The following is a 57964-nucleotide window of genomic DNA, read 5'->3' as shown; positions in this document are numbered from 1 at the left end:
CAGCCTTCTTCATCTCTCCCTGCCTAATGTGAAACAGATGTCTTCTATAAGTGAAGTGATTGCTAATTAATAACCTCTTGGTTTCTCTTCTGTCAGTTTTCTGTGGTGCAGGGGGATGGGCAGTCCCCATAAAAATGTATGACACATATTGCAACCCAAAGGCAATTTTTTTAGCACTATGGGAGACTATAGCGCAGGCAAAAAGTTATAGTCTGCTTTCTTAATTGCAGTGGAGAAGACTCAAACAGTGCTTCACCCTCAAAGCTTTCCAAGTCACAGCCAAATCCACACAAGCTTTCTGTCCGAGCTGCATCACTCTGATCTGACAGCACGGCAGTCCTGTGACTCCAGGACCAGGTGGACAATACTCTGCATATGGTCCAGCAATGAAACATAAGTGATGGCAAACATCCCATTGTAATTCCTCCAGGACATCGCTCAAGGCCAGAGGCTGCAGCCCTGCCACTTGCTCCTTTGCCCAGGACCCCTCCACTTGAGGCTCCCAAATTCCATTCCACAACGCTATATCTCAGTTCAAGAGAGACTGATTATTTCCTTCTGGGCTCTGAATTTAAAAATGTGATGATTAACATACGTGATTTATAGAAAAGGGATGATATTCAAGTGCTGTCTGGGTCCCAGCCACCACATTGCATCTTTCTAAGGGTTTCCCAATAGAGACAGATTCCTGTTCTGGCTGCCTGACTCTCCTTTCCCCTTTCCCCCTGATACTAAAGGATATTAGAAGCTTAGGAAGCCATAGACAAGCTCATTTTGTAATACACTTAAACTCTCTTTTTGCGTTGTCCTGAGGGGGACTTGCTGTAATTTGGTTCTTGGAAATAATATCTCCCCTTGTTTAACACCCCAAATTGTAAACCTTCCAACAAACTCCTTACATTAGGATGCTTTGAAGTTTAATTTTAGCAATCAGAACAATAAACAACTCCATTCTTTGCAGAGCTCTTCATCTCAAAGTCTTCCAGGGCCCTTCTATCTGGTGTGCTCCAGCTCTGCGCAGGGATGGATCCAATGCCTGGTGAAAAAATGCAGGTATTCTGAGAGGCACAGCAAAACTTTGTGGGAGAGGAAGCAGTGGGATGGGACAGCCACAGGGCCACTACTTAGCTGATACAGTCATGCTGCTGTGGGGTTCAGACCCAGCCTAAGTGGGAGTTGGTGCCCATTGTTGTCTGCAGCACCAGCAGCCCCCAGGCAGCAGCCAGGACTGGAGATGCCTCTGGTGAGAGCCTCAGTCTTCCAGTGCTCCAACTTCAGGGTTGGATATTAGAAAAAATTTATCCTCAGAAAGAGTGGTGATGCATTGGAACAGGCTGCCCAGGGTGGTGGTGGAATCACCATCCCTGCAGGTGTTCAAGAAACTTGGAGAGGCGGCACTGAAAAACATGGTTAGTGGGCATGGAGGGGTTGGGCTGATGGCTGCTGGGACTGGATAATCTTAGTGGATTTTCCAAACTTTATGATTCTATGATTCCATGAATTATGTCACTGTAAGTGAAGCCAAGTACTTGTATCTCCTCTCACCCAGCCCTGGTAGCTGTGGAGAAGGAAGCACTGAAGCAACAAACATACCCAAACATGGGTGTTCTCTCCCATCCTTCCCACATTCTCCAGTTTAAAAAGCACCAACTTCCTCACCAACTACTCATTGTCCCTGTCAGTCTGACCCCGCTCCAGTCCTTTGCTATCAGTGGTGGAGAGCAGCACCCAAAGCTGGCTTCAAGCTGCCAGACCTCATCAGCACCCATGCGACCACCTCATTCATCCTGTAAGCACTGCTGTGAGGATGGCCCAGAACACCCAGTAGCAGCCACACGGAATCACTCATTTGGGGACAGTCTCCCATTGCATTCAGATGTTTTTCCATCACACTGCAGTCTCGTCAGTTATTGCCTCCTCATCATGAAGCTGTGCGCTGGGTCAGACCTTCCTGCTTACGTCTTTGCTGTGATCCACCAAGCTGGCTGCAGATTCTCAATTGAATCTTTCAGACAAGTAATTCTTTTCCCTGTTAAGGATTGTCCATGCTGTGCAAGGAAGGACAACAGGGATGCCTCATCCTTGAAGGTATTCAAAGCCGGGTTGGATGAGGCCCTGGGCCTGAGGCCTGATCTAAAACTGGAAATTCAGGGATTTGATCAGTATTTTATAGCCTTCAGGTATGCTAAGAAATGAATACCCCAGTGATCTCTATGGCTGCTGTGTACTTTATAACACCCAACAGCTCTGAACTACTGAGGCAGGATTTTAACCAGTGCTGTAGGGCAGTGAGACCTGGGCAAAACAGTGCAGGAATCTGTAGGTTGAGCAAAAATCACGTAGCCCACTGACTTTGGACAAAGCTCTGGTGAGTTCCAGCACTGTGACACAGCATCTTTGAACCTCAGTGACCAGCACTGCTAAATGTGTTGAACAACCCCACACAAATATGCATGGCAGAAAGCACACAATGGGAAGGTGAATGGAAGAGCTTTTTGTTTAAGGTAAATACTGAACAAGTCATTTGTAACTTGTAAGTCCAGTTCGTACAAAATGACATAAACTTTTCAACTTTACGTTTCATGGCAGTAGGAATGCCATTATTCTTGTCCTCATAGCAACTGCACACACACCACTGCTACACCAAGGTGGGGAAAAGAGAAAGGAAAACTTCCCACCAAAAAATAATGAAAAGAAAGTTAATTATAAGACTTTAGAAAAAAAAAAACAACCAGTTGGGTATCAGCCAGAGAACTTTCTCTTTAGGTCTGTAGGCCTGAGTAAGTCTTCCTAAGGGAAACATTATGTTTTTGATGCAGAGGCTCAAGCCTCTATTTTTAGAGCACATCGTGGTCGATGAGTTTAGCGCTTTCATATTTGAACCAACAGTCTATTAATTTATTTTTTCAGACCTTCTATAACAACACATGGTAGTTTGTTCACTTTATAACAATTGCATAAATTGTCATCAGTTCCATGCCTGCCATGATGCTGGTTTTACCCTGAATAACCCCATGCATTTGGCAAGTGAGACTTAACTGCTCCACTCGGTGCTTTTGACCTTCTTGTTTTTGTTGCTAACTTCCCTACACACTCTTATCCCCCAGTGTGGAGCTTACAGGGCAGGAACACAGTGGGCTGGGGAAGCCTGATGGGGACAAAGTCGTACAACACCAAAAACAAAGTCCTATACTGGGGAAAAAGTCCGTGTAAAGTGCATACACAGGCTGCCCAGAGAGCTGTGAGTGTCCCATCCCTGGAGATGCTCAAGGCCGAGTTTGCTGGGGCACTGGGCAGCCTGATCTGGTGGGGGACAACCAGCCCATGGCTGGGGGTTGGAGCTGGTTGGGTTTGAGGTTTCTTCTAACCCACACCCTTCTATGATTCAAACACAACATATCACCAATGCATGGGGAAGAGCTCGGGGTAGGGCAGGACACACACAGACAGCTGATGAGAATGTCAGGACACTTCTGGAGAAGCTGTGCAGCTTCAAAGTTAGACACTACTGCGTGCCATAAGTGGTCCAACAAAGAAAACCTTTTCAGGGGCTTTTCCACCAAGCAAATTGAAGCCAAATGAATAGAATTTGGTGTGAGACAAATTCACTAGAAACAGTTTAGCTATTTGTTATTTGATTTTCCAAGGGTGAGGAATTAATTTCTTTTTCCTCTCTCTCTTCCTCCGCAAGAAAACTCCCACAAGCCACAGAGTGATAGCAATAAACCAGTAGAAGGGCTCACCAAGGGATTGTGGTGGATTCTCTTTCACTGTCAATTTTTAAACAGGAGATTTGGAGAATTACTTAGAAATTATGTTGTATTTCAAACAGGGATTAATTTCGGAAAGACCAATCACCAAAGGTTTGCAAGCAAGTTGCTGTCATGCTGACAAAAGGAGAAGAGTAAGAAATGTGGGACCTGGCTTGGGATGGGAGAGCTGCAGCAGCCATATGTGGCCTCCGGGGAAGGGAGGAGGATAAGTGACCCAGGGAGCTGAGCTTGTGAGTGCAAGATAAGGTGCTGCGCATAAACAGAGGGTGCAGAAAATCATGGGATCTCATGAGAGAAGTCATGTCCGTGTGGGGAGGGGCATGGTCAGAGCAGCACTTTAAATTGGAGACAGTGGACTTACAACACTGAGGTAAACATACAGAAATTTCATGTGAGCCAGACACAAAGCATCAGGTATACAGTGGGAGAGGGGAAGAGCACTGAGCAGCCATGACCTACTGTGATCCTGACCTGTCCTGCCCCAGCTCATCCTCTCGTCCCATGTCGTCCTGAACCATCCTATCCCATCCCGTCCCAACTCATCCTGTCACATCCCATCCCATCCCACCCTAACCCGCGTCATCCCAACCCATCCCATCCCGTTCCATCCCATCCCATCTTCGGGCAGTCCCATGTCGCCACCCAGCGACCGGACCCCGCAGCTGCAGCTCCGTCCCCGCTCCGCCGGCGAGATGCGGTCGGGGGGTCGGTGACACGTCTGCTGGGGAGGTTGTCCCTGGGACGGAGAGATATTCCGTAAGAGCAACGGCTCGATGGTCCATTTGCTGTGCCAGAGATCTCAACCACAAAGCGCTTGGCACACAAAAGGTAGCTGAGGTTTTGTGCTAATGCTTTCCCCCTGCTGTTTACTTCAAGAGGTTTTTTGGATTGATATCAGTTAATTCTTGAGCTCGCAGATCCAAATCCTAGAGAGCCAAAAGGATCTTATTTGCAGAATGTGTACAAAGAATTTTCTAGATAAAAATGGTGACTCGAGTGGTTTATGTAATCCTCAAAAGAAACCGTACTGCGTCACTGACAGACCACAGCGCCCCTCTTTTTTGCATGTATTTGGCTGCAAGTCAGTCTAAAAACACGGATGTGTGTGCTTCCCCTCTCCATGTCACTCTGGCTTTTGGAGACGAAGGCTAAGAGTATAATTTCCCCCCTGTACATTGTGGCTTATGATGGGGCACATGCAGCTCCCCGTGATATAAGCATATGGGACTTGAAAGAAAGGATGACTCTGCTGGAAAATGCTTTAGTGGGCACTGGCTGATGGTCTTAGTAGTCTTTTCCAACCTTAATGATTCTATAGTTCAGTGATAAAACCATTTTTCTCTCTTGGGCACTGATCATTGCCCACTGCCATCATTGCATTGAAAGAAAGTCAGTGTGGAGCTTCATGAAGGCTGCTGGTGAAGCACTGAATTTGCACAGACCTAGCACCAAAATCCATCCAGTGAGCAGAAATGACTGGAAAGATTAACGGTCGCTATATTTCAAGTCTGCTTCCACCAGCACAAAGCTAGGAACTAGGAAGCTAAAGTGCTGCAAGAGCTCCATAAATCTTCCTACCAAGTGCTGCATATTGACTAAGCGGTAGAGAGAAGGGAAAGCTGGGGTGTAGGGAGGAGAGAGAATAAAAACACGCTGAGTTGTTTAGTTGTATAAGGGCATACTGAAGCTAGGGGAAAAAAAAAATCTTACATTTTCAGGTCTGAAGTGAGCTGCAGGGATTCAAAAGTTTTCTGCATAAAAGGCCGTTAATTCTCACCTTGATTTGGTCAGACTCTTATGATCCTTTTATATATGTGTATATATATATATGTGTGTGTGTGTATATATATATTGTTTTTGCTCATTTCCAGCTCTTCACAGAAGCTCTCCGTGGTTCTGGGACAGGTTCTGAAGACCTTGCTTAACCAAGGCTCTGAAAACATGGTTAGAAAATGAGGAGGAAGCTTCTTTGCTCGCTCTCACGACAGAGCCAAGACATAAAGCAGGGGAGGGAGAATCCACAGCCGCTCCCAGCACGCACAGGAGATTTGACATCTTGAACTGCTGGCTGCAGCACTCACTGAGCCATAAATCAGGCCATTCATGAAGGGGCCAGCTCTGCCAATATACATACGGAGAAATACTAGACGGAAAGAGGCAAATCTGAATTAGATCCATCTCTTGCATAGCAGAAATCTTTTACGCCAGTTAGATGAGAGAAACCGATGTTTGAAAACCACAGAGGGTTTGGCACATGTAAAACTGTACATGCTAATGAGCCCCCAAAGAATTTTGACCTGTGAAGGGTATTTAACTGCTGAGAAAGATTTATATCCAGTAATACACAAAATGGAAGTGAGCACAGAGTACAGGGAATTAGAAACATACTACAAACATCCTCCTGTTCACATCAGAGTTGAGAAATAATTCAGGAAAATACCAGAAACGCTTTTCAATATACAAGCGACGAGAAAAGCAAGGTCCCTTGGCCAGGGAGACTATTTAGTGTAATAGGCTGCCACTGTTCTAGTTCAGCATTTGAAGACCTTAGCACAAAATACTGTAACAGGTCCTTAGAAGGAGATACTGCCCTGGAGCAGGTACTATCCTGCCAGTGGCAAAATAGTTGTGTGTAACTGTGACACAAGAGCCACGTGATGTGTTATTGGAAGGACGGGGAGTAACTCAGCACACATTTCTCAAGCCTTGAGTCACTGAAACAACCACGCAACCATCTAACTATGCATTTGTATTCAACATTAAATGACTTTCACCAGACAATGTGCAATAGAAGTCCTATATTAACATGTTAAGACCTTGACTTCACGAAGTCAGAAGTTTTTCCTGCCACTTTTCTACACCCCTCCATCACCAGTCTGATGTAGGAGAGGCTTCCATCAGTGAAGCAGTATCTCTGTTACTTCTAATTAGCAAAGTTAGTTATAATTCCCTTTCTGTGCACAATGTTTAACTTTTAATCTGCAATTACAGAATCGCTGAATTGTAGGGGTTGGAGGGGACTTCTAGAGATCTCATAGTACAATTCCTGCTAAAGCAGGTTCCCTAGAGCAGGGAAATGGATAATTATCATCGATCAGAAGGGATACTTAATTAAAACTTTTTCATATAACCAATGCATCTCAGTGCATACCGGATGCAGTCTGCCCAGGGGGCTCAGGCCACCTATGATCAGGTGAACTTGTTGACATGCAGATTCAGTTTACAAGCTCAAAGCCACAATTTCTCCACTGTCTGCTTTACTACGCAGCTGCACAAAATCCCATTCACCTAAATAAGCCTATCATCAAAGGAAGTTTTAAAGCAAAGCTTAAAAAATAGCAGAACTTGCTTCTTTTCCATGACATTTGGCTTTAAGCAGAAAAAGCAAAAATCTGCAACCAACCCTCACCCATCCAGTAGGTCTCAAGATAGGAAGTTGTTTTCAGCCATCTGCGGAAATGCTTTGACACTAGAAGTAGATCCACATGTTTGCATTTTCCCAATCTTGTTTGAAAGAAGCCAGGAGACTGCCTACAGCACAGGCTTCTGCACCAGCACCTCCCCATCTTCAGGGCCTGGAGCATCTCAGCTCTGCACTTCTTTAAGCACTGAGCACAGCTGGGACAAGCACTGAAACTTTTCCAAGAAGGACTGCAATACAAATTATGGCTGAAAGCACCTTTGTTTCCAAGGGACCACGTGTGCGCTGGAACACCTTGCTGACTTGGGCTCCATCTGCCTTCTCACCCACGCTGCCAAAGCTGCAGGAAGAGGTAAATGTAAATCACAAACAGCTGTCAGATGTCAGATATGCTCAGAAATTTGCCACAGGCTGAAGTGAACTCTGTGAAGAACATTAAGATTACAGAGGAACATATAAATATATCCCACCTCTTACGTGCCCTCTTCCATCCCAAACATTTTAGTTACAATACTCAGGTCGTCACTGACCATCTCATGTGGGCAACGGTCAATACTGAACAATGAAAAGGAACAGGGAAAAAAAAAAGTAATGGACAGAGCAGGCTTCAAAATGATACATTTATTAAAACTAAACAAAGGACACAAGCTCCAATTAACTTAAAAATCATATATTGCATTATGGCAAACACAGGACCAGTATGCTCAGAGCACAGGCAATTTTTAACACGGGCTGAAATTCTTAAACCAAAAAGTAAACGTTTGAATACATACAGAATAACAGAATATTGGATCATTCTTTTAATTAAATATACCCAATAATTTCATATAAACAATTTGAAAGGATTTAAATACATGCTGAAGAAACTAGAGTTCAAATGATGAGCAAGATATGCAGATAAAAAGTTCAAGAAGTATTTTGGAGTTGTATAAAAGGTACAGCTTCTTCTCCCAGACAAAGCCTATAGTGCAATACACCATCTTGTCAAGAGAGCATTCTCAATCTGCATGCAGTCCTGCTGACAAACCACCTATTAAATTGGTTTTCTGGTACTTCACTTGCAGGCAGACTTACTCAAATCTCAGTAAAAACCATCTTATAAGTTGGAAATAAACACTTCAATACAATGGGTCCTATAACCTGTTTTGATGGGGAAAAAGTCATACTTCACTTCCCTCCCACTGCTATTTTAAGTTTTCCATATTATTTTTAAATTATTTTTTAGTTTCCCCCTTTGGATAGATTTTAATCAAACCTTGACCCCACAGAATCTCAAACAACTCCAACAACGGCTTTACTGATAACCCAACTCTGAGCTTAGAGGCTTTGCCCGTGTAAGTCACAACGTCACACAAATCTCATACATCTTTTAATTATTTAAACAAATATTTACATCTCCTGACTAAATATTCATTCAGGAATAAGTTCTGACCAGTTACTGTACACTTGGAAGTCATCCTTTCTCTGAAAGTACTGTGGCTTCTGGGTTTTTGGTCAACATGAAAGACAAAGCAGGTTACCTGAAGCCAGTCCACAAGCCACCGACGCGCTCACATTGCCTGACTCACCCGTACAGAGCTGTTTGTTAAGGTTCAAAACCAGGTAAGCATCAGTCACCAAGGGCTTCCTAAGCTTTTTAAGCTTGCAAAAGTCTTGATGTCATTGGGTTTGCCTACTTGCAACATCGGAGAGATTTCCTGCAAAATGCCTCACTATGATTGATGTGCACATCACTTCAACTCTTTAAGCAACGGGAAAACTGACATTAGTTTCTGAAAACAATGCATTTAAATGGATATTCTGTGAACAATTAAAATTTCACAGTATGCCAAATTTCAAACCAGTCCAAAAGCTAAAAATATTCAATAAGCATACTGCAATTATTTTAACCTGTACATTCTTTACAAAAGAATTGGCTACTTATAGCTCCTTCCTTATTTAATCCACAAAAAATTTAAGTGAACGGCAAACACAAGACAAGACAAGCAACCATGTCTCCTAAGCTCCTGAACAGTGCATTCAGATAAGATGTCAGGTGAATTAAAGCTGCATGAAACTTGAATCCGTAAAGCTTTGAAAACAGCTTGTTCTGCTACTTCCCTGTATAAACTGGTGTGCATTCAAGTCCACACCATTCTTCAGCATTTGCTACCACATGAAAGCTAGCAGACCATTCTAGTCAGAATAACTTGATGACATTTCAGGAATGTTAAGTAAGATTGTTACATGCTGCTTGGAAATGGAAAATATGCAAATGGAAAATTTAGTGTATTTCAAAGTTCATTAATTCCAGTCTGTTGACTTACAGAATTTAGAAGTTTTAAAATTGTATTGTGACATTAATTTTCTTCATGGGTTTTCAGCCATGAAAAATTGCACCTAGTGAAATGCAATCTTCAAAATTCACAAACTACCTTACACGTTGAAATCTCCAAGTAAATGCCATTTTATAAGAAAGAGAATACCTTGTTTGTTTAGGGGTACATTAATTGAAAAGCTTGTATCAGATTGAAATGTCAGCTTTGTCAAAGCAATTTTACACAAAATAATGACGTTTCAAGGGATGGAACACCTCCCCTAAGAGACAACAGAGTGAGCTGGGACTCTTCAGCTTGGAGAGGCTCCAGGGACATCTGATAGCAGCACTTACAGTATCTAAATGAGGGCAGTAAGAAGGGGACAGACTCTTTATTAGAATCTGTTGTGACAGGACAAAGGGAAGTGGCTTCAAACTAAAAGAGGAGAGGTTTAGATTGAAGAAAATGTGGCACTTTTTTTTTTTCCCACAAAGGGAGTGAAGCACTGGCAAAGGCTGCCCAGAGAGATGGTGGATACCCCATCCCCACAGACACTCAAGATCAGGCTGGACGGGGCTCTGAGCACCTGGTCAAGCTGTAGCTGTTTCTGATCAGTGCAGAGGAGTTGGATAAGACAGCCTTTAAAGATCCCTTCCAACTCAAACAATTCTATGATTCTATAATTACAGTAATTCTTAGGAAGATCAGTCGCATCACTTACTGTAAGCAACCTTCCAAAATGTACAGAATATTAATCTAAGACATTTAAACACTGACCCTGCTCTCTAGAGTTGTATTATACATACTACTGTACATCCTGTTTTGGAAATAACTAAATACAATGGTCCATTATCTCCAAGATGGCCATGGTGCCCACGGAGCACATGGAGTTGCTACTGCCTTGTCCAAACAGATCCAGGTAGATCAGCAGTGCAAGGGCACAAATCTACTGCTTTTTGTGCGTCCCCAGGGAGCAAGGATTTTTCAGCTTCTGGCATGGCCATTTGTCATATGTTATTCAGTATTTTCAAATACAGGCACCTAAATGTTGCTTTTAAAGAAAAGGGATTCTCATGTCCAAAGTGGATTAACAGTACTGGATAAAGTTTTTGTCAAACCTGGCTTCTGCTACAGCCACAAGAGTAACATCCCAGTGTTTAGAACATCCATTAGACTTTGAGCAAACTTTGTTACCCACAGTCATGTGAAAGATGCTGCTGAGCAACAGCTCCAGGGACTTGGTGACTGTACTGTTGAAACTGCCACAGCAGATGGACTTCCAGAACTGTACCAAAGGTTTGGCATTTCAGTACAGGGAGTCACTGCGTACCAAGTCTTCTACTTGTCTAAAATCCAAAGTCTACTACTCTGGATTTTATAATACCATTAAGGAATTATTGCCAAATCCAAAGCAAACTCCGTTCAAGGCCAGAGGTTGGATGGGGTATTGGCCAGCCTGATCTGGTGGGGGACGAAGAGTCCACGGCAGGAGGTTGGAACTGGATGGTCTGAGGTCCCTTCCAACTCAAGCCATTCTATGATTCCATGACTATGCAAGGCCCTGAGACTGTCCAAATATTTTTTGTTCCACCAACTTCAAATGCATTTTTACAAATAATTTAGCCAAACTAGATAAATACTATATGTAGAGTTATGCTGAAATACACCTGGGAGTCAATACTTTCTATGAAAATACACAACTACTATCAAAAGCACTAATTACAAACTGCCCTCCTCAATATTGCTGTGAACGGCATAACCATAAGATGTGTTTTCTACAGCGTACACAAAATCAAGAATGTTAATGTAATTTAACTGGATGCAAAATGGAAAAAAAACCAAACAATAAAACTGTGGGGTCAAGTCACACCTCTTGTATTTTATCACAAACTGTAAGAATCAGGGAAATTCAGGCTATCAGGAATTATGAACATCCTACAGGTGGCAATATTAATTTTAAATCTTAAAAAATTACCACTAAGGACAGACATTAATGAGTAAACTTTGACCCGAGTCAAAAGACTCAATCAATTAATTAGAAAGCCAAAACTGTGATCAAAACACTGCCAATTTCAGACATCACTTGCTGACTGCACAGTCAGATGAAAGCATTTAAGTACTCTGAATGTACTTGGTTAGAGATGTTACACCTGAGATGACAACTGAGAGGTAAGAACTAGTTATGGAGTAAATAACTGCCACATGAATAACAACAAACATGTCTCCATAACTGCATTTTTTAAAAAAATATATGTAACGAGATCACAACTGACATTTTCCCCTTACAGTTAATTTCATTTTGCTATTTAGACAAATACATTATCTGTTCTGGAACTACTTGAAAGGCTCCTGTGATTCCAATGCTTTAGTAATTCATGGAACTCTGAGTAGAAGTGAGATGTTCTACTCCCTGATCTTAATTTAAGGCACCCGTAAGAAGCAAACTTCATGGGAAGTTTCAGTTCTAGGGAAAAACTAATCCTATTTTCCCTTCAAAAGAAAAGAAAACAAATTTGTAAGTGATTAGAACGTCACATTCTCTGTCACTGAGGCAACGGCTTGGTGATATTCAGCTTAAATAAAGCTCAACCTGAAGAGCTACTACTGAAGCCACAGAATCTTCACTAACAGATTACATAAAAAAGTGATACTGTGACAGAAGGGAAAATTTGTATTAAATTCTGCAAAAGCTAGCAGGTAGAAGCAGAGCAAGGTTGGGCCCCACGTAACGATGGAAGTAAATAAATTAGAAATATTTTGGATCACTGTACCACAACAATGAGTGCAAATACAACATGATTTCATGGGCAGGAACACTGCTGAAGCAGCATATTTTGTTTTCATCTGTATGGAATGACAATAAATCACTTCTTTGATGAACAAAAATTTCATTCCATATGTCAGAAAACGTATCTATAATTTATTACTAGTATCAGCTCAAAACACTTTCCATAATCACAAAAGCTCCAGTAATATGTAGCCATTAGACACAAAGATATACAATTTTGGTTACAGTTGGGCTTTGCTTCAGATTCTGAAGCTTAATTCTTTACTTCTGCAGCTTCTTTATCATGCTTTTCCTTTGCCTTCTCCTTTTCTTCCAGTTTTTCTTCTTTTTGAAGCAGTGCCATAATCTCAGCAACCTGGCTGGTGCCAATATCAACATCTTCTTTGTCTATCAATTCTACTACCTACACAAAGAGTGAGTGAAATTCAGAATAACGTTTTTATAACAAGACATTTTCATATCTTAAATTGTTAAGAAAAAAAGTTCTCTCACATTCAAGAGTTGGTTGTTTTTTTTACCAACATGAAATTAATTTCAAATCACAACCAGTGCCTCGTACTTGGAATATTCAAAAGCTTTAGCACCGAAGCCATATTTTAGAACATTAGTGAGACATGTCCCTTATTATATCCATTTCAACAGAAAGCTCCATTTCAGTATCTAATATTTCTGAAATATTATTTAGATAGAATCTATTTCATATGCTTCACTTTATTGAGGAGGCCTACTAAAAAGGCAGACATTTACAAAAAATGAAGCATGGGGGTGGGTCTTTTGGAAAGCCAAGTGAAAAAAAAATTAGCAGGAGTTTCCAAATTCCTTTATAAAGTTTCTTGTACAAAATAGCTCTTGACATAGCTCATGTTCTCAAAATTGTTCATTATTATAACTCAGGAAGTTCATTTTTCCTGTGTTGCTAAATGTAACTCAATGCAACAGTTGTTCAGACCAACAGTGGAGGCCATCATCACTGGACAACTTCAGTACGGGGAAAAGAGTTTCAAAAGGCTGATTACTATATTTTTTAGCTGGCCATACTGTTCTATCTCTAAAAAGTATTTCTGTATCGAGTAGGAAAGTTACTTGCAAGGAAATAAGTTTCAAGACATCTCTAAAATAGAAAAGAAACAAGAAAACAAAAGGAGAACACAGGAGACAACCTGAGAAAACTGCAAAATGAGAAAAATGGACAAAGAAAAAAGGTTAAAAAGAGGTATGTGATACTCTACTTTCAGATAAGGAATTCAATAGTCACCAACTATAAAATGCCTCTCGAAAGCATTAAGACATTACTTCAAAAGGAGCAGAAATGGACAAAATGGCCATATTATCTATCAGCTGGTAACTCTAAAACATACATGATCTGATTTCAGTCATTTACAATGAATCTAAAGAGTAAAACAATGGTCTGATGTCTTTCAACCATAGGAAATAAGTCATAATCAAATATTTAAGGTATACAACTGTGGTATTACTGAAGTCTTAATACATGAAGTATTCAAAACTTCTTTCCATCCTCCCTTCCATTCTTAAGTAGCATAACAAAATTACCCTATACCATGTGTAAATATATACAATATATACACACAAACATTTTTTATATATAATGTTTTTCATACACACATATACTTTTACAGATGCAAGTAAAACCTACAGCTTTAAAGCTAATGCAGGTAACAGACACAGGATAAGAATCATCATCCCCCTCTGAAACAGCAACCCAAATTGTAAAGATGACAAGAATCCTTCCTTGATGCCAGTGAAGTTTTCGGAAGTGTACTGTAAGTAGACAGCATCAAGTTCTTCTGCAATTCTTGCAAAAAAACATTAATGTGAATTTAAGTCAGGACTGTCATAGGCACAACATCTGAATTCCTAAGCTTATTTTCCTCAAATAGTCCACAGACTTACCTTAACAACGTTATCTATATCAATTTTCCCATCTTTGTTTTCATCTAATGCCTCTGCAATCCTCGTTAGTTTCTCCTCTGGAATCTTCTGGATTTGTTTCATTGCATTAATTAACTCAGCAATACTGATGAGATTCTCCCTAAAGAGGAAGCACAATCTGTATATGACAAACAGTTACTCCAAAGGAGTAAAACTCACAAAAGATAAGCATTGAAAGTCACTATGTTGCAGGTAACTTGTAAAACATTAAATAATTGTTTATAATCCTGAACAGAATGCAAAAAAGCATTTACAACTAAGCAATGTTTAAGTTAATCATTTTCAGTTACAAAAATCATTGAATGGCTTGGGCTGGAAGTGACCTTGAAGATCACCTAGCTCCAAACCCCAGCCATGGACAGCGTTGCCACTCACTAAGATCAGGTTGCCCAGAACTGCTACCAATTCAGAGTTTTTCTCCCAGAGACATTCATTACATTAAGTACAATGACATTTAGTGCAAACAGTTGCTATATTTTATTTTTAATTTACAAATTAGGATTGTTTTGATTAACAACTCCCTGTAGCACCTTTCACATGGCCTCCTCAATCTTATGCAAAATCTGAAACGAATGACTGCTTCCCCTGGGGACTGGAAGAAAACAGTCTGGATGGAACTGAAACAAAATCCTTATTTTTGTTTGGGTTATGTTTTTTGGAAGCTGAGAAGCAAACAAAGTAGATGAATACTGCATTTACAAACACAGATTGAAAGATTCTGTCACAGTTTATCTGCATCTCAGTACTCATAACAAATAACATATGACTGTGAAACACATGACTTGGAAGAAAGACCCTCCGGTAACCTCAACACTTCTACAGGTCTTCATAAATTAATCTGAAATGAAAATTGTTAGATTTCATTTAAGTTTTTTATTGTAATTAAGTCTTCAGAAAGGAGCCATGTAAAACTACCTCCATTTCCTTTAAGTGTCCTCACATTTCTCTCCAAAGAGTTACCTCCTTACACCTGACAAAATGGATTTTATTGCCATTTTTTTTCCCCCCAACACTTTCACTACTGAAGCAGAACAAACAAAAATATGCTCAAAACTGTTGCATTACATTAATGACACAAGGCACACTCACTGCTTGAGTAGCATTACTGAAGGTGTGATTTCACTTGCATCATCATGACGCCTACATGCATGAAAAAGATGGGGTTCTGAAAGTCAGGGTGTCAAACATATACGATTAGGCTAGCATCGAAGGAATTTATAGTGTTGCCTTTCCACCCTTATTTCAACCATATTTGACATATTTCAGAAAGAACATTCAGTGCTCTCCAGTCACTTACCCAGCAGCAGGAGGACTATCACCTCTATCAAGCTTTACATCCACTGTCTTTTGATTCGTCTCTAACTCATTAATAATTTTGTCTATCTGACCAATCATCCGGTTCACTCTTTTGGTCAGTCGCTTGCTCGCCTTTGATTCTTCCACTACTTCTTCCTGGCCAGCTTTAGAAAGCTCCTTTATTTCTTGCAAATCCTAAAAGAAATGGTCAGGAAGAAAAACTTTTTGCATGTCTGAATTCTTAATGACACTGCAGTCTAGAGATGAGTATTTCAAGACAGGGACCCCTTGTAAATAAAATCTAAATGATGATATACAAAGTCAAAATGAAATCAGAACCAACTCTTAACACTGTAGCCATTTTCATAAATTCTTTCAATGGTATTTGCCACAATCATAGAATCACCAGGGATTGGAAAAATCCTACAAGATCATCCAGTCCAACCACCCACCGATCACCAACAGTTCTCACTAAACCATGTTCCTCAGCTCAGTGTCTAAACGTTCCCTTACCACCTTCCTGGGCAGCCCATTCCAGCACCCAGACACAACCTTCAAGAGATTGAATACAATCCCAGTTAACTTAAGGCATCTAAAATACTGACACTATGTTTGATAAGAAAGAACTGCAGCACGTTTAGCACCTATTACTCTGGTCACACAGGGAATAAGAGTAGGAACAGCACGCTCTTCTGCAGGGAGCAACTCCAATGATTTTAACTACTTGTTTAATGTTTTTAAAGCCTAAAGCTCTGCACTGTCCTCTAAAGCAGTATAAAACTCAGCTAGCAAATACAAGCTAACAGACATCCAAGTAAGATAATCTTTAACTACGTAGGTCATTTATTCTAAAACTGAACAAGAACAGATTTTATTATTATTATTACTATTTTGTTTTTTAAGCAATCTTACCTCGTTATATTCCTGGATATCACCCTTCAGTTCCTCAAGCTCCTCCTTTTCCTTTGTTAGCGATTTCTTCTGTTCCTGCAGCTTGTTACAAGCATCACTCAGCATGTCAATCTCCTCCTTAGTTATTTCCTCACCCTGTAACAGAAAATACAAATCAGTGAGAGAGACGTGTGTGATTTTCCTAATAAAATAAAATAAATTCACAAGATAGGAAGGACACACTTCAGGTTCTTCATCCAAGTTCAGAGCCAACACAGTATAGACTGGCATTCTGAACCTCACACAGAGATCATAAATACTGAGAATTAGCTTGCCACAGTACTGTTTAAGCACACTAGTATCTGGTTCAGGTACTGTGATTCATTACAAGGGTTTTGGCTATTTGAAATCCTACACATAGTTGTCTCATTAAAGAAAGAAATGTTTTACCTCCTTCTCTACTGAATGGAAAACCTGAATAACTGAGAAATGACTCAGGCATCATATACAGGAAATACTCATCACACAAGATTTTGCAGAGCAAAATTCAGGATGTTGAGCTGAAACAAAATCTTCAGTATCTTTTCTAATTATACAGATGAACATTCAAAGTTTGCAAAGCCTATATGCCTCTTGAAATGCTGAGAATAAAATTGAACTCCCAACAGATTACATCAAAAATACAATTTCAAGAATGACTCATTAAAAATGCTAAAATCCCATGACAGCAGATCCAGCTAGTGTATTACATAAATCCTACCCAGACACCAGCTTTTGTTTTGAAGGAAAGAGCTCTGAACAGATGTATAAGCACAGTACAGAAAGACACATGTAAACAAACAGGATGATATACTTCCAAGAAAAAAACACAGAACTTCACAAACTACATACAGCCCTTTCAACAACAGTTTCACTATACTGCTACTTACACAGATATCAACCTAATTTCTGATTTTAAGTGCAAAACAACAAAAACCCTCAACCCCAAAAAACAACCACCAGAAAGTAGCTGTCTGAAAAATTCCTCTGCCACAAATAAAACTACACAATTTCAAGAAGTCAGTAGTTTAATATTCACCCCCTCCCTCCTTGTAACAGACAACATGGCACATTAATGTGAAAAAAAAAAAAAAGCCTGAAGCAAAACGTTTAGTTCCCCTAATTATTCAACCTTGAACAATCTTTCAGTACTCCTCAGATTATTATGCTGCTACCATTAGAACCTGCTTATTAAACAAATAATGTTATGTTAATAACAGATAATGATGCTGCCCAGGAAAAATAGGAGACAGTACAATATTGATGTATCCTGTAAAACATTGAGGTACACTGTTTAACACTTTAATTAATGGCCTCTGTGATGGTACAGCTGAAACACGTTAAGCCATGTTGACCAACATATTAAAGAAATGGTAGGAAGGTATACTAAAAACATTTTTATAGTGTACATACAGTACATGCATCTGTTTAAAAGAAGTCAGTGTAGATCTAGTACAGTCTAGTTCCAACTTTGGAAAGTCTAGTTCCTTGTTTAATGCTTTAGTCTTATCTGTATCCTTTAAAAGGAAAAAAGCCACTCACATTCACCTACTCATGTCCACACCTTCCTCATGTTAAGTACAAACATCCATAGACCCATCATGTCTACAGTCAGTGGAAATGCCCCACAAAATAAGCGCATTAGTTTCAGTGACAGAGACAAAGGAGATGCTGAATTTTTTATGAGCCAGTTTCAGTTGTTGCACTGGTGATTAAGAATTTGCAGTCACATTACCTTAATGCCTTCCAGTATGGGTGCTGTATCTTTCAACGTTTCCATATCTGCTTTTGCCAGCTCTTGCTTGCTGTCCATAGCCACCTGACTTTCTTTAACTTGCAGAACAGCTGGCTCAATATCTACTGCCAATTCCACTTCTTTCTAAATTTGACAGACCCAAGAAGTTCAATTAAAACAAAGACAGAATTATCTTTATTAGCACCAGCAAATAATGGTTTCTTAAAATACAAGTAATTGCCTAAGGAGATGCAGACATTTTTGTAACATTAAAAACTTTCAACATATGGAGTGGTTTCATACTAACATGCCCAACTGCACCTAATGGACCATGCCTGTGAGCACATAAGGCTTAAGGCATGCAATAAGCCAGGCCAGCAGCTTTTATGCTCAAGCATTATACCAATGACACTACTTGACTAATGAAGGAAAAAAAAAAAAAAGAGCCAAAAGGTAAGAACAATCACAATTTACACTAAGGAAAAACACAACGAGAAAACCAGCCCAAAAACTTAAAAAACAAAGCAAACACAAACCTCTTACTCTCTTGGTAGTTGAATGTTTCCTCTTATGACTCTGATTAAGAAGAATCAGAGATACATAAGAGGCAGCATTTGAGGTTTCACTCCTATGCTGCATTCTGTTTTAATATCTTTCCACGTTTTCCATATGTGGATTTAAAGTCTGGTTTCTTGCAGGCAACACCCAAAACAGAGACAATCACTCGTAACATGCTAATTTTACACTGCTAACATTTATTTCTCAGTAGCTGAGAACAGAACTTACCACAGCTGCAACCTGAAGAGTTTCTTTGGCTTTCTCCGCAGCTTCAGATATTCTTTCCATCTCTTTTTCCTCATTTTCTTTTCTGATGGCTTCTTCTTCCTGAAGCGTTGCCTCCAGCCGTGCTTTGTTATCTACTTTTTCACCTTCAACTTCTGCCACTTTGACTTGAGCCTCTTTGGCCTAAAAGTAATGCAAGAAATATATAAAAATCTCTGTGTGTTGATATAATGCAAAAAAGTTCAAATATCGTTGAGACAGGTAGTGTAGGAATGCTTATAAATACAGCTGAAATTGCTAAAAGTTGTCTTTTTTCCATTTTTCAGAAAAAAATTCTCTTTGTAAATAAGAATTTTCCATTCTGAAAATATGGTCTATTCTTCATTCTCTCAAGAGCACAAATATATTTTTTTCAAATAGTCTCTCTCTACAAAACATTGACATACTCATCATAAAACACTGAATTAAATGTATTTCTTGAACTTGTCTGGATTACAAGTTTCGCTTTTGCCATTTCTAATCTGCAGTTTCTGATTCTGTCTACATGCTATGTAAGTTTGGTTTATGGCCTCTATGTTGAGGAACTAAATTAGTATGTTAAATGTACAGAGATGCACAGAATTCTTAGTTGTACGTTATACAGTAGAATAGGAATCTGCATAAATGAAAGTTCAGTATGTTCACTCAGACTGGAACATTCTGAGAACTCTATCAGAGAAAAAAATCAGTCTTGAAGAGATCTAAAGGTAAACAGTTGTGCACCCATTTTCAACTGCTAGCTGAGTTTAATTTTAACACTGAATAGAGTTTTCATAAATAAGGTGAACGCAGAAAAACAGTTCTTTAGTTCACAATTTTTTTTTATATTTATTGGAGGACCACGTATTTGAAAACCCCATAAAAATGTTCTGTTTCTGAATTACAAGAAACAGAACAGAACTAATTTTAACATTTATTTTTAAGTGATAACTACCTTCCATCATGATAGAAAAGAAAGAATTCCCATTAAAAAAAACAAATCCCACTAGTGGAAATGATTTATTTTAGTAGATCTCTTTCTTCCACAAACCAAAAGTCTGAACAGTAACACTGGAAAAATAACTCAGAAAAGAACACACGGGGTGAAACAAAATGCAAGTCTTGTGAAGAAGATAAGGTAATTCTACCCACATGCTATTTTTGGACAAAGCCAAATTCATATAAGCAACTGAGCAAACCATGATAGTTTCTAGTGCCAAAAGGAAACTAGTGAAGTCAAGAGAGATACCCCAGTCTGCCATGCCTCATACTTAACTTTCAAAAAATTTTAAGATAGCATTGCCCTAAAAAGCCTAAGGAAATAGCTGAACTCTCATTCTTTTGACATAACATAAAGCCTTACAAACTTCCAAGTTAGTGCAGTATTTCAACCATAACAGAATCTCACTTATGAACATCTCCACCTCTGTTCTTCATGAAGCAGAAAATTGCAATCACTTTCACCCTTTGTTCTTAAATATGGCCTGAGAAATCCCATCCCTATGTGAGACTGAATTGATCTGGAACAACCACCAATATTCAGAAGAAAAAAAAAAAATCCATACAGTAATTTAAAACTTCACATCCATCTCTCATTAACCATAACCAACACAGCAGTAAAGAGGGTACAAACACTCCACCTCAGCACCTTTGTACTGCCTATGGCATAACTAGGTGTAAGAAGTGCATGCTGTACATTCCTACACTACCACTCTCTCCCTTGTGCAAAAGAATGCTGCCTTTCATCTGCCTTATCAAACCCATCCACAGCCCATTTCTATGTTTTAGCATCATCCATGTAAACTTCTACCTCCTCCACCCCTCTCCCCCTTTTTTCTTTTTTCTTTTTTTTTTAAAGCTTTTCAAGGAAAGGAAAGAGACCAAGAATATCTACTGTTCTAAACAGATTTTCAGTGACTGTACTGCAAGTTAGTTACAGATAGTATAAATCACACTTACAACACTCTCTGGTAGTGTCTGAAGTGTTGTTTTGAGCTGATCAGCTGGAGAAAGCGTGTCTGGAAGATACATGGCCCTGGACAAAATGAGCAATGAAGTAGGGATTTCCTGGTTCAAGTGCAGATCTAGCCACTACAAATGAAATACATAAAACACAAGCCTTCAGCTTTTGGAAGTCTTTCTCTTCTTATAAATTAACACATGCATACAAAAAAAGTGCAAACACTAATTTTTTTAACCTCTCGTTATTGATAAATATCCTAATACAGGAACTACAGGCTAATACTAGCAGTACTAACAGTATTGAAATACAGTGATTGCATTGAGAAAGAGACCTGAAAAAGAGAACATTTTTTTTCATATGCATCATCTTCTGAATTGGGTAACCAAAAGATAAGCTTTCTTTTCTCCAAGATTTACCAGGAGAAACACACTTTATAGATTAATAGCAATAATTCACAAGACAAAGAGGCATAAGTGAAAACATATTTTGAATATGTTTAAACATCATCATGAAAACATCATGACCCAGCTAAAAATCACAAGTCTACCTCTATTCTGTACTTACAGGGAACACATTACAAAAGCTTATTAAGAAGACTATTTTAGCCAAGTCTTTAATGAGAGGAGCAGCAAAATGATTTTATCCGAATGATAACAAAAAATCATAGTTAGCAATCAAGTCTGTGTATACAGTCTTGCAAAAACATACCTGTTTAAGCTGTTCCTTGAGACGCTCCTCTGTCACACCAAGGGCTCTCATCCCTCGTGCACGACACGCTGCCTGCAGTTCTTTAACAGTCAGGGTATCAACTCCTTCTTCAGCAATCATCTGCACAAAACGCAGAATAAACTTCAATACGTAACTGCTCAAATCTGAAGAACCACCAGGGCACACTCAGAAGCCTGCATTTTTAGAATAGCCACTAGAGGCTGCTGTGGTAACACAAAGCAGCCTCCACTATTCATAAAACAGCAGCGAATATTACACTGCAGTCCAAGCCTTTTTGTTGCAAGTTAGCTCAAATTAAGGAGAGGAAAATTCCTAGAAAAACGATGTATACACACACACACGATTTTCTCTTCTTACACATGAACATTATTAACCAGTACATATCTTAGAATGACTCACTTTGTCGTCTGCTTTTATACTTCTCAACCTCATAGTCAGCTGGAAGCGGAGAAAGTTATTTGTCCCAATTGACTGAAGTTCCAGCAACTTACAAAGTGCCACCAACTGAGGCCTGGTTAGATTGTCCAGAGTCAACTCATCTTCAAATAGTTTCGAGAACCTCAGGATTTCCTCATTACTGGGTCTTTCCCCAGTCTCCCTGATCTGTAAGAACAGCAGAGATACAAAAAGCTTTTTAAAACAAATCTTACAATTGAGCATTATTTTGAGCCGTAAAAACTGTTTTCACTTGGCAGGTACTTTGCATCAGTTTTGCTAATAGCAAATGGGATAAAAGGAATTCATGGAAGAATTTCTGTTTTAAAAAGCACTTGTTTCCTATAAAGGGCAAAAGAATGGTATTGATGATATTAACAGTTTCCAACAGCAATGTGTAATATACACGGCTAGATAAAACGCATCAAACCCAACAATTAGTGCATGTGTACACTAATGATTAGCTCTCTCTGAATAAGCACTGCCTTGAGATAACTCAAAATATCTGAGAGGATAAACAGTAGCTACAGGAGTCACATGAGCATGTGCACTTTCTGGCACCATACTTAGTAAACACAAAAGCACATTGAAAAATATCTCTCTCTGAAGATACACTGAGAAGTACACTGTGATTTCAAATGGCAAAATTTTTGTGAGTGCCCTATGAAACACTAATTTTCACCTACCTAAGCTCTCTCCAGAACTGCATTTGCTTCAAACTACAAGAGGGGTGATTTAGAGTAGATAAAATAGCATTAGTTTATTCATCTATCATCTCTCTTCTTTCCAGAGAGATGGTAGGTGCCTCATCCCTGGAGACACTCAAGGTCAGACTGCATGGGGCTCAGAGCACCACGGAGCTGTAGGTGTCCCTGTTCATTGCAGGGGAGTTGGACTAAATGGTCTTCAAGGGGTCCTTTCCAATTCAAATGATCCTACCATTGTACAAAAAAGGAAAAAAGCCTATTTCCTTAGGGCGCACACAAACTTCATCGTGACTTCCAAAGCAAGGCAGGTAAGTTCTGGAATTCTGAAGGAAACATGTTATGACTGTAATTCATGGCTTCTGGCAAATACTTCACTGCAGAAGCAGCATAAGAGAACAGCAGAAAGAAGGGGACACATTTCACCTTTCTTTCGTATTTCTTATTACAGCAAAATGACATCAATAAAATTCATCTCTGTAGCACAAACGAGAAAGCTACGGTCATAAAAAGCACACCCACACATAAGGAAAGCAGATCCTGAAGCTTCTTTTTAGTCATCACAAGAAGTTGGAACTCGTCTAGAAAGTGTGGAGTGATATGTGTTAATTTCCATAGAAGTCAACCTTTGAATTTAAATTCTCAGAAGTTGTTTCAGATAAAAATGAAATGCTCCCAATATGAATCATAACAGTGGCATGTTCCCCAGAGTCCACAGACAAGGACTAGAGGCATGCTTCAGCTGCTAGTCACTGTAACTACCCAATCAAGACCTTCTGCACATGAAGAAGAATAGAAACAAATGACTGCAAATAAGTTTGCGAGTACATGGCCTTTGCAAGCAGATACTTGCACAACCTTTCAACAGCACTACCATTATCTGAGGCAACCCATTTGCTGCCGTCAACTTATTACTTCATCTTCTAAAAACTTTATTCTCAGGCAAAGCTCAAGCTTGAAAAGCCCAGTCTAAAATACCTGGAGTTTTGTGCCTTTTTCAAGTGCTTAAAACTCTCAGCCATACTCCCAGCCTCTGGCAGTAGCAGATGGTTACTGCCTTGACAGCTCCATGATACAGAAATTATAAATGTGCGTGGATGGAGATGAATCCTATGCTGAGGAGATTTAGAAAGGTATTCTTTATCTCCCCAGAGAATAGCTTACCTCCAACTCAGTGAAAGGAAGCACTAACAACCTAAAGACAGTCCATTTTGGAGGCAGATATCTGACGTTCAATCTTTATTCCAGCAACTGCTTGCTAATAGAGAAATTTTGTACCAAACATATCAGGAAAATCCTAAGTTCTAGTCATCATCATGAAGGATTTCAGCAGCACAGAAACTGCTGAAAAACATTTTTATACACGGGATTAAATATATCAAAAAAAAAAAAAAAAAAAAGGGGGGGGCAAATTTTACACTTCCCCCAATGAGTTTTAATCAGGTAATTAGGAAATATTTTTTCTTCACATTTTATACTCAATGTTCATAAAAACAGGCCCAAAACAACATGAGCTGTCACTCACTGCATGTGTTATCTTTTTGATGTCTGAATAACTAATGAACAAAGAAACAAGAAAAGAATACCCCCTCCCTGGAAGCATTCGAGGCCAGGCGGGATGGAGCTCTGAGCAACCTGGTCTTGAGGGAGATGTGCCTGCCCATAGCAGGGGGTTGGAACAAATGAAAAAACACTTTAAAAAAAAGACAATTACCTTTTGAAAGAATGTTGAAAAATCTTTTGTAACGTTTCCTTTAGCTGCTTTATTTTTTAAGGCCATCTCCTCAATTGTATCTTGAAGGAATTTCGCTAATTCAAGCTTTACTCGCAGTTGTTTCTTTAATCTTTCCTCCTGTTAAAAACAAACAAGCAAAAAAAAAAAAAAAAAACCAACGTTGTTTCTTAGGTTTCATCCAGAAATATCTGTGCTAAAATACCACAACTTCTGCCCTCAGATGAGTTATTTATATGCTGTTTCTGAACTTCTGCTGTAACACACTTCACAACAGGCCACGTACACAAAGATCACCAAACCACATTAAAAGACAGGCCAACCAGCTGGAAGCTCCACAAAGCTTGAGGTGCAATGCCAACAAGAAAGTAGATCTTAAGGCCTCACCTACTACTGCTGACATGCACCCATCAAAACAGCATGAAGGCAGACAAAAAACATTCACCAATACTTTGATTGTAGTCATCATTGATAATGACCTAAAATAAGCGTTGGAGGCAGCTAAAACATTATTTAGGTCAAATACTAGAATAAAAAAGTACTCAGAACACAGGTCTATAGTAGATCATTTCGAGTAATCAGCATTAAAATCCTTCTCAGTCTTATAAAAACACATCTCAAGTTCAGTTGCTCATATATATAACTTTTGAACATTATTTCCTGTCTTTATTTCATAAATTAAACAGCTGTTTTCCCGTTTCTATTTTAAATAGCAATTTTCTCTTCCATACATATATGACAAAACAAGAAACTGAAACACAATTCAGCAAATACTGAAGCACTGTTTACTTTAAAATCCTGACCTCCTAACCCTACTGAAATGCACAGCTACCAATAATGTACATGTAGATCTCTCTCATTCCTTATCTCTTGTCAACTCATTTAAAATTTTACTTTGTCCTAAAAAAAACTGTTTACTTAGTAGTAATATATTATGACTTTATACAGCAATATAAAGCTCTACACATCATTAGAACAGCTCAATATCAATTGAATGTAAGTTGCCAAATCTTCTTGCTGAAATCTTTTTAGACTACAATAACTTGTGATCTGGACTGTAACAATACATGCATTTTCCTACCCCTTAAAATAAAAATAAAAATGAACCACTGCAATGCTTATTGCTTACAACACCATATTTTTCAGAAGACACTTCATCCTACAACCAAGAATGAAATGACTACTTTTATTATAAGATTCTACAAACAGGTACAGCAGGTATAAAATACGTTCAGGTAACATTCACAACATAAGCTTAAGTTCTTCCAAACATCTTCCTGGATCACAAATTCAGACTTACCTTCTTAGACTTCGTCTCAAACGTAGAGGGAAGCATATTAGGGAACAACTTTAGAGCTACTGGAAGCAGAAACTCCATAAATGGGACAACGAGAAACACGAGAAAAGGAACCAAGCGGAAGAGATCAGCACATATCCGAAGAAACTGGAGGAAATAAAACAAATGTACAGATAAGCAAAGTTTCATACATTTATTTAAAAAACCTTGATATTCTCATCTGCCTTACCAAAAACACCTGCACATGTGCACTTGCTAGAAAGGAAATGTAACATAACACAAAAAGAGAGAATGTGAAGAAGTCAGTCAATTTTTGTTATCTTTTCTTATAGTTACTATATGCTACAGAGCACCAAGTCACCATTTTTAATACCACAGAAAGCATTTCAAAACCTTCACTGTGTCTCAGTAGGATTACTGAGCAAGTATCTCATTTAAACCTCTTAAAAGCACCTGAAAACAGGAGGTGGTCATTTGTTGTTGTTAAATCTGCTTAACCTCTTTTATTCATCTTTATTTGTGCTCCACCACTTCTTACATGCATGAGCTGCTGCAGACTGAGTAATCAAGAGTAAAATGAAGGGCTCCTCCCCTCTGCCTTCTAACAATTGTAACATACATTTAAACCCAGGGTAATGGGCTCTGCTTTGTAGAGGGATGTTTTGTTGTTGTTTTTTTGTTGTTGTTTTTAAATCATGGCTTTTTTGGAGCAGTAGCCCACTGCAGCAGGCAGCTGCATTAGTTACTGAGTTGAGAATGGCCTGAAATAAATATCATCCTTTTGATTTCTGTACACCCACAACTGCATGTATTAGGCTGTACAGTCTATAATCAAATTTTTACGACTGTGGAGCTGAATAATTTGGTTTATATTAGAGCAGTGTGCTGTTTTGTAACATAAATAACCAGTTCCTGGGAATAACATCAGTTTCTAAATCAGAGAAAGGCCAGAAGTGCACTACTGTCCCAGCACTGTCAGTCAGCACTATGACTTAATAAACAGTTATGACTGGCAGAAAATAGCAACAGAAATGCTACCACACAAGTAAACGTGCATTTCCCCCCTGCATCCCCTCCCCACAGCTTGTGCCAATCTGGAGAGCGACAGGCAGTACAGGCTGCACGCTGCTACAGAACAGCTTTGCTAGAGTACAAAACCAATACAGCTTTAATCCATTTTCTCAGCATAAAACCATCCAGAAGTATTATATGCAGTTTAAGCACAAGCTTTGCAGATGTAAAGGCCGGCATTTTTCTTTCTGTATAAAAAAAATGCAGTTTCCCAGAAAGGAAGCTTTGTCCATTGTTTGCAGGCTCAAAGGCATTTCCATTCACTCCAACAATAGCAGATAAATGACAACCAGAGAGTTCGAAAGGATGTAAGAAAGTTCAGAAGGGAATGTTAAGAGTCAGAAGAACGGACATTTTCCCTGAGGAAAAAAACTTCAAAAAAATACACAGAATGCAATATACTGCTCCTATTTCTACCCACTCTCTATATTTAGATACTGAAGGTACTTATCTAAGATGAAATCCAAATCTAAGGAAGCAGTTTTACAACCAGATTAAGTTAATCTGAGATGCCATATTAAATGTGCACTAGCAGGCACACCTCCAATCCAGCTAAAACTGACACGTAAACACACACACAGGATGCAGATCAGTGCAAAACAAAAGGAGACAGAGTAGGCAAGGGGAAGATCTTGCATTTAAGCACCAAGCCAGGCTGCAGCAGCACAGCCCTGGCTCAGCTTACATAAATCACAGACCTACACTAAGAGCTCTGCACAGAGACTGAATACAGTGGTGCATGATTCCACACATTGCTTGGCAGTAGCATGAAGAACTTGTGATTGCTCTGTATCCCCTGCTACAGCTCGTGTACTGCACCACTCAACTCTTCACTCTTCTGCAGGACAGAAGGCTCTGCAGAGCCAATATACTTGCCACCAATTCTATAGCATTTAATGCCCTGAACATCCCTGCTGCAAAAAGCATCATCAGAGAAATTAGTTTTTGAACAGTCAGTATCATATTTTACACATTTAATTTTTCCTGACTTATCATCTAAATGTACACGAGTGATGCTGTTGAATCTAAAGCCTGCCAGCAATTGTACAAGCAGAATTTTGTAACTGAGTTTTGGTTTACATAAGCAATAGCGTCCTTGCATTAACCACGCTGCAATTGCTTGTTAATGTGGTTAGATTACTCAGATATCTTTCCATTATTGCCTCCAAAGAGGAAGGAAAAGGCAAGCAGAAATAATTCATTTGTCAGTTTGAGTGAAGATAAGATTTTTCTAGGACTGTTGGTTCACACATGGCTTATTACATTTAAAACAGTATGCACTTCAAATACTAAGAATTTCAGGCACAACTCTTACATACCTAGCATGAAAGATTTAATACTTCTTTAAAATCAGATGTCACACCACAATTTAAGGATGATCCGATTTAAAAACAAAAAAAAACGGTGCTGAAACAAACCTAAATGAGGCTTTAAAGAAGCACGTGCAAGGGGTTTCGTTCAGCCGCAGACCGGTTTGCTTTTCACTGGCCTGGGTTCAAGGCCTACCATGACTCTTCCATTCCAGAGGCAGGACATCCTCTACCTCCATATGAAGAATGTACACAGCTTAGATTGAGAAAGTAAAACAGCCGTAGTTCTTCAAATTACTTTTCCCTACAATTTCTGCACTGGAATGCCTACAGATTTCATCATTAGAGAAGCTTTACCAATGTAAACACCAACTTTATCTATGCAAGAAACTTCTGTTTATTTAAAATAAGAGAATCAACAGTGGAAGCTCTCATCTGCAATAAATAAAATTCAGGAAGGCCAAACAACTACACAACTATGAGAAAGACAGCTCTATGCTCACTGGACGTCAGCACTGGAGAGGAATCTAGTGAATAAATTCCTCTACTGACTGGATGGGGCGTGTGCTCATCCAAAGACCACACATTGCTCCTGACTGTTCAAGCTTTCTAGTACACACTTCTCATCTTTCAGCAGAAACACTTCTGTGGGATTTCTCTTTTTTCCTGTTTGTGCAATTTCTCAGAAGTATGGCTCAGCAGATCTGAAACAGGCAGAAAAGCCAGTGGTTCCAGTCCAGCCTTATGGAAGACATCTGTGAATTAACTGCTTTTGCTTAGTCTTCCCGGTACTCCAGAGCCCCAAACAAGAACTTCCCAAGGTCCTGCTGTCCTCGTTTCCCCTGCTCTCCTCAGCTGCTCTTTCTTGGCACTACATAATCCCCTGTCTTATGTCAGCATACACTTTTAAATTTATTGCTGAGCAACGATTCAACTGGCTCAGCTGCCAAATACACTCTTACACCAGCATTAAAGAGTAGAACAAAAATAAGTCGCGTGAAGATGCTGGGACCAAATGCCATCAACCTCTGCTGCTGCAGAGAGAGCCCAGCCACAATAAATGATGAAAACCACACGTACCTTTCTGTCATGCGTCTGATCTGGTGGATATACAAAAAGAAACATTTCTGCATAGTTCACTGAGATGTGCTGTTTTCAAATTATCCATGAAAACGCTCGATTATGCAGCTAAGCTTATCAATAAATCATTAAAGCATTCGTGTTTTTGAACATTTAGGAACATTTTTAGGACCCAAATTTAACACACTGCCTCTGTAGCATACCAATCTGCAGACATTTATACTTAACCACCAGAGGCACCAACCACTCCTGCTGCCAGAATACATATACATTTTATTCTCCAACATCTCACCCACCACAATTTTTTCAAAACCAGATGAAGTGTTTTTGAGTTTTAAAAGAACTCAATTTGATGATCTGTACAAGCTGTTTACATATATTGTCCAAATCTTCTTCTCAAAAATTCTTTCAAGCTTTTCTAAAATGGTCATCTTTACACAATTTCAAAGACTGTAAGCTGCACGGCACGTGGAAAACATAAAGACTTCTCTCAAGTTATCTGTTCAGAGTAGAATTATCTCACAAACACATTTATAACTGAAACCGAAATAATACCACACTGTTAACCATGAAGTTAAACTACATCTTCTACTTTATTTTCTTTTTTTTGGTTTTGCTTTTAGAACCAAGTTGGCACAAAACCAACCTTTGCTAGAAGTGCTTTGCCTCCATCTTTTCAGCTGAAAATGTAAAATAGAGAAAGTGATCATGTTTACACGTGTAACTGGATGGGAACTTGAGAAGAAACCACAGTTGCTGCTCACATGCCAAAGCAGAAAAATCAGCTTTTCTAACTAGCAAAAGAATTTATCTCCAACTTTTTTTTTCTCCAGGCATAGAGCAAGAGAAGATATATATGCTCATGTATAATTTAGAAGGAGAGTAGTCACACTTCTAACAGCATATTTTGTTGTTTTAATGGTAGGTTCAAAGAGCCATACCAAGGGAAAAGACTTAAAACAGTTGGGAATCAAATCAGAAGTTCTTAGTGCCTACGTGAGGCAAAGGAGGGAAATTTATAAAGCCATTTTAACTCTAGGAAGAAAACGCAAAAAAGAATGAATTCAGGTTAAATAAAATGGAGCAATCATTAAGGATACTAAAATGAAATTGGTATTTACTCAGTACCTGTCTCCGTTCTCGACGTGACAGAGTATTTCCATGCAGTATTCGCCAGAGCATCCTTGCAGCTATTTTTGTGTCAATCCAGAGTAATCGAAAACCATGGTAGTAGTGCTTTAGCTCATCCACAATCCTCTGTCCAATAGATTTTTTCACAACTTCCACTTCTGTTGGACTATATACCGGACCTCCTTCTTCCAGCTTCTTGTTTTTGTCCTTTAAGGACTTCAGGGACTTTTCAACTATGGAGTCATCTTGAAGAGAACGTGAAGAATGCCAACACCTAACCGGAAGATACTTGGGTCCTAAAACACCCATGGCTGCCAGGGGCATCCATGAGCCAGAAGAGCTCATAAGAGTAAAGTACGTTCGTTCCGATGCTTTAGTCCACCAGCAGCAGTGATCTTTTTTGGAGTATGTGTAAACAGGAGCGACACCAGTGCAATATTTAAAGTGTACAGTCCTTCAAAAGAGAAGAAGAAAGAGCATTAAAAACTAACAATACATGGTGCGTCGGTTGAGGAATATGTATGTATGCATCACTTATTCAGAGAGATTTATTTACAAATCTCCAGATCAGGATGTCTAAATCTGACAACAAATCAAACAAATCCATCAAACGAAAACCAACCAAACAAAACCAAAACAAAAAACAAGACCTGAAGAAATTCTGCAGTGGATTCTCCTTTAAACTACTTGGAAAAGGTAACTTATTTTACACAAGTTAAATGAAAAGCAGCAAACAGAAGTGCTCTCCACTTGAAAATAAATCTGTAAAACCGTAAGTAACATAAAGCCCCTTCTATTATTTCTTTTATTTAAACAAAGCAGTTAAGATACTTCAGACTATAGGCTTGCGTCAGATACTGAGTTAGGGGAAGAGGATTAGCATCAGAGAGATCTGATTTCATTGGAGTTCCTCCCTTACTCTCTCCCCTGATCTTGTTTTCTTTTTTCAGAAGAAACTTTACACGTGAACTTCCACTGTGGTTCTGAGGTGGTGCACACACGACTAACAGAATGTGGCTCTTTCTCCTATATTAAATGCAAACTGAAGTCAGAAGGAAAGTGTTATTAAATAACTTGAAACAATAGATACACATTAGAAGACAAGAAACGCCTCTCTTTAAATACACTTCCACTACAAGATGCTGGATGCAGAGCTTTCTTCCCAAGCTCTCCTGCTTTGAATCTTGGATGTGTGCAGGCATCTGTTTCATTTTATTTTAAGGAGCAACATCACAGTAACAGCAGCTTTTAGCACAAGAGCTTCTCAAAACAAACCAACCAACCCACAACCTAAAAACCAGTGATTTCTGTCACAACAGTCTGTTTATATTACAGAAGTAAATCAGTAAGTTTTCATACTTCCCAAAGAGAGAATATAGCATCATGCGTCATAGCAATCTATAAAAAAAGCCAACTGAGACTTGAAAAAAGTCTATATATTAAAACCTCTCATAATTAATTATGTAGCAAGTGATACAGAACTGACAATACTGAAGAAAGAAATCACTTTATGTTTTGTATCAGATTGAGTAAGTTTGCAGATGACACCAAGTTGGGAGGTGGTGTCGATCTGCCTGAGGGCAGGGAAGCCCTGCAGAGGGATCTAGATAAGCTGGATCGCTGGGCTGAGGTGAATGGGATGAGGTTTAACAAGGCCAAGTGTCGGGTTCTGCACTTTGGCCACAACAACCCCATGCAGCGTTACAGGCTTGGGGATGAGTGGTTGGATGACTGTGAAAAGGAAAGGGACCTGGGGGTGTTGGTTGATGCTCGGCTGAACATGAGACAGTGTGCCCAGGTGGCCAAGAGGGCCAACGGCATCCTGGCCTGCATTAGAAATAGTGTGGCCAGCAGGAGCAGGGAGGTGATCATCCCCTGTACTCAGCACTGGTGAGGCCGCACCTCGAGTATTGTGTTCAGTTTTGGGCCCCTCACTACAAGAAAGACATTGAGGCCCTGGAACGTATCCAGAGAAGGGCAACAAAACTGGTGAGGGGTCTGGAGCACAAGTCTTATGAGGAGCGGCTGAGGGAGCTGGGATTGTTCAGTCTGGAGAAGAGGAGGCTCAGGGGAGACCTCATTGCACTCTACAACTTCCTGAAGGGAGCTTGTGGTGCAAAAGGGTCTGGCCTCTTCTCCCAGGCAAATAGTAGGACCCGAGGAAACGGCAAGAAGTTATACCAGAGGAGGTTTAGGTTGGACATTAGGAGAAACTTTTTCTCTCAAAGGGTGGTCAGACACTGGAATGGCTGCCCAGGGAAGTGGTGGAGTCGCCGTCCCTAGCAGTGTTCAAGAGGCACCTGGATGAGGAACTACGAGAGATGGTTTAGTAGCTTATGGTACTAATAGGAATGGGAGGGTGGTTGGACTAGATGATCTTGCAGCTCGTTTCCAACCTTGTGATTCTGTGATTGCAAAACCCTTACGATAAAATAGAAACTTACAAAACTGAGGAATGGTCACTGTTTACTGAACAGTCAGACTAAATAAACTAGACAACGTATTTTATTCCAACAAAAAGCATTAGAAAATTTATATCTATAAATATGACTTGTAAGGCAGGTCAGAAGGAGAATGCACTCTCTCATCCAGATCCTCATGTGACATAAGAGCACAGAACAACTGGATTTACTTGCAAAAGAGACCATAATCTCCTCAATGAGCCTCAGTCAAGGCTGTAATGTACACAACACTGTCTTGGTTTGACCAAGGTACAACTCAAGTGACTAAGTTCCTAACTGACAACTCTGTATTTCAAACTACCCTTGACTGAATGCTTAAGACACTACGGAATTCCACGGAGAAAGGATGCATGGAACCCACGATATGCCATTATGTCACCTGGAATCAGGCAAGGACAGAAAAATAATACTCCATTGCTTTCACATCTTAAGGAAACAGAGTGAAAGTGGATGAAAAAGGAAAAGATACCACTTTCTCCCACATACAATCAGTTAGGTGAAGAGCATTATTCCCAGACTTCCTTATGTCTGTCAGTGACAGGATAAAGCTGGTATTTACACACTTTGAGTACAGAAGTGAAAACAGTGTTTCATTATAGTATAATAACCAAGAGTTTGGTACAGCTTTGAGCTTAGAAAAAACGTTTCATAGTTACTTACATTTTGTTTGCCAACCTCAGGGATGAACAAGTAAGACAAGCCCGATCTCCCAAGTTACCTAGAAAAACACCAATTATTAGCATTCAATCTGAATTTGGAAAAACATTTATCCATATAGTGAATTGTACACAAATGTGATCTAAAACGACCAGTCTTACTAAGAAGCAGTTACCAATAAAAACACAAAGAAACTGCTGTTATGCAACTGGATTTTTATTGTAAGCACATTCACAGTTGGGATGACTGTTCATCTCAAACGTCCAAGAAGGAGGAGCTTTTCCTTTGACAATCACAAGTAAAGTACTGAAGACCAAAAACCTCATCCTATTCCAACAGGAATCAAAGTACGTGGCACGTTCTCCACATTTCTCTCAGTCTGCAATCTTCTGACTCATAGGATAAAATGGGAAAACAGAAGGGCAGGAAGCCCTTCTGTAACATGGCTGACATCTCCATACATGTGCAAGCAAACTGCCCACATATACAGCCAAACTCTGTAGAATGTAAGGTAATGCATGGACTTTTCAATTGCCTGACAGGTTTCTGAGTCCTTTGGACAAACAACTGCAACTCTGAACAACCTCACTGAAAGCAAATGCAGTTTTTGAATGACTCCACAACAACACAGTATTAGACAACCCAGATGGATTACCACCTACTACACTACTTCTGGTCAATTCCAAGAGATGGCAGGGTTTAAGATCCGTTTTCAAGGTTACTGGTCAACTTTTTTAACATGAAAGCTAAGATACAACCTATAAGAGAAACTGAAGTAGAAGTAGTCGTACCTGAGAAAAAGTACCAAATCTGACTGGCAAAAGCATTTCCCAGCAACACAGCCTAATTATTACAGGAAGAGAATCTCCAAAATCAGGTAGGGACTTCAAAAGGCACAACAGAAGGAAAAGCGAGGGGGGCAAAAAAAAAAAAAAAAAAAAAAAAGTTGATTTACCAAGGAACACTCTCAACAATCACTGGATGTATTGTGCTAAGTGGGCTTTGATGTCATTGAAGTTATGGCATTAGAAAGTCAAAGGAAAAGGATTTACCCATCTCAAGTTACATGAAACTCTAACAGACACTTGCTGTTGCTGCAAGAAAGAGCCAGGAGAAAGACAGCCCTTCTGGCTCACAAACCAGCCTGGGGAACCTGTGAAGGCATTCTGATCAGTGGCTGAGTTCCCTGACCTGAGAATCAAGCCCTATCAAAAAGGCGCTCCTGAGAACAGCTGAACAAGCCAGCAGCATTCAGGATCTTCACAGATGAGCCCCAAAACCATATGTTTTTCTGTCTCAGTGCCAGAAAGTACACAAAGCACGTGTCAAAAATGAGAGTCCTACTGGCAGAGGGCATTACCTGCTACAGACAGGTGCTCATAGGACAAATAGAGATCAAAGTTGGCTTTAAGTTTCTTTGATAAAACTCAGTAGGAGCAAGATGCTTTCATTTAACTTTATTTGTCTTCCAGCTAGGACTCATTAATTCCAAGGAAAGGGCAAAGAACAAAACTCTATAGTTACCATATGAAAGAAAACATGCTGACTCCAACAACTCTTGTCATATTGCCTTTTGGAATGCAAACGAGCACACGGAAACACGGATGTCACCGGAGCATTCTAGAGAGTAACTTAATTTGAACATGGCTAGTTCTGACTACAAGATCTCTATATGTTACACTGAATCTATGTTCTAATCACAGTACCTGGGAGCAACCCAGCCCTGAAGTGAAATACTTGCTTTCTTCAGAAAAGAGCAAAGTTCATGCTTCTGGCCTATGGAGTAGGACAGAAATCCAAACATGTCTGAGCAAGATGAATACAGCTCACCATACTCAACACTGTTAACTTAAGAATTTGCAATAGTATGAGTTGCTTGGGAAGTAGGGAAAGTGAGTGTCAGAAAAGATATGCATACACATATTCCTCATGGAAAAAAATGCAATCAGAACACTTTAAATGTAATAAGACATTAGAATGAAAGCTTGTAATGCAGAATAGCAGTGTTCTGTTATTGCAATAAGGGGCTTGCTGACAGGAATTAAGTCCCTACAAAGTGTAAGCAGCTTGATCTGTACAGGAAGAACATTTAGGATTCCTGGGAGCACTTAGCTTTAACTTAATCTTAGATTACTGACCTGTAAAGCAAAGGAGATGAGGTAAGTAAAGCAAAACATCACATAAAAACCACTCTGAGAGAGATATAAAGCACTGGAACAGGCTGCCCTGGGAAGTGGCAGTCGCTGTCCCTGGAGGAGCTCAAGAAATGTGGACATGTGGCACTGAGGGATGTGGTGGAGATGGGTTGATGGTTGGACTGGACAAACTCAGTGGTCTTTTCCAACCTTAATGATTCCATGAAAAAATGACACCATAAAATATCATTAGTAATGGATTAATGCTCCATTAAAAGTACTGAAGATACCATAAGCACAGAGCATTACAGCACAAAAGCTATCTGATTTTACCACAGCATACCAGCATGAGTTTTTTTCCGGGATGAGCTGTCTAACCAGCAGGAAAGCAATGACAGCTAAGCTCTCCTCACCCCACAGCTAAACCCTGGCCGCTCCAGATCCCGGACGTAAAAAGCAGGCGTGAGGCTGATGGACGTCACAGGGCATCAGCTGCTCCATGTCCTTAAACTGCACGGCGCTGAGATATTTCAACTGCCAAGTTATCTCAGTAATAGAAACCGTATCACGCGTATGGCTCAGCTTCCTTTTTGTTTTCCACCGCCTTCAGAGCCGCTTGGATGAAATCGAACCGACACCGCCTTCATAACGTAAGGTAAGGGACGAACGGTGAGATGGGCGCAACGCTGAGAGCAGCGCCTCACAGCCACGGGGCAGCAAGGCCTCGGGCCCTGACGGGACCGGACGCCCTCAGCGCCTCACGTCCCCCCATGCCGCGAACCGGGCCCGGCCCTGGGCCGCGACCTCTCCGCCCGCACCGCGAGCCCCCGCAGCGCCTCTCCCGCTCCAGCCCTCGCTCCCTCCTCAGTTCCCCCCCCCCCCCCCCCCGTCGACGCAGGGCCGCGCTTCCCTCGGGGCCGCCGGAGCCTCACCCTGCGGGGCCTGGCGGCGCAGCGCGCGGGGCAGGCGCCAGGCCCGCCGGCCGCAGCTCTGTAGCAGCATGGAAGCCATCTTGGCGCTGGGCGGCTATCGGCCGCCGGCAGGCCCGCTCGCGTCCCGCCGCACGCTGCGCGCCCCGCTACGCCCAGCTGCGCCCGGCCGGCTCGACCGCATAGCGCCACCCCCACGCCGGAGCCGGGCACGCCGGGAAGCGTAGTTCTCAGGGCGCGCGGCATGCCGGGAGCTGTAGTCCTGGGTGCTGCGCTGACGCCCATCGTAGAGGACGGCGGCGGTGAGGCGGGGCTCTCGCTGAGGGGATCTGGCCCCGCGGCGGTGACGCGTGTGGGGCCGAGTGAGCCCCGCTAAAACCACTGCTCAGCAATTGGTCGTTTTATTGAGCGTGTATCACAGGATGTGACGGGAAAAAAACACCTGTCTGCGGGGTGTTAGGATATTTTAGAGCTAAAATAGTACATAAAGCAACAGCCAACAGCGGTGCTTTGCTGGTGCTGGCTGTAGTTAGGATTCGTTGTTCCACGAATACCACTCTGCTCCCGACTGGTATGAGCATCTTTGATCAAATACTCACATGCTCAGAACAGCATAAATTGTGCCATTCGTTTTGTTTAACCTTTGATCACAGAGACATAGGGAACAACCAAAATCAAACAGCAGAAGTGATCATTTAATATGAGAACAATGAAATGCTAAAAATGAGGTGCGTGAAGTTTGGGTGGAAAATGGGGGCAAAGCTGCTGCAAGTGTTTCTCAACAAGATGGCTGACACCATCAGCAACAAGATGGCTGCCTCAAGGGCAGCTCTGAACAGGCACAAAGGTTCTGCTCCTATGGACCTCTAGCATTTCACTTTTGTTTATAACACCGGGCAGTTGCACACACCAAAGCCCTGAAGAAAACAGGGGCTGTTTCCTTATCTGCAAAGGGTGGCAGGATTGTCAGGATTCACCCAAAAGGAGACCGACTGAAACAGAGGAAAAAGCAAATGTGTCTGAAGTGGTCCCTTTATTCCAAAGACTTCGAAAATGCTAGAAATTATTCATTTTTAAAGTTCTTTTGTGTATTTAAAGAAAATCATCAGGGTTTCTCCTAAATATGAAAATAAAATGTATGTTGTTTATCTACGAGCATCAGTACAGGTTAGGGGATGACCTGCTGGACAGGAGCCCCGCGGAGGGGTGGGGTGCCCTGATGGACAACAGGTTGGTCATGAACCAGCAGTGTGCCCTGGTGGCTGAGAAGGCCAGTGGTATCCTAGAGTGCATTAAAAAGAAAGTGGCCAGCAGGTCGAGGGGGGTGATCCTCCTTCTCCATTCTGCCACATTTAGACTACTGTGTCCAATTCTGGACTCCCCAGATCAAAAAAGATAGGGATCTCTTAGAGTCTCCTTGAAAAGGTAAGAAAGATGATAAAGGGCCTAGAGTATCTCCCGTATGAGGAAAGGCTGAGAGACCCTGGTCTGTTCTGCCTGGAGAAGATAGGGGATCTTATCAATGTTTATAAATATCTGAAGTGTGGGAAGCAATTACGTAAGGCCAGGCTCTTCACAGTGGTGCGTAGCAATAGGACAAGGGCCAATGGTCAAAAACTGGAACATAGAAAGCTCCACACAAATATGTGGAAGAACTTCTTTTCAGTGAGGGTGACAGAGCACTGTAACAGGCTGCCCAGAGAGGTTGTGGAGTCTCCTTCTATAGAGATATTCAAGACCTATCCGGATGCCTACCTTTGCTATCTGTTGTAGGGAACGTGCTTTAGCAGGGGGTTGCACTTCATGATTTCTAGAGGTGCCTTCCAACCCCTACAACTCTGTGATTCCATAATTCTGTGATACATCATATAGAATATCAAAGGATATTCAATTGACCAAACCTTAAAATAAATCGAGATACCCATTTCTTATGTATCTTTTAACTGTATTGGCTACAAGACCACTATTGTTGGTTCTACTTAGTGACTGTTAGAAATGTAACTGATATTTATGTGCTTTTTTATCAGAGCTGCTTTTAAAATGTATAGCTCCAAAACATAATGCAAGGCTTTCAGAAGTCTCTTAAGAGTCTGATATATTTCAATGGTTAAAGTTGCTTAAACTGTGTGACATAACAACATTGCTTTGTTACTACATCAATCTTAAAAAAAAAAAAATCTCCCAGTCACGAGAGTGGATTTGTAGCCTTCTCTTGTTATTCTTTTTTCTTTCTGGTTGGATGATAACTAAACAAAATGAAATGGGGCAACTAATGGCAGTTCCTTTAACAAAGCTGCTTAATTATGTAGAAACACTATATGAAGTCTACAGAACAAGAAGAATATGCTCTGAAGTCATTAAACTATTGACAAGAGCCTTCAGACAGCAAACAGATGGTTACAGTGGACTCAATACACTTAAGCAGACGAGTAATCAGACTCTCAACAGTTTCATTAATTTCAGTGGTATGCAGCACGCCAGACAATGTACACGCAAGTCTTTCAGATCTGAATCAGTTATATTTCTGTACAGCCTTTTGTTCCAGATTTGTTGATACCTGAAAGTTGTGTGCTTTTCTACCATATATTAAAAGGAAAAATAATACTCTGTGAAAATTCTCTCAACAAACACACAGTTTCAAAATACTACTTGATTTAGTGCACTTAATAAGTATTGTAAAATATAGCTTAAGAAAAAAAAACTAATAATAATTTTCAAGTCACTGTATGAACTGTTTCCATATGAGAAGGTCCAGTGACTGTGGTTTATATCTGGATTATCCATACAGGTCAGTTTTTGCTTTAAAGAAAAGCATATTCCAGTACATTCAAGCAGCCTATAAATTCACAATATCACTTGAACACAGAATAAGACACAAAACACATAGTTACTAGGGTTTTATTTTGAAAAACCTTAAGCTACTACAGCCATTTTAGACCAGATTCTTAAAGCACCCACATTGTTCGGAAAAATTGCCAGCGGTCTTGTTGAAAATTATGTGTTTTCTGGCAGGAATAGGGTGAGACTAAAAGGAGGAAACACAAACCCTTTTTAGATGGATTTAATGAGGATGAAAACACATGCAGTATTTAAACAAAATTAAGGTTATTATTTCTTGTTAAGCATCAGCTTTTTTTCCCCTGGAATGTTAAATAGCAGCATGAGAACTGGCTAAACAATTACATAGGTTGCTCCAAAAGTAATGCCTTCTATTTGTTAGCATGGAAACCATAACAAAAACAAAGAGCACAATAATACACCAAAACATTTACTTATATCTGAGCATAACCCAGTGATATGAAAAAAAAATGCAAGAATGTTTTATTTGTTTAAAGAGAGATGTACATAAGATTTACAAAAACACAGAGTACCATAGTTGCCACTCTTTTCCCAAGGATAGATATGTTCCAGGAAGCACCTGCTAGATCCTGCTCATGGTTTTTTTTTGGAGAGTGAGTAGCAGGACCTTCACTCCCAGCTTCAGATACAGTTGCCCTCTAGCTTGTGCAAGTGGCTGGGTAGCAATAGAAAATCTGTGACACTCCTGCCAGGACCACATTCATTTCACACACATGGCCTCTGTTCCCCATTGCACCAAAGTGACAAGCTGAGCTGGCAGTAAGGCACTGGAGGTAGGACTTGGTGCATAAGGGGAAGGAGGTTCAATTTGTCATGCTGTGGGCTGGAAGTAGGGGGAGGTGGGAACACAATTAGCATCTGATGGGATGAAAAACAGGCTTGCTGTTTCTCTGATGCAGAATCATTTTTGTTTACACAGCCTGATTATACGCTCTGTAGTGATTCAGGTCTATATATGATATTTAAAAGTAGAATTAAGGTTTAAGTCTGCAGAATCTGTTTCTATGGCAATTACCAGGTTGTCTTACTGAGTAGATTCAACAATATGAAATCAACCTCATCGGTATTCACCACTGTTCAGCATAAATGTGAAAAAAAGACTTTACTGTGTAGGCAGTTACACTAAGTTTCTACTCGAGGGAGAAAACCAAAGGATTGTTAGTAGTCTTTAAAAATACTCCCATTCATAATCATAGATATTTTGGAGAGACTCCCAGGATACATAAAAATACTCCCGTTGCTTTCTAAATGTTAGAACCCGAAGGTAAAAGTTCAAGTGGTAGCTGGATTACAGACTCACTCTCTATGAACGTCCAGGTCGCAAGTTCATTCCTGTTCCTTGTGTGCCAAAACCAAGCAGTAGCGGCTACACGTTAGCAAGAGCACAGAAGCAGTGGGAATTGCATGCAGTGCCAGAGAGATTTCCATAACAGTAATATTGTGCTGAAAAATCATTCCAAATGATTACCCACTCCAATTCTAGAGAAAAAGTTTTTTAAAATATTGCATAAACTTGACCCAAATTTGCCCTGTAAAATAATAGCTTACGTGGTCATTAAACTTTACCTTTAGGCAGACACGAGAACACCACTGGAAGAATATGGATGTGGTCTATTTTCAAAGACGGAAAAGTAGTATTTGCAGGTCACAGTGAAAACTCATACAGATTCTAGCTTTAACCAGCAGATGGAGCTTATGTGAAACAAACAAGCTGAAAAGATGCAGAATCATTGCACAAAACAGTGTTTTGGGCCACTGCAGTCTACAGGACTGGAGAAGGACACGGGGAAAAAGCTAGAAGGTTCTGGGCAAGGCAGGAGTGAGCAGAGGAGAAAGGGTAGGCAGTGTTCAGACTGTACACATAGCAAAAAAAAACAAAAAAAAATCAAAACCGATATAAAATAGCAAATAGCTATAATGTATAAAGTGATTTAGACGCTGAAAAATATGGAGGGAAAAAAAAAAGATAACAAAAGGAGCTTCTGATGTGAAAAATGCACCTGCTAGTGCCAGCTGATATGAGGAAGGCTGAGATTTTGCTGCAATATTACCAGTGCTGTAATTAAAATTCCCTGCTAGGCCTTCTAGTTTGTCAATTTGATTTTATCAATTACAGGCTTTAAAAATATGCATTTTGAGTTGTTCTTTGTCTCCAGTTTTTGTGTTGTTGTTGTTTGTTTTTTGTTTTTTTTTTTTTTGTTTGTCTGGAGGGTTTGCAAGTTCCTGTCTGCAATTAGAAACAGAGAAAGCTGACAATCTTGTGCCATCATCTGCCTCTCAGAGTTAGGTCTTTAGGAAAACACCAAATGTTGTGTTACTGTCAATAAAAGCTTGAAATCTGCCACCTCTACTTTCATAAATCCATCAGGAAGTAAGGCAAGAAACCATGGAAGGTCCCCCCCACTCAATCCCAGATTTAGTAGTCCTGATCCTGCACACCTTATAGATCTTAAAACTCCTGGAGAAGTCAGCAAGGATTACAGGAATGCTGGGGAATACAAAGGTCCTGCAAGCCAGATACTTTCTAGTTTGTGTCCATTAAAGAAACAGGAGAAGGGCTGCAACCATTGTAGGAGAATTGTTAGCTTTGTGTTATAAAAGACAGGGAGAAAAATGGGCTACTTCCAAGGGCCATTTTAGTGGCAACGGCCTAACTTTAGCAATTTGGTAAAGCTGAGGCTGCTTGTGATAAGCACTGCTTTAGAAGAGAGGATTACAAGCACACGTTCGCAGCTGTACCACTGGGTAGCAGGGAAAATGCTATGGCTCATTGTCTCCCAGGCATATTTGGGCTTTGTCTGCCTGAAAGGAGAGAAGAACTGAGCATTTCTTTTAAAAGAACAAATAAGAAAGATATTGAGGATGGAAAGGTTGATTTGCTGAAGCAAAGAATTCCTGTGTAGAATTTAGCCCTGTTGGGCCTCAGCTATTGTTACCTCTTTCTTGCTGGTTTTGCTCATGATCCTATCAGTCCTAGCCCATATATTTTTTCCTAACAATCAGTCTGAATGACCCTACCAGAATATATTTCAGCCTTTGAATCACTCTCTCTTGTTTACTGTCCCCGGTTTAAACTCACTACCTTACATAATCCAGACCAAGGCTGTAACACAGATCTCACACTTTTTTATCCTGTTCTCCTTGACCTGCCTAACACTCCCATCTTCTGTGCTGCCATACAATGACCTTCCCATTCCAGCATGCAAGCCCACAGCCCCTCCTTTATTCAAGTCAAAGAGCTGCTTTTCTCAAGAGGCCTCCCCACAGAGATAATGAAAAGCAGATTAAGAGATTTAAAAAAGGAGTTGGTTCCTTTGGAATGGTCAGCGAGCTTTCCCTTTCTACAACCGTCCTCTAATACTGTAAATTTTCTAAATCAGTGTTTGTCTGAATGTCTGTGCCTTGACCTCAGCAGGACCTAAGCTGCTGGGCCCCAAACCTATGCATGCATATGCATGTCATGTCCCTTTGCTATTGGCAACATTAACAGATATAACATGGTAAGGGAACATGCACGGTTTGCGGATAATATCAAAAAACTATTGGAAAGGGCTGAAAATAAACATTTTCTAAACCTTTGTTTATGTGATACAAGAAAAACAGCAACTTCCAAGGCAAGTAAAGTATAGCTCTATTGACATTTGGTTTGGACTGATGTGTAGGTATATAAGAATCTTGAGGGGAAATACCTGGTAAAATGTGAAGCTATAGAAAAATAACAAAAAGCCATCAAGCACAAGTGGTGTTAGTGGTGCTAGTGGTGCTTTGCCTGCATCCTGCTTTTTTCCTATGTGGCTGAATTTCAGGCGTCAGAAACAGAAGACGCTTTGTCTGGGTTTTCCCATGTAATCAGCAACCTCTCTCCTGTGCCTTAGACCTCTATTCACTTTACTACTATTATAGTGTCCCCTAGAGACAGCCTGAGGAGGCACTCACCCCCAAACGTCCTGTTACCTTAAAGCTATTCTTGTTTTTTTTTCTCAGTAATGCATTATATTCTTTAATCTTGGCTATGTGACTACAAAGCATGGCTAGCAAGTTGTATCTGTATATAAGAAAACACAAAGTTGATGTAAAAGAGCTTTACTGTTGGATTTGAACAGTATACTGGGGAAGTAAAGTCCCCCAAACCGGAAACTCTTCTCTGAAAGCAACTTCAGGAGGGAGCTTTGTGTGAGAGCCGAAGGCACAGCTGGGGCCACACATATCTCGCAGTTCATCAGCTGCACTGGATAGAGCAAGGGAAACTCAGACTAATCTGAGCAGCAGGTAAAAGTAAGCCATCCAGACTGCTTGTCAGCCAGGATTACAAGCCTCACGCTCATTCCAATATGACACATATCTCTCATTTTCTATTTTTTATTACTAATCTAACAGATGAAAGAGGAAGTATACCCAGCAGATACAAGAAAAAAAGAAAGACTCCATTCCCCTTTGGCTCGGGCAACAGAGCTTTCTTGTCATGCTAAGGGAACAACCTCCTCCCCTTTCCGAGGCCTCTCCTCCCAAGGAACAGACATCTAACTCTCTCTGAGCTGGAAGCCTCTTTCAGTGTGCCAGCTGGGAATCAGGGCCCTGGGCTGGATCCCAGCACCTGTGCCTAGTTTTCTTACAGAGTGAGGCCAGCTGCTCATCCAGGTCCATAAACGTCCTGTACACTCTATTTCTTTTCCTTTCTGTACATTGCTTTGGATTAGCAATGTTAGCGTGTTGCATATATTTGGATTTCAGCAGATACACTATTTTAAAATTCCTTTAGCCTGCTTTGTTCTAAGGATTCTAACAGGGCACTGAGAAACAGAGCTATGGCATCTTTTTTGTAATCCTCAAACTAGGGCTGTTAAACTACCACAGTAGTGCCCAGTGTCCCCGTCTGTGTCTGTTGGAATTTGAAGATGAGCAGGACACAACTGCAGGCCGCTTTGGAAACTGGTCACATGGTGTTTGAGAGGAAGAAGTGTTTCTGATGGCTGGTGTTTGTCACACAACTTTTCTGGCATCAGGGAGGGTAGCAGAGTGCAGTTGACCCTGAGGGTTGACATGCATTAGATAATCGCTTTGGCTCTCAGTTGGTTCACAGCACGTTAGACGAGTCATTTCTATCTGTGACACCAAAGTATCAACTGCAGACTTCCTGTGTTTCTTTCTTTCAGTGTGTGGAAATAACTATGCATCTTTTCTGAGTTTGCATTACGTACTTATTTATCCAACAGTTCTTATGCAGTCTGCTGAGAAGACTACTATCACTACTAATAGCTTAACACTGAAAAGCCCTCATGTCATTCAGAAGTCCTAGTATAAACAGAGGGAGATTGGGACTTCCATTCTGTACTGCAAACACAGGGAGATGCACAGAAGTCTGGAAAATAATGAAGGTGGGAGGAAAGCGAACAGAAAATGATTATTACCACTTTGCATAATACCATCTTAATTCAGTCAATCAGAGAGAAGAGTTTAAAAAGAACAGAAGGAAATACATTTTCATATGAATTTCTTGCCACAGGATGTTGTAAAACCCCAAAGTATAAATAAATACGTTCAAAAAGAAAATAGATGAATTCATGGGGCTAGGCTCAACAATGTCTCTGACACTTGCTTATCTAGATACATCTCCGTCAGAAAATCCCTAAACTACTGATCATCCAGGGATGGGCTAATTTTCCTATGCTGAATTTCCAATTCTAGATATACTTTACTATGTACTTTTCTTCTTGGTTTTCCTTGAGGAGAGGACATGGCTGAGCTTGCTTTTAAGTTTAAAAGCCCTTTTCATTATGCAGATAAAGAGTGGCAGGAATAAGAGACCATATATGATTCCCCATGGGCAGCTAATGAAAACCGGAGGAACTGAGTTGTAAATTGCAAGTGAGGAAGAGGTGTTTGAGGTGGACTGCAGGGTTACTGTTGGTAGGTCTCGAACCAGTTGATTTCAGGCACATGTGACTAGCCAGTGATGGGTGGCCGTGACAGGTCCACGAGTCCCAGAGAGCATGCTGACAACACACAGTTTCTGCCATCCTTAGCTCTTGGTGCTACTGTCACCAACAAGAGAACAAACGGGCTAACAGAGATGGGGATTTTCTGAACAAAGGTGTAAGAAAAGCAGGCCAGAAGGGAGAAAGATTTAAGTCAAACTGGTGACTTTCACATGACTTTGCACCATGAAATTCTGCATGGGTAGGGAACTCGCATCGACTCTGACTTTCATACTGTAATGCTTTCTCCTTCCAAATCTTAACAAAGCCCAAATTCTACTACAGTAAGCCTCATGGCTACGACTTACAATCTCTCTCCCTCTACTGGGTAGTTACCTATGGAAGCAAATAGGAGCACATGCATTAGAAATTTGCCTTATGCTTGCTTCCTATTATCTTCTTCCTCAGTTCTTTCTTCTGTGCTTCATGATCTTTTTTTCCCAAATACATTCAGTTTTCTTGATACCCTCTGAACATCACATCTTTTTCTTGATTCTTGTGTTATGTGAGGATTTAGGCTGTTGAGGATTTTGTATTTGACTTTTATGTAAGTGGAAGCAAAAGCAAAGAAACTGCCCAGTAATTAATTTAAAATAAAATATTCTGGGGATTGTTGGTTTTTGCACAGGCATGTGTGCAGGCCCCAGTAGTCCAGAGTTTTAGAAATCTGGGAAAAGAAATCCCTAAGGATCTAAGGTTCATAATTTTTCTATCTTGAGCCAGTCAAACGAAATTCACACTTGAGTTTTCTTATCCTTAAAACTGACTTATTTGGATGGAAAATCTGCTGGATTCTGCTTAATAGATTGTTTACTTATAATTTGTTGTTCCATTACCAAAAATATTAACAGCAAAATACATAAGCCAGCTGTGTTATGTCTCAAGTTAGCTCTCTAACAGCAATAGTTAACTACCAAAGAGTATTCCCAGAGCAGAGCTGACATTAATTGAGAAAGATAGTGCTCTCAAATATGTCGAGACAAGATGCTATAGAAATTGATTTAACCAGAGCATGTCTTTTGTCATGGAACTGCATTTCTCTCCTTTGCAGTCCACATAGACTAAATACAATTGCTGTTACTCTATTCAGATTAATGAAAAAACATTAGAAATGAATCTCAAAGGTGTTTCACTGCTGTGTCTATTCTGAATTTCTGTCTGTTTAAGCACATTTTAAAAAACAAGATGAACAATCCAGTGTTCTCCAAATGGAAAATGACAGATCTGGCTGGGAGAGATTTTTGTATCAGGCTTTGATAATATTTTTCTCTAGTCGTAGTAGGCTTTGTAGTAATCACTATCTGCCATCCTTTTGTTTAAAACTCTGAGTTATCTAAATAAAGGGACAGGAAAGACATTTTGCTCCAACACAAGTACTTTCACAGATTCCCTGATGTACTGACCTTCTCAATTCACTGTGGTAATGGTGCTCCTCAAAAGTTACTAATTAGAATCATAATAGAGTCTTTATTATGGCAAACTTAAATAACACAAGGAGAATCAGTTAGTGAGGATACATTGGAATTTAACTGAAACAAAACAAAACAAAACAAAAAACTGTTATTAATCATTTGCTCTGAACTAATTCAGCCCTTACTAATACCTACGTAAGTTGTGCATTTACATTATTTTGTTAAACAGCATCATACAAAAATAATTTTGCTATATAGCATATCAGGATTATCAAGTGTCATTTTACTTGCACAGATTAAAAAAAATAGTTGTTGCTCCCTTTAAAACTGAGGTAACATAACTAATTTCTTTTTACCATAAAATAGATGAAGTAAATTCCTGTCTCACTAACAAAATATTTTTATTCAGCTGAGACATTTCATAAACCTGTTGAAGGTAAGAACTGCCAATGCTGTGTAAGGCAAGGAGAAGATACTGCAGAAGAAATTCACAGATTTTGTCTCCAGAGCTTTATTTGCATTGATGTACAGGAAAGCAAGCAAGCAATGACTATCAGCTTTCAAGATGAGCTTGTAGTGCTGACAGTAAAAAAAGCGTTCCTTTGCTTCCAAATTGAGTACATTTGTTCTGGAATTTATTAAGACACTGTAAACAAAGAAACTTACTATGCCACATCCTGTTCTTTATTTACAGTGGATGAGAGCTTTGTTGGGCATTAGGGAAACTAGAACAACTGTACTGGCATAGACCAAAGGCCTGTAAGTCCCTTTATCCAATCTCTGATCATACTCAGAAACGAGTGCTTAGGGAAAGAATATAGGAAATAGGGTAAGCACAGAACACGGCTGCCATTAGCCTACTCTGCCTGCAGCAGTGACTGTTGTATTTCATCACTGCTGATAACACAGAAGGTAGTCTAGTGGTCTGAGCACAGAGCTGGGAGCTATGAATGTGCGTTTCAGTCCTGCTGCTGTCACCAAGGTTACTTCTCTATTGCTGTGTCCCAGCTTGTGTGCCTGTGTGCTTGTGACAAACCTGTCTTCCAGCCTCTGCACTGCAGAGGCACACAGTCCACACTTAGGCACCCACACATTCGTGCTGTAATTGGCCAGGTCTGGTACTACCGATTAGAGAGACTTGTGCCTCACTAACGAGCTGCTTAACATCTGTGGGGTTTGTTTCCTGCTAGAGCTGCATAATGTCCCAGTGCACTTCTTATTGTGCCCCATTTGCTCTCCCTTATTCTTACCAATTCCTCTACTTTTCACTGGACTTTTTTACCTGGACTGCTTAGCCACAGTCAATCTAAGAAGTCATGTAAAGAGGTTGACTCTTAATGTCCAGCTTCCAGCTCAAGCTGCTGATGAAAAGGTGAAAGTTAGATTTCCAGTGCAACCACAGAGATAACATTTAAGTAATCTCCTTAAAATTTCCTGTTAGAATTTTTGTTTAAAAACATGCTTCACTTTACTTCATTATTAGATCATTCCCGAATTGATCCTCAGCAAGTGAATCCATCAACTGCTTATCCACTTCTCTCAACATCATTTTCTGAAACTCTGCGGGCTCCTCCTCAGCTGCCTCCTCCAGTGCAAATATTGTCACACCAATGCCAGTCTACTTGAACTATCCTTTCAGAAACATCATGTGGAAAACTCAGTGCACTGTTCAGAACACCATGATGTAGGCAGGTAAACGGGAATTTGCCAGAACTAGTTTCCATCTTGCAGTAAAGAGCCTTTAGCAGTTTAGTGCACTATTTACCCCATTCAGCCATTGGCAGTACCCTCATTTCTGCAAGCTGACTCAAGCTGGCTGGATGAAGGGGCAGTTTGGGGGTATTTCTCCCCAAATGCTTATCCTCCAGCTGCTTGCAGCTCAGCTTGAGCAGAACCCTGGAGAGCTCCTCATCTTCCTGCTGCCTCCATGAGCATCTGTGTGGGGCATGGGGCCCGAGGCTAGGGTGAGTCAAGTGCACATCAAGGTAATGGGTAACCATGAGTGTCTGAGCAGGGGAGCTGGGAAAAGAGCATGGCCATTAGAAAGGAAGAAAGCTGGCAGAAAAACTAGACTATACAAGCTCTCATATGCTGGCATGTCAGTGGAAGGTTGTGCATAGTAAATTAATAACTACAGGTGTGCATGCTTTAGCTATGACCCCAGGGAAAAGCAAGTAGGATTGCATTCAAAGAATAGTATTTGCTTTACGCTGTCCTGTGAGCATGGGTTCAATACACACATTGACTAGTATTTATAGGTTATATGCAGAGGAATTTAGACAACAACCTAAAAAATCAGCAGCATGCACAAGTACGAATGCCCAACAATATCCCATTAACTTGTTTAATATGCCAGCTTTTAAAGTGATATGTCTTTCTTTTACATTTCTGCTACAAAAGCTTTGTTATTTCTTTGATCATTAAAATTCTGCAATAAAGGTGATTCAGTGATTTTACAAACCAACCTCATCTCTAGAATATTATAATTTGACAATTCCAAGACATTTCAACACAGACCCCTGAACGTATGTTATATATCGCATTGCAGATTTCATTCAATAGCAGAAAATGTACTCTGAATGCAATATCATCTTATCAGTATTCTAGCACCATAAGCTTCACACTGCAAACAGCGTGCTGTTCGTTACAATGAAACTGAAAATGGAATAACTGAAGGGTTGATTTATATGACCTTCTCTCAGGAACGTTCTAATTCTGACATAATCTCTCTGACTGAAATCATTAACACTGTATAATCTTGATTTATTACCTTTAAAAAAAATGAAGCTTAGATAGATCAACAGATTACCTCTCATGAAAAACACTAGTGCAACAGTTCAGGAAGACTGCAAGAAAATGCAGATTGATCATGTGACTTACTCCAAACATTGTCTCAGCCAGCAAACCCAAGAAAGGGCTGAAAGCAAGTAGGAAAACATTATGCAGACATTTTCACAAATCCAGTCCATCACTCAGAGATCTCTCCCAGTTATATACATTTTTACTGCAGAGATAAGAGCATCTTAATAAGTAAAAGGATGAAACAGTCTGTTTATTAAAAGCTGTAGGAAACTTTCAGTAAACAGATAATTTATGGCAAAATGGCCAGCTCCTGATTCCTGATATACTACACAAAAGGCTGAAAAACTGCTTTACCAGGCAGTTCAGTTTTACTCCAACTCCAGCAAAATAACCTATTATATGCTATTCTGTTCAAATACCAGTCACAGGGACTAGGAAAGACTATTCTATGTTGTGAGGATACATTGGACCTATTTCTAACTGCTAGCAGGTCAGACTAGAACATCCCTTCAAAATAATAAATGTTATCCGTAAACTAAAGTAGTTGGATTAGGTCAAGTAAAACTCTTATTGGACTGAGAGGTGAATCAAGTTGGATTCTTTAATACTTGTTTTCTTGGGGTGAGGTGGAGAGAGACGTTAGAAGAATCATGGAATTGCAGGAGTTGGAAGGGACCTCAAGAGATCATTGGGTCCAAACCCTCTGCTAAAGCAGGTACCTGCTAAAGCAGGTACCATACAACAGGTCGCACAGGTAGGTATCCAACCAGGCCTTGAACATCTCCACATAAGGAGACTCCACAACCTCTCTGGAAACCTGTTACAGTGCTCTGTCACCCTCACTGTAAGGAAGTTCTTCCTTATATTTGTATGAAATGTTCAAGTTTTAGACCATTGCTCCTCATCTTCTCACTACACACCACTGAGAAGAGCCTGGCCTCACCCATTTGCCTCCTACCGCCATTAATATACCTATAAACATTAATCAGTTCCCCCCTTTCAGTCTTCTTTTTCTCAGTCTGAGCAAGTCCAGGTTACTCAGCCTTTCCTCATACAGGAGATGCTCCAGGACCTTTATTATCTTTGTGGCTCTCTGCTGGACTCCTTCTAGGAGATCCCTGTCTTTTTTGAATTGGGGAGCACTCCAGATGCGGCTTCACCATGGCAAAGCAGAGGGGGAGGATCACCTCCCTTGACCTGCTGGCCATGCTCTTTTTAATGCACCCCAGGATACCACTGGCCTTCTCAGCCCCAAGAGCACACTGCTGGCTCAGTGGCCAACCTGTTGTCCACCAGGGCACACAGGTCCTTCTCCACGGGGCTCCTCTCCAGCAGGTTATCCCATGCACACTGTTATTCCTCCCAGGTAGAAGACTTGCTCTAATTAAGCCTCATCAGGTTCCTCTCTGCCCAACTCTCCAGTCTGTTGAGGTCTTGTTGGATGGTAGCACAGTCTTCTGGTGTGTCAGACACTCCTCCCAGCTTGGCATCATCAGCAAAATTCCTGAGGGTGGATTCTATCTCTTCATACAGGTCATTGATATATATCTTGAACAAGACCAGACCCATGACCAACCCCTAGGAACACCACCCATTACAACCAGACTGCCAGTTGAACAGTTCTCAATTCACTTCTAAAGAAAGGACAAACTATCCACACCAAACCTGTTTGATAAATTAACAGTATAAGCCCAATGAACACAGCTTTAGTATCTTACAGAATTAAAATCAACATGTCATTTAATTCTAAGTGAACTAAGAAAAATCAGTTTGCCCTCCCCCCCACCTGCTTTTTTCTTCTCATAGTATGCAGCGAAATGAACGTTTACATCCTTCCCTCCCACACGCTCATCTTGTAGTCACCACTTAGCCACTTCCCAGGCCTGCTTTGGACAAATCTTTATCTTATCATCCTTCCCTTACAAATCCTTCTGTAGAGAGTACACTTAACATCCTCCTCTTTTGCAAATTTTACCTTTTACAAGTGGTGCCTAACCAAACTTACTTTATGCTGTCTGGAAAGCAAAGGGCTTTATTTTAGAATTCTTTTTATTCAGTGCATTTCATTATGATATGAATATTTTGTTTAGTTTTCACAGATGGCAGTCTCCTCAGTGCAGGAATGAACACTGTCTGCTTCAGTGTATTGTACAATGCTAACCCAGGCATACTATTCTCACCTATGAATGAGCCTGTTCCTTATTACTTCCAAAAATCAAATATTACACAGTTCCTCCAGTATTAGTTGCATATGGACCATATGAGCTGTAGGTAGTGCAGGCACTGCAAAACCACTACAGACTGAAAGGGATTATTCCTTCCTTCCTGAATACACTGGAGTGGATATAGCACGAACTAAATTTGTGCTTAGAGCAAAACAGGAAGTGCTTGATTCTTTTAATGCATTGGGAAAAAAAAAGGAACAAATACAAAAACTTCAAGGGAATAAAACTTGACACATTAGTTCTCTTTAGCTATTATGGACACAATAAATTATTTAGTAGAACAAAGAAAAAATCTGCATTTTTTTTTAAAATCAGTTAGAACCATATCTGTATATGGTACACATCAAGAGGTGTAAATACAGACAAAATTTGGACTAGCAACTTAATGTAAAGTCCAGTTCTACAAACGAGAATGCCTGACTTTCAGCATGAGTTGTTTATTGAATTCTTAAATGAATGTATTTATCAGTAAGGAAAAAAAAAAAAAAAAAAAAAAAATAAATCAAAACAGCAGAGGAAGTAATATAGCCCTAGATTTCCCAATAGTGAATTCATTAACAGAGTCAATTCTGAACTCAGCCCGGCATCTTATCCACCAGACAACACTCACTTTCCTGCATAATGATAGATGATCATAAAAGCTTAACAATGTCTTGCTGTGGCTGGTAAAGCAAACTGGAATGAGAATGAAGAAAACTATGGTATCATCTTTGACCAATGGCAGCATATTAAATATGAGAAATTAAGAATTATACCTTGTTAGGATGACTGTCATCACCCTCAGCAACTATAAAAAGCTCAAAGTCAAATGGTTCTGACTCACTTGAAGGGTGGTAGCATCTGCAGAGGAAATTCTGGGTATGAGCTGTCACCAGAGGCTAATCTGTCTGGAACAGGTGCACAGTGGTTTGCCAGTCCCTCTTCATTTCACGGCCAGGAGCCAGGGGATGCAGCTCATGAAAGGGATGCCCATTTGGAATAGAAATTGTACAAACCAAGAAAGGGCACTACCTGTTTTGGCATCTCTCAAGAGTGTCTTCTGCTGGTAAAGTTATGGTGACTAATGGAATTTGGAAGCCTTTCACTACTCAGTGTACATCAGTGCTAACATCCTACCTGTCCTTTCCCAAGATCAAGTTCTCCTGGGCCACAGTAACAACCTTTGGTTCAAGTACTTTTACAGCCAATATGTTTATAACTGTAAACTCAGCTGATTTTCTATAATCTGGTGGCTGTTAATATTTAAAAGTGAAACTAGTATATACAAGTAGCAGATCAGTAACCTAAGACCAAAGAACATTTATTGAGCCCTTTAGGACAAAAGGTGGAAGTACTGTAAAATTGACTTTCAAATGAATGAACAAGGAATACATATTCAAAATCTCAACTCCGGCAGATGCTGAACCCAGAGTCATTTGATCTGCAGTAGCAGTTGGATGTCTGAGTACATCAACTGGAGCAGAAAGAAATCTTTCTCAGAAAGTACTGCTTAGCTAATCCAACTGGAGGCTTCTGAATAAAACATTCTGATTGCATTAGAATTATTCCCATTGATAAAAATACACCTACAAAAAAAATTATAGAGAACTCTAAAGCCAGGTCTGCATCAGACAGACCAACAGACTTTTTGAAAGGATTTATTCAGTACATTTTTTTTTCCAGATTAAGCATTTCCATCGATAGTCTACCAGTCACAGCTAGCATTATATATGGAGGTTGGTGGCCCTGCCTGCAGCAGAGGGCTTGGAGCTTGACAATCCTTGAGGTCCCTTCCAACTCAAGCCATTCTATGATCTTCATGGTGATTATATTTTATTATAAACTTATTGTATATATTATTAACCCAATCAGTAGAAGTTTGAAAACGAGTAATTAAGAAATTTGAGAACGATGAAAAAAAAAAAAAAACAATAAGGGAAATTAAGCTCATTAAACATCTTGCTCCCACTGATTGCCAATAGCTTCTAGTGTTAAATTAAGAGGTATTTTGTTGTCTTCTGCAGCCAAGCTCAGCCATATTCCATTCAATAACCAATAATTTAGGTCTTTGAATTAATTACTATAAAAGGTTTTCCTCATTTTCTCACATGCTGTGTTTATTTTAGGATGTTAACACAGCAATCCAAACAGAACGCATAAGACTCTCTCAGGGCTTTCTGTCTCGCATCCCAGACCTTCTGTTTCTTTCTAAACTTTAGCAGTCGCAGTTGTTAAGAGATATAAATAGTCTAAAGCACAAGAGAATCTCCCTTCCCTGACAGAATCTTTATTTACAAGCTATACAAACCTATGCAGGTCACACAGTCTCTTGCTGGCAGGTTAATAAGGCCCACCTGCCAAATAAACCCACCAGTGAACTCCACAGAGCCTACATAAATCCAAGAGGCTTGGACAAGAGAAAAAGATTTGCTCCCTAGGAATCATGCCAAAATGAGATGCTTATAGTTCAAAAGGGGTTCAACTTTCAAACTCCGAAGTGCTTCTCTACCTGGCACACACTTGTAAGTGTGCCAAAAGCTTACCAAACATGTGGTTCATGCTTCTGAAGACAGCATTATTTAGCATTTATATTTCAATACTGCATACTGGACAACAGAACAGAGAGCTCCTGTACCACAGCCTTACAAACATTACAAAGATTAAGTCCCAGATCTGCAGAGCTTTTAGAAGGCAAGTGCAGTTGGGTAATAAATCAAGTCAAAATAAATTTGCCTACAATGCCATGAAAGGGAAACGGAAGACTAGAACAACAGATTATTTAAGCTGACCTAGAATTTATTTCTTACAAGCTACAGCACGTATTTGAGTTAATACCAACCACTATCAAGGTGGAATTCTTTTCCAAGACCCATATCATTCAAACACTACTCTCGAGTAAGTCTTTCCTACTGAACCAATGAATTCTCATGGCCTTTTCTAAATCAGACAGGCTTAGCCCTAGAAACCATCCCAGTGTGGGCATACCTGTAGATCTTTCCAGAGGCTTAGTCACTACGTTTATATTGCATTCAAAAGAGTTTCTCCAAAGCATCTTTCAGATTTCTATTTGCAGTTTGCAAAGTCAGGAAACTGACAAAGCCAATATTTAATAGTTTTAGAATGGCATCAGGCAGATGAAGACATGTAGCCATGTAGCACAAGCTCTTGCCAACTCCAGTCCTAGCGCACTGCCTCTGAAACAGGAACTCATGATCCACTCAGGAAAATGATTGGCTTACTTTTGCATACCCAGCTGAAAACAGCAGCAGTGCCAAGCAGATCACAAACAGTTCATGTCTTTGCCTCTGAGGTAGCAGCAGCAATCAAGGAGGGCAATACAGGGCTGCAGAGGCAGTATGTGTGTCCATGGGGTGGGGTGGAACTCATAGGCCCAATTTTAACTAGCCATTTGAAGTCCGATGAAGTTTAATGTATTATAAAGCACATGTCTGTAGAAGACCTACCTGCCAAAAAATCCTCAGGGACCGATTATACAGATTGGAGAACACAAAGGCATCCACCTATTTCTTCCAGCAGGTTGAGTGAACTAGACCAGGGATTTCCCACAGTTGGTGAGGACTACAGCTACACAGAGAGATACAGAATTGGAACTGCAAAGAGACAACTCACAATGTGAAGGGTTAAGATGATATTTTTGCTTTTTATTTGCCAGAGTGACTCCACATATAAGTCAAACTGTTTTACAAGTGTACAGGAAACAAAGAATGCATAGAACATGCCTTTGAGATGGCATGCTGTGGCAAAGCAGTTAGTAAAACTGTGAAGACCTCTGTCTAATCACTTGAAGTATCACTCTGCTTAGGGATCCTGTTATTTTAGATAAGCTGCATGTTGGGAGGGCTGTACTTGCAGCCAAAGACAACTGTACCTGCTGTAGCCCCTGTAAAGGGATAAAACAGAAGTTAAGGCCTAGATTTACAGGTTAGACTCCTGAATTCTCCAAGTGCCATTAAACTGCTTACCTCCTTCTTTTGGATACTGTAAACAGTTTTTTCTTGCCTTGAAGAGCAGTTTCAAACCCAGAAGATTCACACAACCTCAGCCCTTCAGCAAATACCATATGCCCAATGGCTGTAGCAATTTCAAGAGGTGAGGTACGTAACATATGACGGCGTACATCCAGGAGAATGATGCTTTTGTTAGCAACTGGTCCCAGCTTCACCGTGAAACAGCCAAGAAGGTGAATCCTCCCTCATCCAGGACGCTCCTATGTGCTGGCTAAGCCCCAACACCTCCAACCAGTCCATTCCTCATCCGAATCACTGTTTAATTCAATTGCTGTAAATGCAGCTGAGACAGTATGATGTCTTTGTACTCTATGTAAACTGGATGCAGATCCAGAGCTGGAGCCAGAACTGCCACAGTGGAATCACTCTTGCATTTAGGGTTGAGCTGCTGACAGTGAACCACATTAACTCCTGCAGGCAGCTCAGCAGCCACCTTGCACCTCCTGCTAGGGCTTGTTCACCAAGCCTCTCATAATATGCCTGCACTGATTTGCAAAGTGTAAGCTCTGGCTCATTAACAATAACTGAAGCGAATAAATATAGCTTAGAGAAGCTAGCATATCAAGCTCAAGAACAGTGTAAGAACATGGTAAAATGTGCAAGAAACACATCCTACTCCTTTCAGTTTTCACAGCAAGGACAGGACAGGTGATAATTTAGCAGTTAGGTCTGCATTTGCAAGCCTGCTCAGCCTATGGCTTAAATCCAGTTGTTTCAGCCCTTATTTGTCAAGTACACTTGAAAGTACCTAACACCAATATGAAACAAGTGCCAGAAATCTTATATAAATTCCCAATCAGTTCTCAAAGTTAGTGAATATTTCTGAAAATGTCTGTCAGTGGGCATTCCTCTCAAAGCATATATATTGAGTAAATGGGATGTGATCACAGCTACAGCTTCTCAGTCCAGGAAATTGCCAGCCACCAGCATAATTAGAAACAGTTCACACGATGAAATTAATCATTCAAAAAAGAGCAATTACTGTTAACAGAATAATGGCATGCCTTAAAGAAGAATGAAATTAACCTTTCGGACTGACATAGTTACCCTCACCATTCCACATCGAGGCAGCAAAGATTAATATGTGTGCAAAATAAAACACTGCATTAGAGTCCACTGAAAACAGAAGTAGCATTATCTATCTGGTCTCTTCAACCCTTAACAAACTTTACTCTTCAGCACTGGCATACAGTAGAAATATCAATAGTCAGTTCTCTGCCAAAATGAAAAGAAACTTCAAGACATTAATAAAAAGCTTACCACTTTGTGCTTATAACTGAACCATGATTACGTGAAGATTAAGCAAAGCCATAATTTGAAATGTAACAAACTTAACAGTAAAACCTCAAAAGGTAAGAGTTAGAGTTGAGCTTTAGTTTTAACAAGCTAAAATCTAGAGAATTATACCAATGGTAATTCTACTCTAAAGATAAACATTCATTCTGATTTTTAATGAATTTCAGTATATTTCTAAAAGAGATTATGTTTATAAACACAGGGGCATACTATGCAGACAGAGAGCAGAGTTAACATTTTGAATCAAGCTGTGTATTTCCACATAGCTTTATTTTATTCTAAATGTCAGGAATGTTTAAATTAAGTCATATTGATGTTGAAGGTAATTAGAGACATATAACTCATACAGATAACTTATCAGTGCACTGAACTTACTTATACCAGGCTGGAGTGCGTTAGCTACTTAAAATTGGTATACAGCTGTTTTTTATCATCCCAACACTGGACAACAGCAGGGATGTGATCCTCAGCCCTTCTTTCTCCTGGCCTCTGCTTTCCCCTGAAGATGTATCCCACTCTGTCATGTCTTCAACATTACTCTTCTTTTTGCTCCCTCAGTGACACTTTCCTTCCTTCTGCTCAGCACAAATGATGCAAACAGAAATAGCTTATTTGCGAGTAGTGACATTTACTCCCATTATTTTCCCCACTGAAAAATGAGTCTGCTGAACAGACTGGTGCACAACTCATAGTATGAAGATTCACATTTAGCTGTCTGTTTTCACTGAGGTTTTAATTTCTTACTCAGAACAGTATTCAAAC

General features: G+C 40.2%; 1 protein-coding gene across 1 annotated transcript; it reads right to left on the bottom strand.

The window, feature by feature from the left end:
* Positions 1–12505: 12505 nt before the first annotated feature.
* LETM1 (leucine zipper and EF-hand containing transmembrane protein 1) lies at positions 12506–36708 on the bottom strand (the record flags this gene model as incomplete). Its single annotated transcript, XM_079534548.1, has 14 exons — positions 12506–12682; positions 14191–14329; positions 15527–15720; positions 16438–16572; positions 18191–18334; positions 18980–19156; positions 20951–21082; positions 21663–21782; positions 22083–22286; positions 24537–24674; positions 25855–25998; positions 30441–30897; positions 33566–33623; positions 36630–36708. The coding sequence occupies 14 exons, from the start codon at positions 36706–36708 to the stop codon at positions 12533–12535; spliced, it is 2271 nt and encodes a 756-aa protein (XP_079390674.1). The 3' UTR covers positions 12506–12532.
* Between the last annotated feature and the right edge of the window lie 21256 nt (positions 36709–57964).

Source organism: Tetrao urogallus (assembly GCF_951394365.1).
Source record: "Tetrao urogallus genome assembly, chromosome: 4".
NCBI lineage: Eukaryota > Metazoa > Chordata > Aves > Galliformes > Phasianidae > Tetrao > Tetrao urogallus.
This window is presented reverse-complemented; position numbering and strand designations above follow the sequence as displayed.